A 72,089-nucleotide genomic window follows, 5' to 3' on the forward strand; every position below is an offset into this window, starting at 1 on the left:
GCATATACATATGTACATATTGTTATTGTTAGGATAGTTAGTTAGGTGGACTTGGAGTAAGAAACACATCTTCCTGAGTTCAAATCTGGTTCCTTATTATTTGTGTGACCCTCTTAATAGGATCATTTTAGCCTATTTGCCTCAGTTTCCTCATCTGTAAAATGGATTGGAGAGATAGATGCTCAACATTTCCAGTATTTCTGTCAAGAAAACCCCATATAGAGTCACAGAATTGAACACGACCAAAATGAATATGTTCACATATATGTAAATATCTAATACATATTGCATATCAACACAATCCACCTATGCAGTATATTTATGTGTATATATATATTTATGTATACATATAAACATACATACATATATGTGTATATGTAAGAAATTTTACCCAAAGGACTTATAAATTAACTCACTACTCTTCTTCCATTGGAGATAATAAGTGTTGTTTCTCTCAGGAAGCTTGGTAGCAAGCAGGTTAATAAAACCATTTTGCTATTTGTTAACTATGCTTTGTTGGCTATCACCTCAATGTCATAGATCCATAGCTGGAAAAGACTTAAGGTTACTTATTTCATATCCATCATTTTACATTGAGGAAACTGAGGTTCATTAAAGTTAAGTGACTTGCTCATACCAGTATTTGAACTCAAATCCCACAGAGACCATTAAGTTCAACCCTCTAAGTTCAATGCTTGTTGGGCTGTACCATGCCATCTCCCTTTGCACATATCAATTTACAAAGTCTTCTAACACTTTTATTTAGGAAGTCTGCAGCCTTGGATTGCGTTTTATCGATTCTTGCTTCTAGCAGAAACCTCCTATGGCTTTAAGGATCAACCCTTAAGCAGATGCCACTGCTCATACATGTTTTCCCCTACTCTCAGAATGATTATTTGGCATTAGGTGTTGTCTGTACGGATCTGAGCCAAAGGGTTTCCTTGGATTTTCATGGACATTTGCCAAAATAGAAAAAATGTTTCTTCCCCTTGGAATGCTCCTGGGCTGCAGGTAGAGCATGTTATAGCTTGTGTGAAAACTAATGAGAGCCCATTAAGACCTGTGGTCCAGGGCATTACCTGGTGAAACATGTAAGGCTCAGTCCTTGTAAAATGGAAATTTTGCTCCTTGGCCCACACTATCCATAGGAAGGCCACTATGTTATGGATTTGAAGAGGTTGGTGTATACGCTATTCTTGTCATGACCCAGCCTAAATAAGGTTTTATACCAACATTCTATCATGATATTATCCCCATTTGACAGATGAGAAAGGTTCATTTAAAGTGAAAGGAAGGGACTTCACCTAAAACAAAGTAAGTTAAGAGAAAAAAGAAATAGATAGAATTTTTGGGAATGTATCCTCAGGCTATGGTACTAACTTTTAGGTAACATGTTTCCTTCCAGTGAAAAATGTAGCATAATAATATATAGGTCAAGCTGACATAATGCTTCTCTGTTTCTGTTTCTCTTTTTCCTTCCTTCTCTCTTTCCCTTCTTCCCTTCTTCCTTTTCTTCCTTTTCCTCCCTCTCTCTTTCCCCTTTTCCTTCCTTCTTTCATTCCTTCCTTTCTTTGTTCCTTCTTTCCTTCCTGCCTTCCTTCCTTCTTTTCTTTTTCAAACCAGTTTTCTTTGGTGAATATGCTATTTTGGAATACTTTTTTTTTTTTAAAGCAATAAAGTTATTAATAGATTGAACTCACTAAATCCCTTTTAATTCAAAGAAAGTCTCTGGTACCACACCATGGGATCTATAATCAAGAATACCACCAAGAGAGATCTAGATAAAGTTAGTGAAAAACTTTTAAACTGCAGGGTAATTGGAATGTCTCTTTTTACTTTTTTTTTTTTTTTTTTGGCTGACAAATGACTACCTTGAGATGAATGTTTAAACTCCTGAGCCTGTGAAATTTGTTAGTGAGCACCTAAGAGTTTTCAACTCTGTTCTCAGTCAACAGAATGAACATCTGGACATTTCTTTGTTTGGAAAGACATGTCCTTTCATGTAATGGAATGTCAAATCAACAGCTCCATTGTCATAGTGGGGGAAATCTTGTGGTTCTTAATTTTTAAAAAGTGTTTGCACATAGATGAAGCCACCATCATGAACACATTGATGGACATGGGACTCAAGAAATCAAAGTTGAATTTTTACTTCTCTGTACCTGTTTCACTAATCTCTTTTGGGAAACATACTACCTAACTGTTTCAGTTCTTCCACCTAAAATTAGGATTAATAAAGTTCCTTATCCCAGGGCAGGGGTGGGGGAAGATATTATGAAGATTAATGAGCTCATACCTGCAAATTATATTGACCTTACTTGGAAAAGTCTTTGGTAGATCCAAATTCAGTACCTAATAATCCAGTTTAGGCATTTCTGTAGGTAATGAACTAATTTCCATTATGGGGTTTTATAGATTCCCTAAATGATCAAGAATTCAATCCTTAACATTTATCACAGTCATTCTTAAATTTTTTGAATGTTTACAATTTATCATTTTTTTGGTTGATTTTACCCGCTTATGGTATATTTATTTTAAAAATTGGTATGTTTATATTTATTTGAATATTATATAGGTATATTTATATATTTTATATGCTAAACTAGTATATTTATTTTTAAATCAACATGAAATAAAATTAACTTAGTCAATTAAAAATACTTATAATATTCTGGAAAAATGAATTTAGAATTTGAAGTCACAACTTTATCTTATTTCTCACACTATTCTTGATTTTTTTGATAATAGTATTAAAAAGGGTAGATATACAAGGGGAAACTAACCACTTTCTGAGAATCCTGGAACATCTTGCCAATTAATGAGTGTTATGGCATATTTTCTTTGATTTTTGATCTTTGAAAGGCTATATAACTTCCATGCAGAAGAAAGGACTATACACCTCATCTTTATTAAGCATAAATCCATTCATGTTCTTCCTCTGCTCAAAACTCTCCCAGGATTCCCTGTTGTGTTCCAAGGAAAGTTCTGAATCCTTTGGAATGAAAGTGTTCCCCAGTCCGGCATCTGCTCACCATTCTCATTTTATCTCATGTCTGTTCTCTTTTCTCTCCATATTTTCACTTGATAATCTAAACAGATTTCATGGGTTCAATGATTATCTTCATGTATATCACTCCTAGATCTATTCCTCTAGTCTGAGTTGCTCTCCTAAATACAGTCCCAAATCACCAAGTACCTTTTGGACATCTTGCACTGGATGTTCCACAGCTATCTTAACCCCCAACATGTCTAAAACAGAATTCATTATCTTTTCCCCAAAATCTTCATTTCTTCCAACACACACACACACACACACACAAAAGTGAGACAGTCCCTGCCTTCATTGAACTTACATTCTTCTTGGAAGGGATACAACATGTCCAAAGATAAATAAACACAAGATATATGAAAATACATTTAAAAGTGGATAATTTGTTTACAATGAAAATTCATAATTTCAATACAAACCTTCTAAAATTCTTTGCATATAGAATTGCTTATGTTAATTGGTATTTGTCATATATATAGACATTTGTCATATATAAAATTATAAAACATAAGAATTATTTTTAAATATATACAAAGTAATTTGGGAGAGGAGAAATAGTTGGGGGAATCAGGAAACATTCTCTTGAAGGAAGAAGCATTTGAAATGAGACTCAAAAAGAATTAAAGTTTAGCTCCCTCAAAAGTAGTTAGTTATGCCTCTAAGAGGAAAATTGAGGAAGGATGGCATTCCTGAGATGGGGGACTACCCATACAAAGGCATGGAGCAAACAAATTGAATGGTGTTTGAGAACAGTAAAGCACTCCAGCTAGATCATAGAATGTGTAATGCAGAATAAAACATGTAATTAGTTAAGAAAGGTAAACTAAGCTAGATCATGAAGTGTTTTGAATGTCCAACAGAGAAGTATGTATTTTATCTCAGAGGCAATAAAGAATTGCCTTATTGGAATATAATATAGGAATAACAGGGAAGTGACACAGTTAAGGCAGTGGTAAGGTCAGAGCTGTGCTTTAGAAACATCAATTTGGGAGCTGTGTGGATGACAGATTAGATGTGGAGAGTGGATGTTGGGACATTTTTAAAGGTTATTCTCCAAATTAATTCTGTTCTGCCAAATTGTCCCTCCCTTAAAATACCACTAGCAGCGTTAACAATGACAGACCCCAAATAACTTGCCTTTATGTTTTTTTTTCCTCTCTTTTTAATAATATTTTATTTTTTCCCAATTACATGACAAGAACATTTTTAGCACTCATTTTAATGTGACAGTTTTCATATTAAATATACACCAAAGGGAGGGAATCTTAACATGTGCCCCACATTGATTTATGATACTTTATATGATTTATGATGTGACATGAGAAACATCATAGCATTGATTGATTCAACAAGTGATTTTCTTTTTGGAATTTTTATAACTCATGACCAGACCATTCAACTACTTATTTAGAAAGTTTTGAATAGTTTGTTATTCAGTTATATCTGATTCTTTGTGACCCTAAAGGATCATTGCATGCCAGCAGACCCTTCTGTCCTCCAAAGTTTGTTAAAGCTCATGTTTGTTGGTTCCTTGACACTCATCAGTAGATATTGATCTGGACTTCCACTTAGGAGAGAATTGGTTTGAATCCTGATCCTGATAGTTAATCTGAGTCATTTTTTCCCCTACAAATTAAGGATAATAATACTTGTGAGTACCCACCTCACAGGGTTGGTAAGAATACAGTGCTTTATAAATATTAAAGAATTATAGAAATACGAACTATTGCAATATTTTTGTGAACTAGAGTCTAGAGTTCCATAGTATGTAGTGAAATAAGTCCTTTATGCTTAAATTTCTGTTTTCTACTCTCCAATTAAAATGCTATTTCTTGGATAAACATACATTATCAGACCAAGCCACTCCCATGTTTTCCTTTAAATCCTAGGTTGTAGGTTGTAGCCAGGTCAGGGAAAGTGAGGGACAAAGCATGACTTAAAGAGTAAACTTTTATTTTATATTTTCTAAGCGTGTGGTCTAGATTACCCTTGCCCAGAGCATTCTTTAGGGGCAGCAGTATATATTTCTGAGGTGGCTAAGATTTCTTAAGCACTTTAGTGGATATGACAGCTAAACACTTTTCTGGGGGCAAATCTTTTTTGCATTTTTTTCCTTCTTTTTCCTTTCCATCATCTTTTGGTCCAGCAACTGAGTACTCAACATGGAAAAGAATAAAAAAAAAATAGATCGGCCTCCATCAATTGGCCTGTTCAGTAAAGAAGGAATAGATTTTGCTCTAATCTGTACCATTAGCATAACAAGAGAAAAGCTGGAGCAGTTGTTAATAACAGCAAAGAGGTTGTTTAAGTCAAGCATGTGTTTCAGCTCCACGGGCTGATTAATCTTGTCACCAATTTTTTTTTTTTTTTTTGTTCAGAAAACTTTTCACTGGAGGCAGAGGGGAAGAGAGAGAGTTAAAAAAAAAAAAAAAGGCAGAATAGCCATGCCCCCGCCTTGAAACCTGTCTCTGTGTCTATCCTTACTTCTGCCTGGATTAGTAGACATAAAGCTGTTTTCTGCAGCCGAAGCCCTCAATGGCAAGTTAAATTTAGACAGATTGTGAGGAGTGGAGAACATGGGCCTGAGAAAAGGGAGCTGGCTCCAGCCCTGACCCACTCTTTGTTCTCACATAGTGGTCACCTGCCATAGAGCACAATGCCTGGGCCCCACCCCCTCCTTTCCTGCTTCAACCTGACCTTTGGGGACCTCTCTGATTGGCTGAGGCCGCCCGTTGGAGTCGTTGCCGGGGTAGCTCTGGGAAAAACAACAATCTAGAGAGACCTCCCTCTCCCTTCCCCATCATCCCACCCTCCCTCCTTTATTCCCCTCCCCACCCCACAGAGAAGAAGGGATGGGGAGGGAACAGAAAATCAGTGCAATTAAAAATGCAAAGGAATGACAAAGGGGAAAGGAGGTGGTGGTGGTGGTGGTGGTGGTGGTGGTGATGGGGATGTTGGGGGGTGGGTCCCAGTAATGGGAAGGACCTGAGGCCAGGTTTGATGAGGAGCACATGCGGCTTCCTAAGGAGGAAACAGAAGAAGGGAGGAGGCGGGGAGGGGTTGGGGGGGGGGGGTGAAGTTCCCCGGGAGTTAAGAAAGCTGCCAAAGAATAGAAACAACAACAAGTAAAAACCCCTAATATGCCCCGGAAAGCCTGGGTCTATCCAATGTGCCAATCCCAGATAGCTAACAATACTTGACACCCGGAGTTGCTTGGTTAAAAAAATCCTTGTTTGAGAAGCCAGTCGTGGCAAACGATCCCCTTAAAGTAGGTTCACAGAGAAGAAAGGGAATGTGAGGGAGAGGAAGAGAGTGTGGAAAAGAGAGAGGAGCCAGCTCTCTCTCCTCAATGGTCACATTTCTCCCCGATAAGAGAAAAACCAATCTGCTTAATTCGGCTGGTTTAGTCTTGTAGTATATATTTCTACTCCCCTCCCCCTTTGCTAATTGTTTTCCAAATTGACGAGTAAGAATTTATTCTTTACAATCCATCGGAGTGCTTGAATGGCTCTTTGGGGAAAGGTAAAATCTTTGTTCCCCCTTAAAGATATTACCATTCTTGCTTCACATTTCATTTTAGTTTTGTTAGTCTAATTTTTAAAATGGTAAGTATGAGGACTTTTTTTTTCTTAAACAATTGATATATGTTTGATTTCTATCAAAATGTTGGATAATGTTTCGAAAGGAGAGTACCACCTTTGTTCCTATGGCTTTTGGAAGATGCTATGAAGGAAGTACAAAAAGCCTTGGGAGTTATTATTGGCATGAACATCACTGAAGGAAAGGTTAAGTCACACTATGGGCATCTTGTTTCAATATTTCTGCCAGATAAACTTAGGCATCTGAACTTAGTCATAAACAATATTTTCTTTTTCTCCCTTTCTTGGGGAAAGGGTTCAATCCTGCTATCATGTGATTGAGGATGGATTATCATAACTACCAAGACACATTTATTTTGAAGGGCCAATTTATCCATTGTATATTCCTTTATGGAGAAAGATTTAGATAGATAAGTTTTCTTCCCTCTAGGGGCTTCCTGTCAAAGGAGTGAATTAACATAGTCAACTCCTCCAGGACCTTAAGTTAACCCCCTCTGGGAAAACAAACAGGGAAGGCAATAATAAACATCAAAGAAATAAATAAACAGAAAAGAATATGTAAATAATAATTTGTGGAGCAGCAAGTAGAAGAGAGAAAATCACTAGAATGTAATATTTGGTGATTGATGCTTAATGATCATGCTGCTTGTTTTCCCTGGGGACTATTGGATAACAAGTTCTAAGTGTTGGCCTAAACATCAGAACTGAACTTAATAGTACATAGAAATGATGAGTAGTAGGATGAATTTTTGTTTTATTGACTAGGATTTATGTCAGTTTTGTTATGTGAATGGTACCCTAGGCAAATCATTAAATCTCTCTGGACCTATCTCCTTGACCAAGTCATGAGCAAAGTAATAAAAATGTGATCCATTATTAATATTCTTTTAGAATGAAATTGAAAAAAATCCATTTATAATTAGCTTTTTTCAAGCTTATTTGGATTCTGATAAGAATCCATCATTGTGTTGATTCATCTATTTTCTTTAAACATACTTAAGTTATAACCTACATAAAAATGTCCTAGGAAACAATTTGCAAGATTAGTATAACTTATACAGATTTTGACACGGCTATCCTATATAGAGAGGTACCCCAAATATCTATTCTTTACAACATTACTGTTCCTCTGTCCCTGCTCTTCTCTTCCTTGAAATGGGTTGCCAAATAAATGATTTCAGTCAATTAATCAATTATCAAGAAGTATGTATTGAGCACCTAGTATTTCATAGTGAAAAAAGATAATGAAATAGGAGTAAGATGATTTTTGTTCTAGTTCCAGCTCTGTTACCATCTGATCTAATCTTGCAGATTAATCAGCCTCTCTGATCTCAGTTCCTTCATCTGAAAAGTAGGAGACTTTGACTAGATGAGACTTAAGGTCCTACATATTCTACTATTGGCTATCACATGTATTTCATTTTGGATATTTCTTAGAACCATTGTTGAAATCACTGTTAACTGAGCTACTTACCAGAGCTAATTATAATGCATTTTTAATTTCATTCTATTAGAATATTAATAATAGATCACATTTTTATTATACTTTAAGGTTAACAAAGTATTTTGCTCATGACTTTGTCGACGAAGTAGATCCAGAGAGATTTAAAGATTTGCCTAGGGTTTCATACTAAAGTGTCAGAGGTAAGAGGTAAAATCTAGGTTTCTGGCTCAAAACTTAGCTTTCTATTAGATGAAACTCCAACATACTAGGTCATATCGTTTCATCTAAGGAAAATGCCTGTGTCTTCTTGCTTCAAGTGAAATCATATATCAGGTAAGCTCTTTAGAGGAAAGCTACAGTATATATTTAAGATTATCATCTTCCCCACTTTTGAACAGAAGCAATTTGACTATCTGATTTCTAAAGTATGATTGTTTATTGAGGAAAAAAAAAATGTGATATTTTCTATTCACAGGGTATCACTTAGGGTTAAGGGGGGGGACATAAACAATAGAAAGGGATAATGATGGTAATGGGAACCAGAAATAGAATCACTATAAGTTTAATTCTTATAGCACTGATGGTAGTGACAGTGAGGACTGTTAAAATACTGGAGAGCCTGAGACATCCCTTCTCCCCTTAGAAAGAGAACTAATTGTTCTTCTGTAGTTTTAAGACCATACCCTCAAACTCCCTTCTCTCATATTCTTTTCTGAATAGAATGCCCTGGACTTCAGAGGTTTGTTCTATCCCTGAATTATAGTTTAGAGTATCTGTCTTGTGCTTCCTTCTTCGTGGTAACTTGCACTAAATTGTCTTGCCTTGTTTGATCTGTCTTTATATTTTCCCTAACTGAACACATTGCCTAGCCCAGTACATGGCAGGAACCTAATGAATGGTCTTTGAATTGAATTGAATTGTTAAATTTGGTTTCATCTGCTTAAGTTTAGGTCAGAAGGTGACTACTACTCTGGCCCCACAGAGGGTCAGAGATCTCTGAAGAGATGGCAGAAATTGAAAATGAAAAGACAGTATATAATCTCTTCTTCCCAAGGATCAAAAAAAATTGGAAGCAGCAATAGTTATAGTCACAACATAAGGCACTGATCTTGCATTTTATGTGGCAATGAAATTCTAATTGTGATTACACATGTCATAATTAATAACATGATAATGGATGAGCACATAAACTAGTTTGTGAGACAAGCAACACAACTTATAAAATTTGTTTTCCCACGGCTTTCACCTGGGTAAAGAAAATAAATAATAACCCAACTAGAGAGATACTTTCAAAAGATGTTTAAATAATAAGAAACTATCATTCCTATAATTCCTTAAGGCTTTAAAAGTGCTTTACAAATATTAACTCTTTTCATACTCAGAGAAACCTTGGAAAATAGGTGTTTTTAGTATACACATTTTATGAATGAAGAAATGAAGGTGGCAAATTTGCTCAGGATCATACAGATAGTAAGTGGCAAATTTGAATTCAGATTTTCCAAATTCTAGATCCAATTCTCTATCCACTGCATGTCCTAATTGGATGGTCACAGGAAGTACTTAATAGTGCCCCGATGGCTGTTATTAGAACAAAAGTTATATGCCAGGCACATCTTTTAGATATGTTAGGAAGATACTGTATATAGTTACAAATCTATAGAGAATGCATCCTGGAAATTGTGGGACTAGTGTACTCTTTTTTTTTAAACTTTTTTTTTTTAAACCTCTATCTCACACTGGTCAATTCCTTTTTTTTTTTTTTTTTTTTTTTAATTTAAGGGTACTGTTTTTAGTGTATGGTGCTATCATTTCCATGGGTAGCAAGGACAGGCATAAAGCAACCTGGGAAAATTCCTTAGCTCATTAAGAAGCATTTCCAGGGTTTGCTTGCCACTTGTTCTCTACTCAACTTCACTCTGAAAATATAATTTTAGAGAGTAAATAACAAATTGCCCTGTGGCTGGATGTTACCCAGGCTGACTTCTCCTCTCCCCTCATTTTGTGAACTTGTTTCCTACTCATAACAATAATGAGGTAGCTATAGATGGCTCAATGGATAGAGTACTGGATCTGGAGTCCAGAAGACCTGAGTTCAAGTTTTACTTCAGATACTTCTGTTTGTCTTAATCCACTGGAGAAAGAAATGGCAAACCATTCTAGTGTTTTTGATAGGGAAACCCCATGGATAGTATTGGTGTGATATGGTCCACTGGGGTCATAAAAAGTCTGACATGACAATGCACAAACAACAATACCAACAACAAAGGAACTACTTAATTAATGAACTGGTAATCACTTATTTTAAGTATTGTGATTTATTGAACTCCTTATTAATAAAATATTCTTGAAAATTGAAAATTCTTGAAAAATTTAAGAATGAACTAAGCATCATTTCCCCCTCCTACAGTATGTTTATACTTCAAGATATAATACTCATTTATTATTGTTAGTAAAATGGCCTGTTCCCTGATGTCTTGTACAAAGTGATTGAACTGCTGCAAAAACTGTCTTGTAACCCCTGTGTAGTTTAAAAATAAAGCACCCACACAGACACAGGGTCTGAGGATAACATCTGGGATCGTGACATGCATCTGATTTTGCACAGTCTCCTGTAGAGAGAATAGATTTCAGAGTTTAGATGGAATTGTGCCCATCAACAAGCAATTGAAAGTGAGGGAAGGAAAAATAAGAGTAAAATATTAAAGATGCAGGGACTTTTTTTTTTTAACAGATTAATTCTTTGTGTGTAGGTCTATGTGCATGATATTTTTTTCTATATAATATTCCTGAGATCTCAGCAGGATAGTTACTATTATGTAAGATTGGATCAGGAGGTGTTTGGGGGTTGTGACTTTATAGATCTGTAAACATGATTTCAATATTAACATCTGCTAAGTTGTTTCCCTGGTCCTTTTCCCTCCCACCTGTCCTATGGAGGACTATTCTATGCTGATAGTAGGGTTATTATCACGAGTTAAAAGTAGCTCTCTAGAGACCAGGCCTTTTCTGAGCTTACAGACTCTTACTCTAAAAGTTCCCAGGAGAAGCTCTTGACACACTCACTGCTTGACAGAAGGACAAGGAGGGATGACAGCTTGGGACGCCTATGTCCATCAGAAGCCCAGTCTGTATCCCACTAGCAGAGGGTATTTAGAGATCAGACACATAAATAATAGCATTCACACACATTTTGTTACAATGCTTAATAGCCGTATCAAGAATCAGGAGAAAAAACAATGCATCCTTTATAGCATTTAAATAAAAAAAGAGGAAGAATGAAAATTGCCCCTATTGAAACATTTATACTTCTTTCAAAGTTTGCATTATTAATGACAAGTGATTGCTTTTATTATTATTCTTTAAAAAAAAAAATCTCACTGCCTTCTCATCAACTGCCTGACCCTCCTTACAAGCCAGACTTCCCTTCTCAATTCGTCCATCCTGTTGCGTTTAATTGAATGTCCTGATGCATAGGGAAAGGGTTAATGGCATAACTCAATCACACAATATCTTAGATTACAGACAGCCAGTAAGCAAAGGTTCTGCAGCATGGTAACAACTACTACAGCACCGTGGGAACAGGCTGGGGGAGACAATGATGGAATTGACAATGCTGCATGTAAAGGCCACCTTTGGGAGAAATCGTATCTCACAGCATGCTGGGAAAAGTGAGAAATAGTAGCAGATGCTGTCAGGACTATAAGCAACAGATGCCTCCTGGCTAGTGTTCAGTCAGTCCAACCAGATCACACCATTCATAAGTAGGGAACATTTCCCCCCCAACCCCCACCCTTTGTTGGAGGGAGGTAGCAAATACAAATATTGCAGAGGAATTAAAAACAGCAGATGGTGGCAGCAGGATTTGATGAGATCAGGGTCAGGTATAGGCATACATTTGGTAGTAGCATTAATCATCCTTCCCTTTGGGGAACTGAAAGTTCAGGCCTCTAACACAGCATTAAACCGACCACCTCCCGGTTATGTTTTACTTACTTAGTCACCCTTCTCCCCCACCCCCCACAACTCCCACCCCTTCACAAGTCCTGTCACCCCTGCCTGCCCCTCTATTTCAGCAGCCTGACCCCGTAGATCAGCTTTTAGATGTCCCATCAGATTTAGCAGAGTTTAAGGAGAACATATGTTGAATATTTTGTTAATTCAATTTGTGTTTAAATAATTGGAGTTGGCGGATTCCAAATGTGAAAATTTTAAAAGCCTCATATGTTTGGTTTGTTACATTATCTATCACCCTATTGTGCCAAGTTGGTTGTTTTCACTTACTAGACAAATGCTCATTCTTTTTTATTATTATGGACTCAAGAAAGGATTTTGTCACCTTTCATCTTCCAGTTACTGCCAAGGATATTTAGCTCATCTTTCCATATTTATAGCATCATCACTGACCAGGAAGGAAATACTCATAAATGATAAGGCTTCCTTACAGAAAGGTCAATAGATGAAGAATGGGAGCAAAATTCTGCATGACCTTGGGGAAATTTCATTTTTTTTAAATGAATTTCTTTCTTTTTTGGAGGACAAAGAAGAAGAAAAAGACAAGATGGAAGAGAAACAGCAGCAGATTGGATTTATATTTTTCTCTCTGTAGGCAGTGGACTAAAAATAACCAATTAGCAAAAAGATATCCATTTTTGACGAATATATACTTGAGTATATGTACCTGCATGTCTTAGGGCATGTGTTCATTTGAATATGTTTTAGTTTACATGTGTGGACTTGAAAATGATATATGTGTATGTGTGTTGACAATAAATGTCTCTTAGTCAATACCCTAACATGAAAAATGAGTCATGGTGGTTGCAAACACTTAAACACTATATAAATGTGAGCTACTTCCTCAAATGTTTTCTGAATTGGGATTAAAGTCATTATCCCTAATGGTTATGACATCACTATGGCCAATTAAAAATAATAGCATTTCTTATTAATTTTTATTCTTCAATTTTCATAACATTTTGTCAGAGTGCAAAAAAAGAACAGAGATAGTTTTAGTTAACCATATAAGCAAAATGGAGAAAACTCTAGAGGTCTGTGATTGGAGTTCTGATGAGCCTCAGGGATTCTTGGTGCTTAGATCCATTAGTTCGGATATGGCAAGACAGTTTCTTCCTCTGGCTGACATACTATAAAAAATAATGCTATTTGGAGTCTATACTAGTAACCCTTTAATTAAAAAATCCATTTTAAAAAAGTGTGAAATGAAGATTAGAAGGTTAAAAAAAAGTCTACTTCTTTGAGAAAGAAGGAAATTTGTGAGAACTTGGGGCCCTTTGAACTTTATTTAGAGAACAGATTTTGTCTATGCAGCTACTCTTTCCCTTTTCACTCTCTTATTACTCATTGCCACTTCCCCATCCTAAAGACTTAAATATCTTTCATTAACCTGTTATATTAGCTCTTTCTGTAACACTGATGGTTTTCCTATCATTGCTGAATTGCAGTGTTCTGGTTTGTCCTTTATTTTTAAGAGACACATACACTTGGACAAATAATGTTCTAGGAATTCATATGACAACTGGAACCTCTTCTTAACTTGAAGGTAAATTGAAGGTTTCATTCTTTTTTGCAGTGAGAGGTTGGCCAATCTTCTGAGAACAGCTTTGGGAAGATCTAAAATTCTTCATCATGGAGTAAAGCATCAAAAGTAATATAATAGCTAATTCTCCATGAAAATTTAAACCACTTTAGAACAACAATATGAACTTGGAGAGACTTTAAGAGACAGTAGAGGATAGAAAGATCTGCTGTGGTATGGTCCATGAGGTATGAAGAGTTAGATATGACCAGACAATTGAACGGTAACAATAAAAACACCATGTTATACACTGGCACTCTATCTGATTCTGGGACATTTCTAGAGTAAATGATTGTGTTTTGGGGGTTGTTACAAATAGCCTGTATACAAAGATTACTTTTCCATTCTTTCTATATAGTATGACCCCTACTTTTCTCCTTTTTATTTTTTCATTTCTTTCTTTTCCCCCTTCTCTCTGTCTAAATTTCATTAATTTTTCCTTCTCTTGTTCATTCTTACCATTTGTATGAAGTGACAATGCTATTTTTGAAAATTTGGAAATATTAGTTTGTAAATGACCACACCCAAATGTTCAGTTTATTACCCAAAGTAAATACCCTGTATTTATTTGTGAGACTGCTGTAGCTCTTAATCATCATAACCTAAAAACAACAATAATAAATAATAATAGCTTATGTTTACAAAGGACTTTATAGTTACAAAAAACAGTTAAACATTACCTCATCTGATCCTTACTCAACTGTGTGAGATAAGTAGTGAAAATTATCATCTCCATCCTTCAGATGAGGTGATAAAAGTTCAGAGAAATAAAATGACTTGCCTATTTTTACATGGCTAGCAAGTGGAAAAGCTAAAACTTGAAACAGGTCTTCTTTTTTAAAGGTAAAAATACTGTGCTTTGATATACATTCAGTCTTTATAGTTCTCTCTGGATGTGGATGGCTCTTTCCAGCATGGAATTGCCTTGAATCTCCTTATTGTTGAAAAGAGCCAAGTCCATCAGAGTCAATCTTGTTGTTATTATGTACAATGTTCTCTTGGTTCTACAACTTCACTTAGCATCAGTTCATGTAAGTCTTTTCAGGTTTTTCTGAAATCAATCTGCTCATCATTTCTTATAGAAAAATAATATTCCATTACATTCACATGCAGTGATTTATTTAGCTATATCCCAATTGAAGAGGATCCACTCAGTTTCCAGTTCCTTGCCACTACAAAAAGAGCTTCCCTCTTTTTATGATCTTTTTGGAATAGGGGCCCAGTAGAGACACTGCTGGACCAAAGGGTATTCAGTTTGATAGCCTTTGGTCATGATTCCAAATTGCTCTTCAGAATGGTTGGATGAAGCAAGTCTTTTTAAGCTGAGGGTTTATTCTACTATGTTGGACTCCTCAATAAATGAGCTAGGATGTGTTTTAGAATAATTTACTGAATTGGTGATTGCATAGTTCTTAAGCATTTGTTATGACTCTATTATCAACTTATACAATTTGTAACTCTCTGTCATATCTTTATAATCTCTAATCTTGTGTGATTCTTGTTTATATTTTCCCATAAATTCTCCCTGGAGGAGCTATGTAATGGAGGTCTTTCTCTTATTCCTTCTTACAATCTTGGTGGTAACAATGTACCATGATGATTATTCATTTATTTTTCATTCTTGCTATAAAAGAGTTCATCTCCTTTTTCAGTCAGATAAATAGTAATGTATGCTTTCAGGTTTTATTTATAACTAGCCTGCTAGTTTAGATTTAGTTCTTTCTGGAATGTATTAGGAGTACAGAAAAAAGACTCAAGATAAATGTTTATAAAAATGTAAAATTTTATAATTTTTAGTACCTCTGTCCCCCTTTTTTGTCATTCTGCTTTCATGGTCAAAAAATATTCATCATTTGGTGACCAATGTTTTGATCGGGAAACTCTCTATAGTTAGGTAGGACTGTCTTGGGAAAATAGACATGTAATCTGTCTCCAAACTAATACTTAAAGATTTTATAGCTTGAAAGAAATTATAAGACTGTGTTTTCTTTTGGCATAGTCTTCAAAGGGCCATGATCACCTCTATCATTCAATGAGATATTGGAGACTAATTTCTAACAAATCTCCACGGTGAATTATAAATTCATTTCTCCCAAACAACCTGCTTTCAGGGGATTCTACTATGTTTTCAATTGAATTTCTCCTTCATACTCCAACCTACTAGGTATTCTAAGAGATATTAAGTTAGCAACTTTCCAATAAATTCATGGTTGAGTATACATGAGTAAAAAGACTAGGGTAATGTTAGCTAATAGGTTGACTAGATTGTAGTTCTTTAGGACTGTTAGGCTGATGTTTTATCACAGAATTTGACAAGTTGAGGAGGTGAGGAGGAAATTTTACATATTACATAGCATTTCACAATAAGGGCATTGGCTTTGTTTGAAATAGGACATTAAAATGGAAGGACCATTAGTTGACTACACCATTGGGATTATTCTTCCTATGATTTTTTTCCCCCTGCTAGTCTGACTATGTAAATGATTACTATTTCTCCCATAGATGATTAGGTTGAAACATTATTTATGAGTTACTTCTGTCAGGTCCCATTACTTCTGTTAGGTTTCTAAATGTTCATTTGTTATCCAAAATGGACAATCATTTATCCCATTAATTCTACTTACCAAATGATTGAAGGTTAAGATGCCTGAGAAAAATTCACTTCAGTTTAGGTATCATTCTTCTTTTTTATGGAATGAGATGTTATAGCTTAAATTAAGATTCCCAAATGTGTATTTCATTTGGATTTAATGGAATAGATGTTATATATATATTAAGCAAATATTTACTGTTTGGAAGATAGAAGGAGATTTCTTGAGGTACGATTTTTAGAAATTATTGGCTTAGTTGATAATGATAAATATGTTTTTAATTATCAATTGATATTTGAGAGATTATGCTATGACCTATTTTACACCTCATTCTTTGATTTGTTAAAATATTAATTACATACAGTATTAAGTAAAAGGAAGTTGATTATATATATATATGTTTCATGGAGATTAATAACTTTGAAACACATAGCCACACATTACTTTAGGCTTTTTCTTGAAGCTCTGAAGCATGTGGGATGATCACTGGCTCCAATGTGACTTAGAAATTTGGCAGAATATGTCCTTCAGTCTTTTATTATTGGTCTGGATTCTCTGTTATCTTTAGGGAAATCTGATTCAATATTTTGAAGATTGTGGATAGAATGCTAGACTTGCTGACTGTGCCTATATAGTGAAAACTGAATTTGGGTAGAGCTAAGAGGAGAAACTAGTACTATGTAAATTGGTCTCCTGGTTCTGCTTTTCATTAATTCATATCTTCATAAATTTCTCTACATTTTAATATTTGTCATTTCTTCTGATAGAATAAAATTCTATTTCATTTGTATCACAGTTTATTTAGCAATTTTGTAATCAATGGCCACTTAATTTCTTATTAGTTCTTTGCTACCTCAAAAATGCTGCTGTAAAGATGGCATTCCTTCCCCCCCACTCTGCCTTTTTTTTTTTTTTTTTTTTTTTGGTATTGGACTTATTCTTCTATCTTTGACCTCCTTGAGGTAAATGTCTAGTAGTGGATTCAGTAAACTCTTCATTCGTCCCCTTCCTTGCTTTTCTCTTTTCCACATGCTTTTATTTTCTCCATTTAAACACCAGATTGGATAGAATCAAAATCTAGCTTCTCTTCCTAGCCCTACTATTGCCCACCTTAGCATGTGACCTGGCAAAGATAAGCTTTCTCCCTTATTTTTTTATCCATATAATAAGGGATACAATATTTTTAAATAACCTGTTCCTTAGGGTCATTATGAGACTGAATATACTTATGAATTATTTTGAGATGTTTTGATAAAAGGTATTTTATAAAACTTAATTTAGCTTTGATTCTCGATTATTATCATGGTGATTTGGGAAATTAAATATTTTTTAAAGTTTATGAATAAGATAGAAAGTGCTCATACTTTTGGTATTTAAATAAATCTTCTGGTTTACTTTCTTGTTAGAGTTTAGCTAAATCTTTGCATCCAATAGGAAGTTCCTTTGTCTTAACTTTCTGTGTCAAGGAGCCAATTAATTCAAACTTCCCCTGTGCACACAGGTCCAGTTGTCATTTGTCCTTTCTCTGAAAAGACTCGTTTCCATCAATCCATGTCATCCATGAATGGGAAATTAATCAGCACCATTAGAGAGAAAACTCCCACTTGAACTGCAGGGTCCTTTTTTTCCTATCCTCTGATTGTGATTTCATACCTTTTATGTAAAGCAGACTTCAGAGTCTTTACCTATTTAAGGAATTTTTCAATTAACATTTCTTTTCCTCAAGGGTGACCAGGGCTTTTTGGTTTTACTACAAAAGATTGGCTTTACTTTCCATATAACAAATGTGCTCAGTTCAGTTCCTTCACCCTGAAGGTCTATTATTTGGCATTGATGATTTAGTTTAACACCCCCCCCCCCTTTCCCTAATCAATAGCTGATCAATGCACAGCAGGGGAGAATTTCTGTTTAAAAACCTCTCTTCTCTTCAAATTGCTAAAATAGTCTTGTTTGAAACAAAAATACCCAGGTTGAATTTAAAATCCATTTAATTGGTAGTTTTTTTAGGAAAAAAAAAAGAAACAAACAAAAAATCCAAATGGGTCCCAAGACTTCTACTTTCAACTGTATCCTGTGTTAGTTTTCAAGTGTATTGTTTTACCCATCAAATTTTCTTAGGTTCTTTTGTTGCTTTATTAAAAAAAAAAACACTTAAAACTTAGCTATTGTGTATTCTTAGTTAATAATTCATATCAGCTCTGTTGTTTTAGATAATATTCATGATCATCACTCAAATTCTCATTCCTGAGTGAAAGATAATGATAATGTCATTTAGCTTGGACAATTAAAATTTTTATCATTCAAGGGAGAAGATAGAAAACTTTACTGAGTGGGCTTAAAGGGAAACTTCAAAGAATTGTATCAGAGGCTAATTATTTGTGGTAAACCATTTTCATATTTGAGATTCGTGGTTTACAGCTCTAGAGAAAAATAAGAAAAAAAGGCATTTAAGAAAAATTCAGATGCAAATGAACTCAGAATGACTATTATAGGAGAAATAATTCCTGTTAAAACATAGGATGAAATATAATTTGTTATATGGGATGGGTCTCTGGGAGGGAGAGGGATAACTGGAAAAAATTTTTGATAGTGTAAAAAACAGAGGATTTAATAAAAACTTATTTAAAAAAATGTAAAACAACTTCTTTTTCAGTCTCAGAATTGGTTATTTATATTTTCTCAATTATCTCCAACATATTATGAATATAGTTCTTTTGAGCTTTGAAACAGGAGGGATAGAATCAAAGAACTTAGATGTTGTGGAGAAAGAAAAACATAACAGATAAGGAAAAGCTATTTCTTTGAGTTTATTTTTTTGTCTAGGTTCTCTCCCCTCTCTTTCAACAACATCCTCCTTTACTCTTCCCCACCCCCAACACACACACACACACACACACACACACACACACACACACACTTCTGAACAACTCATGAACCAAAAAAAAAAAAAAAAAAAAAGATTTTTGAGAAAATCCAATGTGAGAGTCCTAAATGATGGGTGAACATCACAACAAACATATTGCACTAAAGGGGTTCTAAGATATGTACTTAACATAGTAATAAGCCCAGTAGACACTGGAATAACAATAATAACTAATCTTTTAGATGCCAAACTAGATTATTTTGATCCTTGCCCTGTAGATGGGATTATTTGTTATTTTCCACCTAAAGTGCACAACTTACAGTTTTGTTTTTTTGTTTTTACAGTGAGAACAATGCTATTTTTGTTAGTAACTGTAGCAGCCAGATTTATATACAGGATAATTCTTTAGAAATTCTTCCATATCTACCTCTCTGTTTTCTAAAGTATATATCACTACAGTATTTAGGTGTTTTGACAAGACTGTTATTTTATCATGAAACAATACAAATGAGGAAAAAGGATATCCTCCTTTGCCCCAAGAAAATTCACAGAATAAACTGCTAGATGAAATAAAGGGCTCTGTTCTCCTGGCAAGCCATGGAAGGGACTGCTTATAAAGTCTCCTGTATTCTCTAGTGGGAACAGTCAGATGCTCACTCTCATGAGGGAGTGCTGCTCATACTTCCCTCCTCCTTGTATTCTCAGGATTTGTCCATTTCCCTTCTTACAGAAAGGAAAGCCCCACAGTCTCTGGATCCCCCAGACATATGGACCCTCCTTCTGTGTGTTGGCCTTTTGATGTTTCCCATATTTGTCTGAAAAGACTGTATTCTCCATGAGAAAAATAAGCCTTAAATAGGGAGACAGGGAATATTTTTGATGTATCCAAAGGAATTAAATGTTTATTTTTATATTTTATGTGGTTTTAGATGCTGGCATTCATTTATGGACATAAAATAGGGGTTCTTAACCCCATGGGATGTACGGAAACATCTTTGAGAAGGAAAGACAAACAACGAATGAATGAATTTCTATAAACTTGGATGAGAAAAAAATTAAATCTTTAGTTTACTATAATTTATTTTATTTGCATTCCTGTGTATTTTATTTTATGCATTTTAAAATACTATTCTGAGAAGAGGTCCACAGGCTTCACCAGACTTCCCAATGGACCCTGTGACTAAAAAAAGATTAAGGGACCTTGAAATAAGAACTATTTCCTAGGTCCCTTCAACAACTATTCATTCATTTAACAAATGTCTATTGAACACTAGCTACATGTAAGACATTTTACTAGACATTTAGTGAGAGAAGGATATTGTACAAAAATGTACAAATCATGATCTTGGCCCTCAAAGATGTTACAATGTATCATGGAAAATAATTAAATATTTCAATGGATCTATGATCTTATTCATGGGGAAAAGGGAATTCTCTTCAACAAAGCAAACTGCAACCCATCAACTTTTTTATTTCTGTAAGATTCTTATCCATATCCATGCCTTTCCATGTTCACGTCCCATAGGGTTGGGGAAAGGATCTATCCAATCTGCTGAGGGCTTTTCTTTTGAGATTGAATCTATACTAATGGAACATGCTGGATGTTCATTGCTTAATCCTTACTTTTGCTACATTACATTTTTTCTAGTTATGTCTTTCTTATTTTATCTCTTACGTAGCTATTCATGTGAAACTTTTGATTGTAGTTTCCCCAATATACTCATACATACCATGTACCTCTTAATTTTCCTTTAGAGCCTAGCTTTTTAACCATGGGTTGTGACCTTTTATGGGTTTCTGTAACTGAATGTAAAAGTTGCAAAATTATGATTTATTATCAGTAAATGTTTGATTTGTATACCTATTTTATATCCCTATATGCTTGACATCATGCAAACATTTCTTAGATGAAAAGGGGTCATGAGTGGAAAAAGTTTAAGAAGCCCTGCTTTAGGTGCTCTGAAACTAAAAATTTTTAGTAACTAGTAGTCAATGATTTATAGGAATATATTATTATCAGAAGAATATTGATATTAGGAACATGGAATTTCATTTCAGGGAGAAGTTTAGATTGTTAAAAATCACTATTTAGATATACAAATACAAATTGTCCCCTGATTTTTATTATTTTATTATTTAGTTCTGGGTCTAGTTGATTATACACACTCTAACTGCTGACTTTTCTGAATAATAGGCATCTTTTTTTGGTTAGATCAAACTTTCAAGTGATTTTATAGTTTCTGCAGTGTTCTGAGTATGCAGCAGTGTAATATAATCATATGAGTCCATAGTTATTGATTTTTTTCTCTAAATTTTTCTTGGTAATAATAAAGTTCATGATTTTTCAAAATATTTGTTATTCTTTTTCAGATATTTTGAAAATCTATCCCTTGAGGCCTTTAAATTCATCTCCCCTCTACTATGGACTACCTTTGTATGTACTTGGTCTGTTTGCAACTGTTATTCCCTAGTTTTATTTTTCATTCTGTTTTTCAGTCTTTTTCAATTATACCTAACTCTTTGTGATCCTACGTAGGATTTTCTTAGCAAAAATATTAGCATGATTTGTTGTTTCCTTCTCCTGCTCATTTTACAGATGAATTGAGGAAAAGAAGGTTAAGTGACTTGCTCAGTGTGATCTAGCTAATAAATATTTGAGGCCATATTTGGACTTGGGAAGTACCTGATTCCAGGCTCAGTGTTCTATTCACTGTGCCATTTAGCTGTCCCTTATTTCCCTTAGTGCTGCTTATAATTCCTTATGCATCACACTGAGAGTGTGATGTTAGAATCTGAATGTGGTAATTTCACTGTCACTGATTGAGAAAATAATTTCTTTTAGAAACCTTGACATTTCTTTTTCTTTCTTTCTTTTTTTGTTTGTGAGATTCCAGTTTTGTTCTTGTAATGAGCTGGCTAATTTCTGATTTTTCTGAAAATGTTTTTCTCTGTACTGATTTTTTCCCATTTTGCGAAGTAATACTATTCATAATGTTCCACAATATTTACAAATGAGTTTATGTTTCAAACTGTTTTGATGCTTCGATGTTATATTTCTCCTCTTGGCAAGAAGACAAAATAATTGCTATTTAAAGCCATTTCTAAGTTCTTTTAATCTCCCTCTTGCAGCAATTAATTTCTATCTTAAAATTCTTTGGGAAATCATAATAGTCTGTATCAATATAAATTCTTTTATCCATTTCTATTTTTTGGTATCATCAATTTATTTGAACAGATCAGCTTGAAGTTGCTTCAATGGCATGTCATATCTTCTCATTTTTATGCTTTGTTCTCATGTGGTACTGATTTTGAACTTTGCCATAACAAATCAATGGCCTAACAATGTACAAAAAAGAATTATTCCCTCAATGGAAATCAGTCATTTCCTGTCTGTTAAAATAGAATCAGTTTCACTTTTTGTTGTGTTATTTTAGTGCCTACCATTATTAACACCTCTCTTCTTGAGCTTTAATTTTTTTTTTTGCTTATCAAATTTATTTTCCAATATAGTTTTCCTTGTCTTATACTGTGTTATTCCTTGTTATGAAATCAGTAGGTATTCAAGTACATGTTGGATAAATTTGCAGGGTCTTACTGAATTCTTTGAAGTATTTTAAAATATATGTTCTTCTTTTGTAACAAAAACCAGCATATAAACTACAGTTATCTTATTGGTGGTCTTCTGAAAAATGTTTTTCATGAACACTGCAATAGGGAAGAAGAAATGTTTCATAAAATAATTTCTCTGGTTTCTTTTGAATGTAAGGTATAGATGGGCTCAAATAATGACTTTAGTTCTACCAACACTTAATAGAGATGTATTATTCATATAATATTGTCCTGATAGAGATTATAAAATTTATAAAATAAACTCTGCTATCAAGAAACTTATGGTCTATTAGGAAGACATACACATAAATGAATTATACAGGCAGATTATTATAAGTGCCTGAGAGGTATAAGCAATTAATTATGGGGAGAAAACTTTTTTCTTTCAAAGACAAGCTAATTAGGAAGGGGGAGCAACTAAGTGGTTCAGTGGATACAGTGCTAGGTCAAGAGTAAGGAAGACCTGATTTGAAATTTGGCTTCAGCCACTTACTATATGACCTTGGACATTTAATAATTCTGTTTAATTTAATCCACTGGAGAAGGAAATGACAAACCATTTCAATATCTTTGCCAAGAAAACTCCATGGACAGTAGGGTCCATGACATCATGAAGAATCAGGTACAACTGAACTACTGAACGACAATAAAATTAGGAAGAATAAATGGTTTGTGGGGAAGATAATGAGTTTGATTAGAGGTGGCCTAATTTTGTTTGTAAACAGAGAGCAAGGAATTGTTTTGGAGGGAGACACTGAAGATGTGAGAAAAAAAGGAGTAATTGATGGAACAAAGTCTCAGGGAAGATGAGGGGGCATGGTATTTAGATGATGGAAAAGAATTTGATCTTGGCAAAAAGGGAGAAGCACTTTCTCTTTAGGGATGGAATGGAAGGAAAGAGAAAGTGAGTGAGAAAGTAAAGAGAAATTTTAAGATGAGAAGAAGGAAAGTTAAGAGAGACAGCACATGTAAGGGTCATAATTCAGAAGAATGGGGTTTAACTACTGGTATTTATATGAGAAGTTTAAAGATCTTGAGAAAAATTAGGAACACTTATAGGGAATTTGTTAGGCATCTGAGATGAATAAAAGGATTTCTGAGCAGGTATGTAAATTGAACACAAAATAGCATGAATTTGTGATGGACTAATTAACACGTTTTGGTGACTTTCTTTAGCAACTTTAGTCATTTAGGGAAACCATTTAATTTCCTATAGTGACTGTAAAATACTTTGTGTATTGATGGAGACAACCTAAAGAAGGGAAAGCATGATAGTAAAGGGCTTTGTTATGGATCATGTTGGAATTAGTTGAAAGAACTGGTGATATTTTAAGAAGAACTGGGAAGATGTTGGTTGTCTTCTAGAATCAGAAGGGATATAGTATGGTCGAGGAATTAGACTTATTCTGTGTGGTCCTAGAGTGTAAAAGTTACAAAGGAGAAAATTCACATTCACTATAAGGAGAAACTTCTTAATGATAAGAACTATCCAAAAGTGGAATAAGCTTTGGTGGATTTTCTCTTTTGAATCTGACTTCTTTTCAGTCAGGGGCTGTATAACCTCTTATCAGATATAGTGTAGTAAAGTTCTTTTTTTTTATTTTTAGTATAGGCTAATTTAGATGGCCACAAAAATCCTTTTCAACTGGAAAATTCTATAAATTTGTGACCTTCATTAAGATAGTTAGCTGAGGGGAAGTGTGAGGACCAAGTTAGCACCGTGGATACTCTAGAATCAGCCAGAGTCAGGATAAGCAAAAGTCCTTGATCTTTATTCTTGGTTGAAGTGAGAGGAATGGACACAGGAATCTCCACACCTCTCCTCTTTGTCTCCTGGCTAGAAGTCACTCTGGCTTGTCTTGCTCCATCCTCTAATCCCTCCTCCAATTCTCTGTATACACCAAGAGATTGAGCAAGCACAGAATAATGGGGCGGGCCATTTTCCAAGCATATGCTAATAGAGTACTGTCTAATCAGTAGTTAGCCTTAAGTGCTCTGTTGTCCAACCTCAGTGCATGAACTCAAGAGTTTCAGCCCTTTACATCTTCTGCTTTTCTTTTGTTTTAGAACATAGGTGGTCATGCCATCCCTGACTTCTCAGGGAAGTGCGAGCCCTCAAAAGGAGGTGATCATGCCCCCCCTGACAACTCAGTAAGGGAGATGAAAAGCACCAAAGGGAAATGGGGATTGCTAGTGGGTTTCTGGGCTGAAGGTCTTATTAGAAACAGGTCTGCATAAACTCATCAGTGGGAGGTATCACACAAGCACATAGCAATAATGCACAGGCTATTAGGACTCTCTCCACAGCCCGTGCAGGCTCAATGTGGTGTAACAAACATGAATTGTACATGCAAGTAGTGATATAACAAACAATATGAATCAACATGGTGTTGTAAAAGATTTCCAGAAGTCCTAGAAGGAGGGTATATAAACAACAGTCACACATATGCCTTTTTCAGCAGCCAACTGATAGTCCAAAACCAATCTATTGTCCATTGCTTCACGTGTCAGGGAATCCAATGATCCCCCCAAGTTTTTGAAGTCCGGCTACAGTCTTTTTATGTGTTAGGGAATCCAATGATTCCTGCAGATTTTGAAGTCCTGCAACAGTCTTATCATGTCTCAGAGAATCCAATGATTCCTGAGGGTTTTGAAGTCCAACAATTTTTGATGTCCATGAGTCAAATGCCATAACTACCATGCTCTTTCAGTAGTGGGCGCAGTCAGCAACGGAACCACCCGATATTTCGTAGGTCTTCTCCTTTATTTCAAGGGTCTGCTCCATCTCTCTCTGATGGACAAGGTAAATATGGCTCAACCATCTGATTCCTTCTCCATCTGTAGAGATTCAAGCAAACCCTCTTCCCCAAGTAGTTAACCTATCTGTTCCCTTCCATTCACCACTTTCTGGGTCTCTCCACATCACCTAGTGATTATCTAAAGATAGTGGAGCTGCTCTCACTGAACATTGCCCATCCGGTTGGTTATAAAACCTGTCTGCTGGAGCCAGTGAATCTTTGTTAAAAATCAAGAAGTTAATAGTATAAAGAGGTAGATTTAGAAGTTCTTTAGGATTGCCTGTGGCTCCCCCTCTCTTTTGTTTTTGGAGGAGTGTCTTAATGTCCCTTTTTCTCCTCTCTATTATTGCCTGTCCTTGAGGATTAAAAGGTATGCCAGTGGTGTGTAAAATCTTATACTGTGCACAAAAGTGTGCAAAATGTTTAGAAGTATATGCAACTCCATAATCTGTTTTTATTGCTTGTGGCACACCCATAATTGCAAATGTTTGGATAAGGAATTCAGGGACCACTTGGGCTGTCTCTTTTGCTGCTGGTATTGCAAAAGTGAATCCTGAAAAGGTGTCTACCACAACATGGATAAAAGACAGGCAACCAAAAGATTGATAATGGGTCACATCCGTTTGCCAAATTTTGTTGGGTCTCAAATCACAAGGGTTCTTCCCTGGAGGCAGTGTAGGAGTGTGGAAAGAAAGGCAAGCTGTACAGGCTTTTACTGTGCTCTTAGCTTCCTGTCTTGTTATTCCAAACTGTAAACATAAAGCTCTAGCAGCCTGATGATATTTAAAATGAGATTCATGGGCTTCTTGAAATAAAAGCGTATTGGCCAACATAGTTAGAAGGCTATCGGCCTTTGAATTACCATCAAAAATAGGACCTGGAAGTCCACTATGAGAGTGGACATGCAAGATATAAATCTTACCTGGATGCTTTCTCACTTGCTTTTGAAGTTCCTTAAAGAGCTGATATGTATTAGAGATTACAAATTTTATTTGTGCTGTGGCTATTCTTTGTACTACACTTACCAAATAGGCCAAATCAGATATTATATTTATATCTCCTGGATAATAAGTAAGAGCTAGAATGACTGCATACAATTCATTCTGCTGAGTGGATGAAAAAGAGTTTGGACTACTCTCTTTATAGTTAAGTCAGGAAAGTATACAGCGCAAATATTATGTTTGGATGCATCTGTAAAGATAGTTGGTCCTTTAAGAGGAACTTTAGAAATCTTTTCTTCAAGAATCCATTGCCAATTATGGAATAGTCTGGCTATCTTTAATGGAGACCCGTGTGTAAAATTTGGAGCCATGGCTAATAAAATTTGCCACTCTGGGATGGTTTCACAGCACACATTAATTTGTGCATTAGTATAAAAGGTATATACCTTGTCAGGTCTTATCCCAGATAATTGTACTGCTCGCTTAATGGCCTTCAATAAAGTTCTAGCCATAAGCACTGGATAAGGAGTAAGGCTTTGTTCTGGTTGTGCCGGGAGATTCACCCACTCTATCACACTGTCTCCTTGATGAAGGACTGCTGTAGGTGCCTCTTGTGTGGCAAAAACTGATATTTCCAAGGGTTTTTGAGTGACTCTTTCAACCACATTGGATATAGCCAGTTCAACTTCTCTCAAAGCTTCTTGAGCTTCTTTTGTAAGCTGACGTGGTAAGTTTAAAGCACTGTCTCCCTTTAAAATGTCATATAATGGTTGCAATTGATAGGTAGTCAAGCCTAACACTGGATGCATACATTGGATATCTCCTATCAATTTCTGAAAGTCATTGTTCAGCTTCTCTGTTCTTAAGGAAAGTTTTTGTACTATAAGTACCTTAGGGTCTACTTCATATCCTAAATATTAAAAAGGAGCATGTCTTTGAATTTTTTCTGGTGCTATGTGCAATTTGTAGTTCCTTAGTGTTTCTATGGTCTTTTGTAGACATGCTTCTAACATTTGTTCCTTAGGTGCACATCCCAATATATCAGCCAAGTAATATAATAACATTACTTTTGGAAATGCTTTTCTTACTTGAGTAAGAGCAACAGCAACATACATTCGACACATAGTAGGGCTATTTTTCATTCCCTGTGGCAAAACTCTCCATTCATATCTTTTATAAGACTTTTATAAGTTAATGCTGGGCACTGAAAAGGCAAATCTTTTCATATCCTCCTTATCTAGAGGGATAGAATAGAAACAATCCTTAATGTCTATAACCCAAAGAGGCCATTCTCTAGGCAATTGAGTAGGAGAAGGAAGTCCAGGCTAAAGAATTCCCATCATCTGTTCATTTACCTTTCTTAAATCAGTCAGCATCCTCCATTTTCCAGATTTCTTTTTTTTTTACAACAAAATACTGGGGAATTCCAAGGACTTAGAGAAGGTTGTAAATGTCCTCAAGTTGCTCCTGTACTATATCTAATAAGGCCTGAATTTTATCGCTACCTAAGGGCCACTGTTCTATCCACACTGGTGTATCAGTTTTCCATTGGATAGGAACAGGTAAAAGTGTTGGCAGGCCTTCAACAGCAGCCCTGCCTAAAAAACCAAAGTACTCATTTGTAATCCTAATTGTTGTAAAATGTCTCTTCCCCACAGATTGATGGGGATTTTTTCAACTATAAAAGGAGTAAAAACTCCTATTTTGTCTTCAAAAATCCATCTCAAAGGGGTAGCACTAACTTTAGCTGCTATTGATCCCCCTACGCCAGACATGTAGGTGTCTACCTTAATCTTTGGCCAGTTGGCACCTCTAATGACTGTACGATCTGCACCAGTGTCTACCAATCCTTCTAATGGTATGCCATTTATATAGATAATGAGCATAGGTGGGTCAGCTGTCACAGCTTCTGTCCAGTTTATTCCTGGATTTTATTGCTTGGAGTCAGAATCTGGGTGACTATCATCAGATTGCTTATTAGGAGTCTGTATCAGTAAACTTGATGCTACTACTTCTCCTAGGTGATGTCATACATTGTCTACTTGTATTAGTGACTGGGATATTATCTACACATTCCCCAGTTTCCCACATCAGTGTATGGATGGACACTGTTTTGCAAGTACTCTTAGGAGATGAAATGGTCAAGCCTACTGTGCCTGGAAGCAAGGGATCCATGGGCTGGAGAGGAACAGATTTCACTTCTCTAGGGGACATCTCAGTTGTCCCAGCTGCATACAACTCTATTCTCACCATTAGTAATCCCTTTCTCCCATCAGATGGCTTCATGGCTGATTGGTCATGTCTGGGTACTGGACTTCTAGGCACTCTCTGGGTGTAGCATTAGCTGCCCCAAGTGTTTTTTGCCTGGGGCCCTGGGGCTAGGTCCCTCATCCCATTTCCCTGAATCAGTCTACATTCTGAGGCCCAATGGAAGCCTCTGTTGCATTTTGGACATGGGTATTGGGTCTTGTTCTCCTACCCTGTTTTCTCATTCTCTATGACAGAATTGAGCTTTCAGATGCCTTACTTTACCACAATGAAAGCATTGACGAGTCTCTCTGGAGTCCTTTGCCAAAAAGGACCCTGTCTTTCCATGTTGGGAGCTTGGAAAGTCAGCATCATAGCCTGGCTATAAAAGGCATTTGTGCCCACTGTGGCATAGCATCTTATGATCTCCTCAAAAGAAGTATCCTTGCGTAGTCCTAGTATAATTCATCTACAAATCTTATTAGCATTTTCTTTAGCAAGTTGCCTTATCAAAATGTCTGCTACTGCATTTTCACCATTAGTTCATATGACAGCTGTCTGCAAACGTCCCACAAAATCAGCAAAGAGTTCATTTGGTCCTTGTGCAATTTTTGTGAAGGCCTCACACTTGTTGTTTTTATTGGGGAGAAAAGCCCATGCTTTGATAGCAGCAGCATCAGCAGCAATTTACTCATATGCTGCTATGGAGTAATTAATCTGTACTGAAATTTCTGCATAAGAATCTACACCTGTTAGTTGGTCACAGGTAATTGGAGTATTAACTCCATTTTGACTGTTTTGTTGGGCTTATATCCTACAGAGCTCCCTATATTCAGAAAGCCACAATAAGTTTTGTCCAGGTTCTAAGCATGTTCTTGCTATAGATTTCCAGTCCCTAGGGGTTAAGACTTCATAAACCAAATTCTGTAATAACATCTTACCATAAGCTGATGTAGTCCCATAAAGAGTGCAAGCGGTTTTCAGGTCTTTGAGGATTTCTATATCAAAAGGAGTGTATCTTCTCCTTTCTTGACCTGAAGAGTTAAACTGTTGAATCACAGGATATATTTGTGGTTTCAACTCAACTATATCCTTCCTTTCCTCTGTGGCTTTAAGTACTGTCTTTTGCAATCTACTCATAGGAGAAGGTGATTGCTGGGGGGGGGGGGAAGTGCTGGTGGTGTCACTGCCCCTCCCATTACTCCTCTTCCTTCCATCCCAGAAGGGGGTATGCCAATTATCTACTCCATAGGCAGGGTTGAAGCTGCCTTGTGAGAGGGAAAATCACATACCCTTGAACCTTATTTAAGTCCCCATGCCCTCTGGTTATATGGTCATTAATCTGTCCTTTGTCTTCCTCTTTTTCCTCACACTTCCTCATTTGCCTGTTCTAAAAACTCTTCTTTTTTCTATAACTTGCAGGATTCTTTAAGGCCAATTGTATTATGTTGTAAATATAGAATGTTTCTTTGGAAATTGAATCAGAACCATTATCATTATAATATTCACATAGTTGATCTCTTACTAGTTTCCAATTATCTACCCTTATATCTTCTTCATTAAAAAACCAAGGGAACATATGTTCTAATGTATCCAGGCATCCATCAATCTGCTCCCAAAGTCATAATTAAACCCTTTATCAGTCTGAGTATGCTTCCTGTAGATCTCCTTTGGGGTGGGGTGGGGGTGGGGGAGAATCCTTTCCTAATATCTGCCCTATTTCAGCTAGAAAAGGTTACTAGTTTAGCCCTTAACAAAGTAAGTTCCCTGTTTGTCTGTTAAAATACTGACCCAATTTCCTAGTCACCAGGGACTTCAGTGAAAGTAGGGTCCTTGGTCCACACATTGGGCGCCAATTGTGAGAACCGAATTAGCACCCTGGATACTTCAGAATCAGCCAGAGTCAGGATAAGCAAAAGTTCTTGGTCTTTATTCTTGGTTAAAGTGAGAGGAATGGACAAAGGAATCTCCATACCTCTTCTCTTCGTCTCCTGGTCAGAAGTCACTCTGGCTTGTCTTGCTCCACCCTCTAATCCCTCCTCCAATTCTCTGTATACACCAAGAGATCGAGCAAGCACAGAATAGTGGAGCAGGACATTTTCCAAACTTTTGCTAATGGAGTACTGTCCAATCAGTAGTTAGCCTTAAGTGCTCTGTTGTCCGACTTCAGTGCATGAACTCAAGAGTTTCAGATCTTTACAGGGAAGGAAGCAATATAGAAGCACTTGGAAACCTTGGTTGAGCTAGAAAGAGAACTTTTCATTAATATTGAGTAGACAATGAGCAAATGATAATAGATGGTTGAATTAAAAAAGTGTTTGAGATCAACAGAACTGTTTGATACATGAAGTCAGATGAATGCTCTTTGGTTCAAGATTGCTTTCCTCCACTGAGTGAATTAATTTTACTAACTGTATTATTATTATTATGTCTATTAGCAATATAACAGACCTTATTCAAATGGATCCATGATTTCCTTGGTGTGGGAGAGTCCCCCCATAAAGTAGATTATATCAAAGACCATCAAATACTCATCCTGTGTGACTCTTGTCCATAATTTCTCATTATGTCCATTTCAGGTGGTCTGCTCAGTGTGGGAGGGGATTTCCTTAATTTCTTTTACATTATAAAGGTACTAGTAGATCACATAAATCAATTATTCTTCATTCTCAACATATAACCACCTAATTCTTTTTCCTTCATGCATTTCTTCAATGAAATACTTTAGTCTCATTTGATTTCTTCATTTCCTGTTTGTGATGTGCTGTAGCTTTGTCATAATCCACTGTCCTCTAGGAGACATTGGTTTTTTTAACTTAATGGAGAAGAAAGTGGTTTATGTTTCATAGTTATTCAATTGAGATATTATTAAAAAGTTGGGCTGTGTTTTCAGGGAGAAGCTTTGGGTTCTTAAAAGAATCTGATAATTTCCTAAAAACAACCTAATCTGATCCTTTCTTCCTTTTTTATTTGAAATCCAATTTAAACATCCCAATGACAAATACTTCAGTATCTCAAGGATCTCGGATTTTTATTGATGGAGTTATTTATTTAACCATTGGCTTTTCTTTTCTTTTTTTGTGATTTGAGGTAAATAGATGGTCATTGAGGCTCATTCCCTAGCCAAACTTTTGATAAGTTCTTCTAAACTTATTGAGGCTGTTCCTCAACTGAGAGACAGGAAATCAGACATCTGGGCCTACACCAAGAGTTCTTTCAGTACAGAGGTATCAAATATTTTACTAATGCATTGAGAGGAGACTGAAACATTAAAATTGAATTGGAAATATTTAACAAAATAAAAATAAAATAAGACACTGATAATATTAATATATTATGTTTTATATAATAATATACTATATTATATATCTATATAATATAAAAACATATATAATATGTTTTTCCAAGTCATATGTGGCCTATAAATATTCTTGTGTAGTGGCCTTTGTTTCTATTTGTGTTTGACACCTCTAGAATCCAGAGCATTGGGAAGATCTGCCAAAACTTATAGTCTATTGATAGAGCCTTCAGGGACACCAGATCACCTTCATCTCATGGCAAAGTATAAGAATGAGACTTTTTAGTTCACTATGATATATAAAAAGTAAAAAGTCTAACTTTTGTAGGGGAGTAAACTTAAGTTTAGTTTAGTTTCCCTTTAAGGATTCACTTTCCTGAGAAAGGGAAAACAGGGGTTGGTGTCCTGAGGTGAACTTTTCACTTGTTAAGTATATGAAGTTCTATGAGACATCAGTGGGAGCTGTTATTCTGACTCTGGGGCCCCTGGGTAATTCCCTGGACTCAGAAAGCACCCAGTTAGACAAAGGTTTCATGCATCTCCCTCTTCTTCTCGCTCTCCCTTTCCCTCCCTCCTATTCTCTCTCTCTCTCTCTCTCTCTCTCTCTCTCTGTCTTTCTCTCTCTGTCATTTCAGTGAATTAATGATACCCTTTCTTGCTCCTTTCACACAAGGATCTAAAGAACTTCACATACATCAATCAATTAATTAATTAGCCCATATTAATTACTCCTGCTGGGTTGGAGACCTGCAGCGACTAATTAACTTGTCCAAATTCAGGACAGTAAGTTTTAGTTCTGGCTCTCACAATTTGATTGGATCAGACTGGGTGAGGCCTTTTATTATATAGATGATTCTTTTTCTAGGGAGTAATACCTATTACCTGCTCATGTCATGGAAACACTGATGAAATTGTCATGGAATAGAAAAATTGGAAGTGACCTCAAGGTACTTAATAGGGCAGTACCAGAGAAGAGAAGACTCAGAGAAGGCATGATTACTGATGGAAAGTATTTAATGGACCATCGTGTAGAAGAGGGATTGGATTTGGTTTGCTTGTCCTCTGAGTAATGAGGTGGAGATTGCAGAAAAGTAGATTTTTGACTCCATATAAAGAATAACTTGCTAACACAGCCATCCCAGTTTCTTTCTTTCTTTCTTTCTTTCTTTTTCTTTCTTTCTTTCTTTCTTTCTTTCTTTCTTTCTTTCTTTCTTTCTTTCTTTCTTTCTTTCTTTCTTTCTTTCCTTCTTTCTTCCTCCTTTCCTCCCTCCCTCTTTCCCTCCCTCCCTCCCTCTCTTTCCCTCCTTCCCTCCCTTCCTCTTCTTCTTGTTCTTGTTCTTGTTCTTGTTCTTCTTGTTCTTGTTCTTGTTCTTGTTCTTGTTCTTGTTCTTGTTCTTGTTCTTGTTCTTGTTCCTGTTCTTGTTCTTGTTCTTCTTGTTCTTCTTGTTCTTGTTCTTCTTGTTCTTCTTGTTCTTGTTCTTCTTCTTCTTCTTCTTCTTCTTCTTCTTCTTCTTCTTCTTCTTCTTCTCCCCTTCCTCCTCCTCCTCCTTCTCTTCTTCCTCTTCCTCCTCCTCCTTTCCTTTATCAGAGATCAAAATCTTCCAAAAATAATAATCTGTGCTAATGAGACAAAAGGAGGACATAATCCATAAATAATCTTTTAGCCAACAATTTGTATTTCCCTCCTTTACCATCTCTATTACCCACAGAATTCCAGAAAATAGGCTAAAATCTTAATGGTGTTTTAATTCACTTTCTTTTTCTTTTTAAAGAATTTTTCTTTCTAGAATAGATACTGGCCAAAATTTTAGAGGAAAAGAAACAAAGAACTTAGGCCACAAGCTGGGCAATTGGTTCCTGAAATAATTGTTGCTATCTGCTTCATTTTTTGTTGTTGAATATCATCTTCTTCTGGATACTCTCTTCTCTCTGTGTTTCTCTGCCACTATTGTCCTGAACCTTACCTTTTACCTCTCTGACAGCTTCTTCTCTGTCCCCTTTGATGGTTCATCATCTATATCATATCTCATAACTATGTTTCTCAAGTTTGCTAGTTTCTCTTTCTCCACACTCTCTGTAATTTTATCAGCTCTAATGAATTTAACACTCATCTCTGTGCAGATCTATATATCCAGCCCAGTTTCTTTCTTGCATTTTAGTCTTATATTACTTAATTACCAGGAAAACATACCAAAATGAATGTTCTGGAGACATCTCAAACTCAATATGACCCTAATTGAAATAATCTTCCTTCCTAATCTCTTCTTTCTTCCAAATCTCCATACTTCTGTTCAAGGCCCTGTCATCTTTTTGGATTTCTAGGTTTGTAACCATGGAATTATTTTTGACTTCTCATTCTTCCTAATTCCACATATTCAACCAGTTAACCAGTCTTTCTCTATAACATCTCTCCTCATCTCTTTCTCCATTCTTGCTGCAATTTATCTTAGTTCAGGTCATTGTTCTCTTTCATCTAGATTTTTGTAAACAGCTTCCTAATTGGGCTACCTGTCTTAAGTTCACCACTTCAGTCCATCCTGCACTCTGTAGTCAAAGTTATTTTCTTTAAAGTATAGATCTGTCCATGCTATTTCTCTGCTCAGTTAATCCCAATGGTTTTCTACTATTTTTAGGACAAAATAAAAATCTACCTTTAAAATCCTTCATACCCCATGCTCAATCTCTCTTTCCAGTCTTATTAAATATAACTACTCTTCCTTACATTCTACAGTCCAGTCCATTTGACTTTCTCTTTCTCTCTTACAAATGACCTTCCACCTTTTATCACATACTTTTGCATTGCTTAGAACACATTCCCTCCTCACAGAGACTTCTTTCCTCTTTTAAGATATAGCTCAAGCATCATCCTTTTTATGAAGTCTTTTCTGAGTCCCCAACTTCTGTGCCATTCTTTTGAAAATATCTTTTATTTTATTACTTTGAATTTATTTGTATTTATCAAATTCTATTCATGATCTCTTTATTTATATATTCATTTCACAGGATTATGAAATCTTAAGCTTTTGAATCCAAATCTTGCCTAGCATTATACATATAATAAGTGTCTGAGGTATTCAAATTCAGATCTTCCTAACTCCAAGTCTGGTACTCCATTCATCATGCCTTCTAGCTACCTTCTAAATGTTGTCTTCCCCATTAGAATATAAACTCCTAGGAAGCATAGTTATTTGATTCTTTGTATTAGTGTCCCCAGTATCTTAGTGCCAGCCACACAGTAGGTGCTTAATAAATGCTAGTTGATTGTCTGCCTTCCATTCCTGACAACAGGGAGATGAGCCTATAATGAGGGCTTTAACTGATTTTTTAATCTTTTCCCAATTTTTTGCCTTGTGGCACAGCTAAACTGCCTACATGACCATAGGAAGCAGCTCTTGAGGCCTTTAGTGTGTGAATTCTAGTTCTGAAGCAAGTTTTGCTTTCAGATTGGGAAGTATCTCACAGAAAAGCCAGATAATAGTGAGTTCAACTCTTGTTTCATTAACTTCATTCTTAAGGCCATTCTTCTCATCCAATTTTTTGATTTTCATTAATCTTGGTTCCATTCAGGGCTGTCAGAGGGTAGTTGTTGCTATTGATGCGCTTTTGGAAAGGATGGTGTTGGCAAATACAGAGTGAAGAAGTTTGAGTTCCATGCTCAAAAAGTTGTCAAACTGTGTATACCCTTTGATCCAGCAGTGTTTCTACTGGGCTTATATCCCAAAGAGATCTTAAAGGAGGGAAGGGACCCCATGTACAAAAATGTTTGTGGCAGTCTTCTTTGTAGTGGCAAAAAAACTGGAAACTGAGTGGATGCCCATCAGTTGAGGAATGGCTGAATAAATTGTGGTATATGAATGTTATGGAATATTATTGTTCTGTAAGAGATGATCAGCAGGATGATTTCAAAGAGGCCTGGAGAGACTTGCATGAATTGATGCTGAGGGAAATGAGCAGAACCAGGAGATCATTATACACGGCAACAACAAGACTATACAATGATCAATTCTGATGGACATGGCTCTCTTCAACAATGAGAAGAACCAAATCAGTTCCAATTGTTCAATGATGAAGAGAGCCATCTACACCCAGACAGAGGCCTGTGGGAACTGAGTGTGGACCATAACATAGCATTCTCACTCTTTCTGTTATTGTTTACTTGCATTTTTGTTTTCCTTCTCAAGTTGTTTTTTTCTTTCTAGATCTGATTTTTCTTGTGCAGCAAGGTAACTGTATAAATATGTATATATATATTGGATTTAACATATATTTTAACATATTTAACATGTATTCGACTACCTGCCATCTGGGGGGAGATGAGGGGAAGGAGGGGAAAATTTGGAACAGAAGATTTTGCACAGGTCAATGTTGGAAAATTACCCATTTTGTTGAAAATTACCCAATTTGTTGAAAAATTACCCATACATATGTTTTGTAAATAGAAGCTATAATAATAATAATAAAAGAAGTTTGAACTCAGAGGAGGTAAGGTCTTTTGCCTTTTTTTTTTCTTTGTATTCCCAATACTTAGTGTCTGGCACCGAGTTAGGGATTAATAAATGTTTATTGATGACTAGCTAATTTTTCTCATCCATTAGGTGAAGTGAGTTATACTACATCAAGGTCTAATCTCCTATGAACCCATCTTTTTTTTGTCTTTGACTTTAAGGAGGTCAACAGTGATTAAACCCCAGAATCCTGGAATCTCAGAGTTCTAGATAGGCCACCTAGTCCAACTTGTTCCTGAAGAAGGCCTTCCTTTGTAACATTCACAACAAAACTCACTGACACTTCTCTTGACAATCTTCAATAACTGGCTATTCATTTCCTAAAGAAGTCTATTCTATTTGTGGGCAGTTTTATTTTTTAGGAAATGATTTTTGTTTTCAACATTGACCTGAAATCTGCCTCTCTGTAACTTTTTAGTTTTAGTCTTTCCCTCTGAGGACAAAGAAAACAAATCTAAGCTTTTTTTTTTTTTTTTAAACAAGACAAATGCCTAAAATAATTTTTTTCTTCTTTCTCTTCTTCTTTCCTTTTCTCCTTCCCACCCTCCCTCTCTCTCTTCATCCTTTCCTTCTTTCTTTTCTTCTTTCCTTCCTTCCTTCCTTCCTTTCTTTCTTCCTTCCTTCCTTCCTTCCTTCCTTCCTTCCTTCCTTCCTTCCATTTGAATGTAAGCTTTTTGAGGACAAAGGATGGTTCCTTTTTGTATTTGTATTTCCAGTGTTTTGCATTGTACCTGGCCAATTATGGGTTTCTAAAAGATTCTTGTTTATTGATTGATTATTATCACTATTATGATTGTAATGAAATCACATTTGTTAAATCCTTGCTGAAATTTTGATGACACTAATACTTTTGATTTTAACAGTAAGAAATAAATGTTCTGGGATTCTCCTCAGGGTTTTGATAGAATACATTTCAATTTAGTAATGATCAATATAGTAAGAATTTAATTATTAGGGAGTTGATTTGGCACTTAATACGTTGTATACAAGTACACATTTTAAAAGATATATTAATCTGAGATCATTAATGTTCAGCTTTTCCAGGGGCAGACTTTTCTTTTTATAAAAAACCCAAATATTTTGCTGAATATCATTTGTGAACTTACATTTTTGCAGTGATGACAAAGTAGCTAGAGTGCTGGAACCGAAGTCAGAAGACATGAATTTATATCCAGCCTTAATTACTAATTTTGTGGCTCTAGGCAAGTCACTTAGTTTTTTTCTCAATTTAAACATCTGAAAAATGAGAATAATAATAGCATTTTTTGTAGGATTTATCTTGTAGTTATGAGGATCAAATGTGATAATATTTGTAAAAAGTGCATAGCATAGTAATTGGCACATAGTAGGCACATTAAATAAATGCTTGTTCCTTTTTCTTTTCATATAAAGTATACATTTTTTCAAGTAAAATTTCACTTTGGGGTTATTAAGTATCTATTTTTATACACATTTGCTGAAATTATTTTGAATGGATTCATGTCTTTATTTTGTAATTTATATTAGGTTTCCCAAAAAACAGCTTAAAATGGTACATGCTGAATATGCTAATTTAAATATGTATGTTTTTGTAATAGCAATCTTTCACATTTGTGAAGTAAATTAAAAGTTGCAAACCACTTTTCTCAAACTTATGAGGTAGGCCATACAAGTATTTACTATCATCAGATTTTTGCAGATGGTGAAACTAAGGCACAGAGTCATGAAATCATTTGCAGGTTTCATAGCCAGTGAGCATCAGATACAGGATCCATTGATGACTTTCACTTATATAACACTTTCAGATTTACAATATTCCTTTGGTAAAGTAGCTTTGGGAGGTAGATTGTACACATTTTATTTTCCCTGTTTTGCAGATGAGGAAACTAAGGCTCTGAGAGGTTATTATCCCCCTTAGTTGATAAGTTTTTGAGGTATTTAACCAAAGGTATTTTCATGTGAAGTCCCCCTTTATTCCACTGCACTGTCTGAGGTACCTCTCCTACCAAATTTAGCATCCTCTAATTCTGGAGTTGCTGAATAATCACTGAATTAGAATATTAGGAAGGACCTTCAAAGATCATTTCTAATCTACTCCCTTGCCTTCAAGGCATATCCACATTTAAATCATTGTAAGAATTTGCCTTTAAAAAAAGAAAAAAAAAAAAAAAACCCAGCTCCCGAGTTTTCACAACTTCCTGTACCAGCACAGGGTCTGCCCCGCATTATCAGGAAGGGAATTTGGGCTTTATATCTGTTTCTAGTACAGACTTGCTTTGTCACCTTGAGCAAGCCTATTTACCTTCTTTGAATTTTGATTCTTTCCACTTGTCTGAGAGATAAAAAAATAATAATTGTTCTCCCTTACAGGTATATTTTGCTAGAATTAATGAGGGAATGCTTACAAGATACCATTATCCCCAGGTAAATAAAATAACATAGAAGTGAGGGGAGGGTTATGGGGAATTATGATCCGAGTAGAGAGTCTTCTTACAGATGGTCTCTGAATATCAAAGTAAGCTTTACTCTGAGAAAGGGCCCACGGGGCAAATGTTGAACCATTTTTTTGGTTCTTTGAACCAAACTTTGAAAAACTAATTCAGAGTATTCCATTAGTAGAACTGCATTTCTGCCATGAGGATGTTATTCTGTTGTCCTAATATCACATTTACTCTCATTTTGTTTCTGTTCACACAATATGATAAATATCCCAAAGTGGCAATTCTATAACTCCAAACTTATCAGATGTAGCATAAAATCATTTGTGTTCCCCATAGTGACCTGGGTTGAGATGATTACTTCAGGAATATGCATCTGGTGTTCTTCTTAGCCTACTTTGATATTGAAACTTGCATTTTGTTAACAATTGTTTGTACAGAACTAAAAGGCCTGTAGTTGTAGATCCATGCTCTCAACCCATTTTATCATCATTAGTAAAGATGCTTTTCTCAAAACCATTTAGGGCAGAAAAATCTACTGGTCATGGGATTCCCTCTTGGGGCAGTAGCATGTGAGGAACCGAGATCTGTAAATAACTCGGAAGAAACCTGGGTTGAATTTAATAAGCTGAATTGTCACATGTGTTTGATCTGCATGTAAAGCCACCATCCTGAACCCCTGTGGCAGAGCCTTCTGTCTCCCCACACGGCACAGCACAGCAGGTGCAAGAGACTGGTGTGGATGTAGATATGAATCTCGGCACCAGGAGTGCCTTGCTTTCCAGGATCAAGTGAAGGCACATGTACACAGGCTCACATGCTGACTAGCACAAAGACTGGGGGTCCCAGTACACTCCCAGAGTCATTGTTATTTCTGCCACTGGGGAGCACCAGCTGCAGAGCTCAAGTTACTGCCTCCAGCAGCCCCAGCTGATGGTGGCTTTCCATCAGATGTCATCTCTTTCCAGGATATCATGTGACTCATACCACTGGTTTTTTCCCCACTCCTCTTAATCACCCCCACCCCAATACTGATAATTTTTGTTCCTTGTTGCTCTTGGTGGGGAGAAATCCTATCAGGGTTCGTTAGACCACTGTAATTACTATGGCTGACCAGTGAGACCCCTCTTATGGGAGGATCAAGGCTCCTAAATCTTTCCTCTTTTTGTCATATATTCTTCCCTATCTTGTACCCTGTACCTGCTGAATATGGTTCAACATTTTTCCCTTCCTGATCTACTCTCTAAATTTTTTCTGGGTCTGGATGTACTCTGTTGCTACAATAGATGCCACTGGGAAAATCTTTGTATATTTTTGTAACTATATTGTATATATTATATATTTGTATACAACACTGTATACAGTAACAGTAATATTATTTTAAGAATGATTGAGCAATTGTTATTTTTGATTATTATAAATTCCCCAAATTAACCATAACTATAAACTATGAAGATGCTATCTGCATCCAGAGAAAGAACTAATAAATAGAAGTATGTATAGAATAATTGTGCATGTATATATATATTCTAAATATATACTTATTATGTAAATATAAATTTTATTAAATATTAAATGTAAATATATACTTATTATAAATGCACACTGAATGGTAGTCATCTATAAGATTGAGAGTGGGGAGGGGAAAATTTACATTATAATTTTGTTGTATGTTTGAAGGAAATAGCGAGTTGTACATGGAGGATTTATAGTTATAAGGGCAATCATCTTTTTTATTGTGTTATGTTGTGGAAATGCTTGCTTTATTCCATGAATTAAAAACAAAATAAATTTTAAAAAAGCAGTTTGGGACAATGGAAAGATTTCTGTTTCCAGAGTCAGGGTACCTTAGTTCAGTCTCATCTTGGATGCTCACAGCCTAAATAATTTTGGTGTGATTACTTCCTCATATGTAAAATGATAACATTGGACTAGATGGCTTTTGAAGTTTCTTTTAGTCTGATCTGTGGGCTGTCTTGCTATACCTCTTCTAAAGAAGGTTTCTGCTATACCTCTTCTAAAGAGGGAAGGTTTCATATTTCTGAAATTGGTGGATGGCTACTTAATTCCTAAATTAAATCCATTAGAAAATGAGCAAGATGACCCAGAACCCCTCTCATTTCTTAATTTTAGACTCCTTTTTACTTCTTCAAGCATCTTCATTTCTTGAGAATAGAAATTTAATTTCTTACCATTTCAGAAGTGAGAGTACAAGAAAGCCTAAGCAGATGACTATAGGGCTGTCTGTTTGTGGTCTTGCAAGGGCTGAATAAATTAATGAAGCTAAAAAGGAAAACAAGTCCTGATGCAAGACCCAATCTTCAACTGACAGACTGATGAAGTTTAATAAACAGACTGAAAATAGAATTGCTTCTTTTCTCTGTTTTTTTTTCTGGTCCCCGCTGTGGAAGGAAGGGGAAGTCGCAAAAAGGCAGCAAGAGCCCATTCTTGTGAAATTTCCAACCTCCTTCCACACTCCTGGAAATTGGCCAGAATTGAACTGGCCACTGAGAGAGGTGAGAACAATGGACAGACTCAGGAGGATGGGGAGGAACTTTTAACAGGAAGGTCTGGCCCATGATCATTATGGGCTGTTCTGTCATTTGGCATGTTTGTTGAAGAGGTTTTCTGGTTAAACAAACAGTCTGGTTAATAAGAGTTACTATATACACTGACCATAAATTTTTAAAGAAGTAAAATCCCCCCCAAATATTTAATACTAAAAGTCTAATGAAGTTAATTTTATTTTTTTGAGAAGATAGCTCCAAATTATTTTGGAGTTGTCATTTTGAACATCAAACAACAATGTACTACATTTATATAGAAATGGAAGATTAAAGATAGAAATCAAGGTAAAATATTCAACACAGCAGACAATTTACAATATCAAAGTGCTTCATTAGAATTTCTCTAGCCTTTTTATTCAGTTATCATAAAAACTTCACATCATGAATGAGATAAGGTGTATCATGGTATAGTCAGCATGAGAAAGATATGGGTTTAAATCCTGTCCCTGACATATGTGTGATACCAGGCAAGTTCCTTAACTTTTTCAGTGACCCAGTGACTCTCTGACTATAAATTGCAGAATTGTTGTTAACCTGCATTAGAAAAAGGAATTTTTTTCACTGGGAATTCCAGTAAATCACTGCTTTGTCACAACTACTCCCTTCCCCCCCCCCCAAAAAAAAAAAAAGGAGAGGAAAGAGAGAGAAAAAACTGAATGAAACACATATTAGTTCACTGATAAAGTAATTGTAGAACAGCAAAGTAATGTGACTTTCACTTCTAGGAAATTCCACAATATTCAAAATGCATTTTCTCCATTCTAGTTTTCTTTGATTGGACGTTTTCTTTGATCTTTGGTTTTTCTTTAGAGAAAAAAAAAAGTTGTTATGATTATGCATCCCAAATGTGTATTTGTAAGGTATACTTGCAGAGAGTGTTGAAATCTTAACACTACATCTGATTTTTTTTGGAGCGTTGGTGTCTGGACTCATGATTTCATCAGGATAAGGAGCTCAAAGAATGGGGACTGTCTTTACTAAGGAACACTAGTAACTTAGTTGTAACGTAGATAAAGAGAATTAGCTCACTAGAGGCAGGGAAAAAGGTAAGTGATTGCCCATGGCCACACACCAAGTCCCTGTCTGGAGTCAAAGCTTTCTACCCATATTGAGTCAATCTTTCTACCCACACTCATTGCCTTTCACAAGTGACATAAAGTAAAAGTCTGAATCCTGATTCTGCTACATCCTGGTGGTATGATCTTTGATGAAATAACTGAACCTTTCTTAGTATTAGTTTGATCACTCATTTTTGGAGATAACAATAGTGGTACTATATTGCTCTCATGAAGTGCTTTGTGAACTTTTGGGCAAGCAATAAATGTGAAATCCTATTACAAACAATGAGAAAAGGGGAGGAGGAGATGAGAAAGTATGCTTCACCTCATAGGCTTTTTGCCCTGGGAGGTATAAAAGAAGACCCCATCTAACTCAGACTTCTAAATGTCACTACTTAAGGGTCCATAAGTTTTTTGGGCATAGAGCTCCCAGATTTAATCAGCTGGTTTCTTTATATTTAATATAAAGTAAGAGCACTTATTTCCTCTCCTTGCAGCTGAGTATGAGCCTAGATAGAAGAAGAAATGGAAAGAGAGTGGAGGGGAATAAAATGGAATATGAAGTTTGTATCTTCTTTAATTAGAAGGGGAGAACCAAAAGCATAATCCTCTTGACTTCCACTCATCACCAAATTTCATATGTGGTAAAAATTGTCCAAATGGAGAGGATTTGCTCTTTTGAATTTTGCTAAATAAACCAGGGATTTCTAGCTAACTTAGTTTTTAATAACACACCATTAAAATACTTATTATATGTGCATCCATAGAAAGATGAAAACAAAATACAATTTGACTCTTAGTCTTCTATAGTCCTTTATTTTGCTTCATCCTCATTTGGAAGATAGTTATTAATCTTATTAGAGGCATTGAGTTCAGTTCTATGGTTAGGTAACCTTTTCAAGTTATATTCAGCTTTATAATTCTATGATAGTTTCAATGGATACGTTTTTGCTGGTTTGTATTTTGAAACGGGAGGTAAGTTAGTAGAGTGGTAGTCCTTTGGGGGGGTTATTTTTTTTTTTACCCTTCATTGACATCCATAAGACTGCATCTATTCTAGACATATTGGCTTAGCAGGCAACTCTGCCTGCTTCTTATCTTGATCATTCCATGGCTGAAAACTTTCATGTTTTATGGCACAGATCAGTTCCTCACTGAGTAATCCGTCCTTGGTGTTTCTATGGTTTGACATCAGAAATGGGAAATCAATTAGATGTGCTTAAATTATACTCCATCTCTTCCTTTAAAACTTCTGGATCACATTTGCATTGATGGACTGACCAGTTTGTGTGAAAGCTAAAATGTGGTTCTTTCCATACCAAATTAAGATGGGCAATGAGAAGTTGTTATAATTTGGGTATGCCAGGTGCAGAAGGGAGTCTCTTGCAGGGTTCCTTTCTTCCTCTACTTATGGTGCTAAGATCAGTACTGCAAAGCCCTAATACATAGTGCCATTGAAGATGGCCAGACTCTATCAAAAGATGCAATTGTATCCTTGTTTTCTCTGATGAATGAGATCTGGCTGTATTTTCCCCTGTGGCAATTGTGATCTGGTTATATCTATTTCATGATGATTGATTCTGAGTGTGTTCTTTATCCCAAACTCCTTTTCTCTCCCACATTCTTCATTTCCCTGTGTATCTCAAGTTAGAATTTATGTATTTCTTTATGTGAATTTAAAAACACCTGTAATAAAGATGTATTAATTGCTCTATTACAGAATATAGCCACTGCCCAAAGTAGCAGTAACAGAATGAGATATAATAAAAATAAAAGCTTAAAACCTCTTCTCATCATGATCTGTCTCCATTTGCTTTCTCTCTGTATTATTACCCCAGATCCCTTTCTCCCATTTCCATCAATGAAAGGAGCTAAAGGATAATTAGAAAATAAATGTGAGGTTCTATGGGGCCCTGTGATCAGTTAGAATCCATAGTTAAGAGATTATGATGTGAATTTTTCTGAAAAATTAAAAATTTATGTGTGTTTAATTCCATTTTAAATATAAAAATATTTTTAAAAATTCATGTTATCTCTGGAGCTTCAAACCAGTATTCATAAATGTTCAAAAGTCAATGAAATTGACATGACAAACAAAAGCTCCTAAAGCTGACCTTCCTAACATAGGATTCAGTTTATTTTGTCCATTATTCTCCCAAATTTCATTTCTATAAACTCTTCTGAATTGTTCCTTTTGTGTCCCTCTTCTTTCTTCTTTTTTTCTTTTCTTCCTAAATATTTTTCCAAATACTTTTGAGTTCTTTGTAGTTCATTCTGCTTTTCTTCTTGATTCTTCATATTAGTTTCTAGCTAACAATTGATTGTTGCTAATCATTTCTTCTCAGCTTTTAATCCCAGGTCAAAAATTATTCAGTCTTTTGGCACGTGTGTGTGTACTAGTTCATGCCTGTATGTACTTGTGAGACTTCTCTCTTCTCAGTCCTTAGTCCCATTCTATCCAGATCAGAAGAGATGTAGGAATGATCTTTAGCCAGAATCTCCCTGGGGGTCACTGTCCCAGGCTCCAGAGCTCCTGAAATGAGATGGAAAGGGAGAGACACCCTGGCAGCAGCTTGCCCCTAATGACCAGATGGCCAGCACTCCCAATTAATACAGCATCAGGCATTGCGGTAGTTCTGCCTTGGAAACTGCTTGCCTGTGCTGGCATCTTCTCACACTTGTTTGACAGCCTTGCCAATCTAGGCATCCTCTGGGAAAAAAAATAAAAATGGAAATCACTATCTAAAACCTTGGAATTCCAAGCACAGTCACCAATGGTTTTAAATTTTATATGCTTAGTTCTTAGCTATTTTGTTACTACACTCAAAAGGGTCAGATCCCAGTGATGGGGGTCATTTATTCCTCTGCATCTTGATAGATATTTAATTCAGTTCCAGCTCATGCTGAGAAAGTGGGGCAGATGTTTTTATCTTCAGCTTTGCTGAGCTGTGCCCATGGTAGGGAGTGGGCCAAAAACCACTGCAACCCTAGTAGTGGAAGGAGAATAGCAGGGGGAGGTAACAAAGAGACAATTAGTGTATAATGTTTATGTATGAGTGGGGATATCGGCGAGCGAGTTTGTGATCCCATACCATTTCATTTTTGTATAATGTATTTCAAAAGATTATTTCCCTGATGATCATATCATAGGAATTAGAGACTTGTTGGAGCATCTCACTTCTTTCCCAGATAATGTAGAATGATACTATATGCAAATGAAAAGATAATATTTCCTGCTTAGGAGTAGCTTAGGCTGCAATAGTAAAACATCAAGTGCTGGATTCTTCAAATTCTGCCAATTCCCTTATCCCCAACACACTCACCATGATGATGCAATGACATATTTCCCAGTTTCTTCTCTTTAGTCTTTTTATAACTTAACAAATGAATCTTGGAATGGAGAAAAAAAAGTAATGAGACATGAGACCAACTTAAGTCAAGTAAAGGAAAATACAGTTTGGAAAAGAGAAATAGAAGCATCATTTTATCACAAGAGGTTTCTGTAAAAGCCAGGAACTGACCTGGCAACTCTAATGATGATGTAGCATTTCAGTTTGTTAAGTACTTCTATGCTCTCTAACAAAGCTAGGCAGCTAAGAGTTCCTAATTTCATAATTGACCAAACAAAGTATAATTAGAAGTGTAAATATCTATATATTGCATATTACAAAAATAAGAATAAATCACTTTTTGACATATTTTCAGTGTGGGGTTATTTATAACATTGCTTCCTTCTACTAACTGATGGAAAGCTGAGTGTATATGCAATTAAATTTAAATTATAGATGATCAATTTTCTTTTTTTTTTTATTTAGAGGGAAAATTAGATAGCATCTTGTCCAATCCTTTCATTTTATGGTTGAGGAAGCTGAAGCCCAAAGAGATAAAGTGATTTGTGTATTATTTCTAACAACTCCAAAAATACAAATTACACCAACTCAAGCCAAGGACACAATTGATATTTTGCTTCTGACAATGGTACCAGTGGATGTTTTATGCAAAAGCATGTCTGCCCTCCATTATATTGATACTGAAAAAACACTCCCCTATAAGTAGGGGAGGATATTAGGACTATATCTCTAATTTTTCTAAAATCTCTTAAAATATCTAATTTCTGTTGTTTAGTAGTATTCCATACTTCATGGCCACATTTAGGGTCTTCTTTGCAAAGATGCAAAGAAAACTGAGGCAAATAATGCTAAGTGACTTTCTCAAATCATACAACTAGTAAATGTCTAAGGCTGGATCTGAACTCATGAAGGTGACTCTTCCTGATTTTAAGTGAAGCGCTCTGTATACTATGGCATCCCCTACTTGTCTCACCCTCATTAACAGTTCATTTTAAATATATTCTGGAACAGACAAATGGTGAAACAGATAGAATACCAGGCTAGCAGTCAAGAAGACTTGAATTCAAACCCAGCTTCAGATACTTACTATCTATGTGATCTTAAGCAAGACACAGCATTTGTTTGTCTCAATTTTTTCATTGGCAAAAAGGGGATAATGAAAGTAACTAAATCCCGGGATTGTTCTGAATATCAAAGGAGTTAATAATTCTAAGCTGCTTAACATAAGTCTGACATATAATAAACACCAGACCATGTTAACTATCATAATAATTATTATTTAATCCAATCAATTAACTACCATATATTAACTACCTAATGTATCTCAGGGAGCATGATAAATGCTACAGATATAAAAGACAAGGATGAAATAATCCCTGTTGTCAAAGAGATTATGTTCCATTAGAGGAGTCAACATGTATACATATACATAATGACAAGGTAATTTCAGTGGGCATGGGTAGATCCTAGCAGCTTTTCTTGAACTATGTATATTTATTCTTCTCTACTGAAAATTACTAAATACTTATGGCATAAATGATTGCAATGAAAAAAATTTCTCTCTTGGGGAAAGTGTTATAGAATTATACTTTGTAAATATTAAACTGAGATTTTAGCAAATTATGAAAATATTATAAATGTACATTTGAAAAGTGCCAGATTTTTTCATAGCAAAATTTCATAATATGAAAAATAATTCACTAGAGTTTTTGGTTAGATAGACCCACAATTTCATCAGCAAAGGTGCAGCAGCAGCAACAGTAGGAGAAAAAGAAGAAGAAGAAAAAGAAAGAAGAAGAAGAAGAAGAAGAAGAAGAAGAAGAAGAAGAAGAAGAAGAAGAAGAAGGAGGAGGAGGAGGAGGAGGAGGAGGAGGAGGAGGAGGAGGAGGAGGAGGAGGAGGAGGAGGAGGAGGAGGAGGAGGAGGAAGAGAAGAAAGAGGAGAGAGAGAGAAAAGACAGAGACAGACACAGGGGTGGGGGGAGGAAATCACAAGAAATGAATTCTAGATGTCTTCACCATAAACTTTCAGTATAACCATGAGCATAATGTACTTAGGTCTCTTTTTTCTCATTTGTAGAGTGGGGGAATTGATCTGAGTTGATATCTCCGGTGTCTTCCATTTCTAAAAAGTATTTGATTTCTGTAATGACTTTTGATTATGTCCTACAACAACAAAAAAAGAGATGATAAATCATGCTGTAGTCTTTTATAGGCTGTGTTACACAATAAAAGGCTTCTGGCTGTAGATGACCCATAGTTGGCTCCAAGAGATTTATCTGATATTGCAGTAAGAAGAGAACAAAAAGACTGAAAACATGTTTTTAAAGGATGTTTCTATATCCCTTTATCCTAGAGCTCCAAAATGCGCAGACATGCATTATCTATTTCATTTTAACAACATCCCTTTGTTAAGGTGGGAGAAAGACAGGTGTGATCTTCATTCTACAAATGGAGGCAGAGCCAATGAAGTTGTGTGGCCAACTTCTCACAGTGAATCTCCTGGTACAGAGCAGGGTGTGAGTCCTAGTAGAGAATATTTCCAGTAGACAACACAATACTCTCTATATAACTTATCCAGACTTAGTGAAATTCAACAGCAGAAGTACTTTCCTAAAGCAGGGATTTTACCAAGGAACGTGAGTAAATTATTGCATATTTTAAACAAAGTAAACATATAAGCATAAGGGAGGAGAAGGGACTTAAGTTTTAAGGAACTGTCCATGGCAATTCCTTTTTGATTTTTTTTTTTTTTTAAAAGAAGCCAGCTCCTTCTCAACATGTTGATTTTGGAGGTTTTATTTTTTCACGGCTAGATTGCTTCATACAGTCTTTCAGCCCTTCCCAGCAGATAACATTCCTATGAAATGACAGCATTCCTAAGTCCAGGTTGGTAGTTGTGGAGTCACAGCTTGGATACCACACCTGGAGATGAAGAACGTTTCCAGGCACAAAAAGAAAAAAAAAAAGGTCCACAATGTGATCCATATTATTTCTGTATCCCCCATGGATGGAATGATCACTCTTGATTGACCTAATATACAAGACTTATTTTTTTTTTTTTTTGTATTTTATTTGTAGTAATGAGTATCAACCTAACCTCCATCACTTAAAAATTAATGGACTTATAATTCATGAGTCACTTTCTGCTGTGCTTGTAACATTTATACACACACACACACACACACACACACACACACACAAACTTGAATGAGCAGACAGGACTTGTCCTAAGCCCTGCAGGCCAGTAAACTCAGGCTGTGACAGGCTAGGTGAGAAAGTGAATTCCTGAGATATGTAGCCTTCACAGAGAATATCCTGCCTTAAGCTGCAAGGAAATTCAAAGCTGGAGGCAATGGGCAAAAGTTCATGACAGAAGAGAGGAAAGGAGAATTAGTTTTTAAGGTGAACAGGACCTTCAACATAAAGGAATTTCTGGATTCAAATTAACATTTTGAATTGGACCCAGAATGAACAGGTAGTGAGCACAGAAGGCAAAGCAGAGGTATAACTGATTTCTTTTATTTAGTTAGTTTGAGCAGAAAAGTTGATGTGTTCCATGCTCAATGAAGAGCCCAGGTTAGGGTTAACCCCAGTTGAGAAAGCAAGGTGGCAGAACAAATTGAAAACCGCAGATTTGTGGGTTTTGATAGCAAGGTTAGACAAGAAATGAGAGATACTTGTCTGTTAGATCAATAGCAGATTGTCTTTTCAGATAACTTAAGAATTCATGGACAATTTTGAATCAAGGAAGAGGTTCATGTATTTGATAAAGAATAAGCAAATTCCCTCCAATGGAAAAAATTCCAGGTGCTTCCTATATAAATCCCAGTGGAAAGGTTTAGTAATAGTAATGACATTGGTAGTGGTTGACTCTAAGAATTATGTAGAATATGTTAGCACAGCTGAACAAAGGAAATGCGAGGTCTAAATTCAGTCATATTGTGTGAGCTGAGAAGGTTGTTAGTTCTCATTGTGTCTAAGTTTTCTTCTCTCTGAAGTGGAGGTGATTATATTGTGTTACCTCATGGGGTTGTTCTCATATGATTGACTTGTAGAATAACTAGTATTAATGGCAGTAAAACTTTATGCAAATGTGGAAGTGCTTAATGTGTGTTAATAGCAATATGATCTCACTGGACATTGAAGAACAGTAAAAAGTCTACTGTTTCACCACTTGAAAGATTTTCTCTGGTGTGGGAACAACTCACAATGGATTGTGTACATATATAGTGATTCACTCCAACACTGAATTTCCCAAGAACTAAGTTCATTTGTCAGTAACAAAGGATACATACTGTTCTGCACAACTTCTTGAATACTTAGCAAATAAATTTTGATTAAGGCTTTGGAAGAAAGAAATTAGCTAGATGAGTAAACGATAAACTTCACAATGAAGCAATACATGTAAATCCATGGATCTATATATCTCTAACCCATCTCTCTATATTCAAGTTTCTTTGTCAAATGTAAGCACAACTATTATAATAATCATTATAGCTAGCAGGTGAGTTTAAAACTCCAAATTTCTATTCTTTGTTTAATTCTTCACTTCCTTTTCCTTACATTCTTTTCCATTTCTCTTTCTTGTTTCTCCCTTTCATTATATTTTGTTTTTTTTTTCCCTCTTTCCTCTAGTTCTTCATTCATTTTTCTTCCCTTTTTTATGTCAATTGGTTTTCTGTCTAGGCTTTTCTGAAACCCAAATTGAAGGGAAACTTGGAGCAAGTATGATGAAGAGGCTTTCATTACTATTTCTGTGTGTGTGTGTGTGTGTGTGTGTGTGTGTGTGTTGTGTGTGCGCGCGTGTGTAAGGATACAGCTGGATTTAGAAACTATTGGTCTCTGACTGAGAAATCCCACTCTCAAGTGTCTAGCTACTTAAACCTGGAGACAAGAAGATGCTGCAGCTAAATAAGGACCACTAAGGAGGGGCACATATCAGGACCTTGCTGTTGAACAGCTGTCTGGACTGAAGTCAAAGATGCCAGTCAAAGAAAGCAAAGGTGAATTGGCTTTTCTTGGCATCCCAATTGAATGTAGGGATGAGTTCTGATCAGGGTGTTTCAGGTATGAGAGATCTAACTTGGCATTGCCTACCTTTGGGGAAAGAGAGGGCTTTCATAGAAGAGGAGAGGGAACAGGTGGCCAAGCTGTTTCCGCATGAAGGGTTGGTAAATATTTGTAGGCAAACAGCCCTGGCACCAGTGTGCAAGCCCAAGCAAGGGCTTCATTAAACACAGTTTCTGCTTCAAATCATTAATTTGTTTTAATTAGATGTCCATCAGTCCGAGTGGATGGCAAAAGAGGCTCTAAGATGAATGGAATGTGGGGTCTTGGCTCAGATGACTAGATTGGCTTAGGAGGTAGGAGGTGCAGAGAGAAAGAGAGAAGTTCTTAAAGAATATTTTAAATAGCCCAAATGAAATGTCAGTCAGTGTCTTCCCAGGTACTCATCAAGATATGTTTTTGTTCATCCAGTTATAATAGCATTAAAGGTCTTGCAGTGGGATGCTTGCCAGAGATTAATGGCCAACTGGAGTTAATAGCCTTCAGCTGTGTGCTTTGGACCACCAGGTCCTCTCAGCCTGTCTTTAATCTCTAGGAAATACTCATCACAATCATTATTGCTTAATGAGACTGTGTCTATTGTATGTTTCATCAATACCAATTTCCCTAACCGAATTAAAAAAAAAAGACACTCCAATACATAGGTGGGGACTAATACAGTAGGACTAACCCTCTTCTCTCCTACCATTTTGTGTGATGGTACCAAAGAAAACACATCCATTCCTATGGGAGAATTACAAGGGTATTGATTGCTAGAGGAGTCATAATGGTATACTAGAAAGAATGCTGGATTTGGGGTCAGGGAATGTTTTGATTTGAATGCCACATGAAATAAGATCCTAGCAGATCTTAGGGACAGGTCTTGTTTGGTGATTGTGGAAATCTTGAACAAATAATAGAAAGAATGCAGGAAAAGTTAAAGGATCATACATTTGGAGCTGGAAGAAACTCCAGAAGTCAACTTGTCCAACTTCCTCATTGTTCAGCTAAAGTCAATAGCTCAAGGTCTCACAGATAATACATTTCAGACACAGTATTTGCACCTGCTAGGGACTCTGAATCCAAAGCCAATAATAATTCCACACTATCAGGATGCTACAGGAGCTTCAGATGATTACATTGAAAGCCACTAAGAGCTTTAAAGACACTGGCTTATGAAACCACAGCTTTTTACCATCCTCAGCATTTATTACATTAAATGATCCCTTTTCTTCTAAAGAACATAGCACCCATACTTCTTCAAGTCTTTAAAGTGCTCTGATATTATTTTAGCTCACAATCACTTTTGCTAATTATGTTCCCCTCCCAAAGGAAGTGATATGCTGAACAATAATTCAGTTACTTACATTTTCTCAGGTACAGATAATGTAAGAGATTATATTTCTGTAGCAATTTAGAGTTTACAAATCATTTCACATACATTATCTCATTTGTCTCTTAACATTGACTCTGTAGTAATTTTTGCAGATATACTTTTGCAGATAAGGAAACTGATAGTAAAAGAGGTTATCAGTGAGAGGTCATCAGCTCAAAGTTACACAACTAATATGTATTTGAGTCAGATATGAACTCAAGGCTTCCTTACTCTATGGTCCAGAATTCCTCCATGATTTCTTATTATTTCTCTACTATTTAACCACAATTTTATTCAGCCATTTTTTGCTACCCTTTTCAGTTTACAGACTAAGGGAAAACAAGCGTGTACAGGTAGCTGAATTCTTTTACAGAGACAAATATCTTTTAAAACCTGAAAGAAGGTTTTGTGGTTATTAATTTCCACAGTTGCTTTATATAACCCAATTTTAGAAATGATCTTCTTTCTAGGTGAGACCAAGAATTTGTGCTTGGGATTCTTTTTTTACAACCTGAGGGATTTGTTTTCTCTCTCTAACAATTTCAACTTTTCTCTTCTTTTCTCTAATCATATGTAAATCTCTCTTCTTTTCAAAAAAACTTAAAAAACCTCCAAATTTTACTTGATTCTGCTAGCCCTTTTCAGTGACCACATTAATTTTCTTCTTTTCACAGCCCAAATCCTTAAACAAATGGCCTATATTTGGTGTCTTCATTTCTTAGCCATCTACTACTTAATACCACAATGTTCAATTTCAACTCTGTTAATTCTGCTGAGATTCTATTCTTTAAAGTCATGAATGCCCTCATTTTAGCTAAATCCAAAGGTCTTTTCTGAGTCTCAGTACTCCTAGATGTCTTGACTATATATATGATAGTACTGATCACTTCTTTCTTTAAAGTCTATACTCTCTCCCAATGTGTGAAAATATTTGTAACAGCCCTTTTTGTAATGGCAAGGAATTGGAAATTGAATGGATACTCCTCAGTTGAGGAATGACTGAATAAATTATGCTATATGAATGTAGTGGAGTATTATTGTTCCTTAAGAAATGATGAGTAGGCTGGTTTCAGTGAAGAATTAGTGAAAGTCAAAACCTTTGCAAATGCAAATTGTTATTATCTCAGCAAAAGCCAGAGGGGTGATGAATCTTACAAGCATTACCCAGAAAGAATAGAAAACATTGGAGCATGATATTGTGGGACAGCCACAAATTTGCAACAGCCAAATCAGAAATGATGCTGAGTGAAGTGACCAGAACCAAGAGAACATTGTACACAGTAACAAGAAGATTGTGGGATGAACAATTGTAATGGACTTGGCTCTTCTCAACAATGTGGTGATTCAAGGGAATTCCAATAGACTTGTGAAAGAAAATGCTAACCACATCCAGAGAAAAAGGACTATAGAGACTGAATGTGGATCAAAGCATAGTATTTTCATTTTTTGTTTGCTTGTTTGTTTTTTCCCTTTTGATCTGGTTTATTTATTCATTTATTTTTGTACAGCATGACTAATGTGTAAATACATTTAAGAGAATTGCACATGTTTGACCTATATTGGATTGTTTACTGTCTTGGGGAAGGAGGAGAGGGAAAGAAATCTGGAGCACAAGGTTTTACAAAAGTGAGTGTTCAAAAACTCTTTTTGCATGTATTTGAAAAATTAAAATACTATTAAAATAAAGTCTATCCTTTCATAATTTTCTTTATTCTGTGTTTGACTTCTTTAATCATTTCTTCTCTATTTCTTGCTTTCTGGCTTCTAGCTTTCATCTTCTATGGGTACACTCTAAAGTTCCACCTCTATTTCTATTCTTCCATTGTCAAAACGTCTTGAAAAAATCTAATCACTTGAAGTCTCAATTGTCATCTTTATATCAATGACTACTAAGTTTTTTGTCTTCAGCAATAACTTTTCATCCAATTTCAGTGATTACTTTTGTTCAGATATCATTTCTAGTCATTTGAGATGTATTAAAGATCTTTTGTGTCTAAAATCAAACTCATCATTTTTCTCTTCAGAGTAGTTTGGTGTTGTTGAGTCTTTTCAATTATGTCCAACTCTCGGTGACTCCGTTTCAAGTTTTCTTGGCAAAGATACTGGACTGGTTTGCCATTTCCTTCTCCAGCTCATTTTACAGATAAGTAAACTGAGCAAACAGATGAAGTGACTTGCCCAGGGTCACACAGCTCATCTAAGTGCCTCTCAGTGTAGTTTCTTTTCCCAAATTTTTCATGTCTGTCAAAGTTATCATCACTTCACCTTTCTCAAAGGCTGAAAATGTTGGAGTCATCTTTGACTTGCTCTTTTCATTTTTTCCTCCACATGTAATAAGTCATATCATCATAGCTTTAGAGCTAGAAGAAGCCTTAAAATCATCTAATACAACATTCTCATTTTGTAAATTGAGAAAACAGCCCCAGGATGGTTTAATGAATGGCTTGTTCTGGGTCAAAGATGCATTAAGTTATAGAGTCAGGGTGTGAACCTTGGTCCTCTAATTACAAAATCAGTGGCTGTTCCACAATATCATGCTCCAGTGTTTTTTTATTCTTTCTGGGTAATGCTTGTAAGTTTCATCACTTCTCATTTTTGTTGAGATAATAACAATTTGCATATGTGAGGGTTTTGACTTTTAAGAGGATTTTTATGTCTATAATCTTCTTTCCTCCTCTATAAGATACTCATAGTTGAAAGGGCAGAGGAATTCCTTAATCTGAGGACGATTTCATGCTTTTGGGGGTATTCCTTACAGTTATTATTACATTGTTAGGCAGGCAATAGACACTTAATAAATACACATTATTTAATGAATGTATATTGACTCAATCCACAGTTGACTTGTGAGGAAAAAAAGCAGGACAAAGATATTAGACTATCTAAGCTCATATACAAATTAGTAATAGATTCAGAATATAAATCTATTGATTTCTAGGTTAGAGCCCTTTCAACCCTAGATCCTCATCACCTCACGCCTGAGTTAATTCATTTATTCAATAAACAATTGTTTAACAATTCCTACTTCCATGAAAGGGAAATTGAAATGACTTGTCCAATGTCACACATAGTGGTTGAAGCATAATTAGGTGAAACATGTCCCCATTATGGAGCTTTGAACATAATTTCATCATAATAATGCTGACAGCTAGCATTTATATAGTACCTTAAAATTTGCAAAGTATTTTATATATATTATCTTATTTGATTCTCAAAAGGAACTGTAATGGAGGTATTATCCTCATTTTACAGATGAAGAAACTGAGGCTGAGAGGAGTTAACTGACTTGCTCAGAGTCATGTAGCCAGGAAAGGATTTATACTCATGATTTTCTGATTCCAAGTCCAGCACTCTAACCACCATATGAAAAGTGATAATATCTTTAGTCTTGCCAATCACTACACTTTCAGAAATCATCTTCTAATCCCATAACTGGCAGACAGATATATGGATAAAACATGCCATTCCAAAAGGGAAGTGAGCTGTGCAGGTTACCACAACTGCCCCCCATTGACCTGAACCCTTCCTCCTGCTTGGGCAGGGATGGAGTGAGAATGGACTTTGTAATAAATAAATGTGACAGTCTGCCTTACATTTTTTAACTCAGACACCTCTATGAAATGAACAGGGATCTACACATGATGAGTCTGCTATCCCATTACAAAGCTCTTGAGCTATACATTTCTGAGCTGGAATGATATCCTCTGGGATCCCAGTATTCTACATCCCGCCAGACGGCACTCCAAAGAGCTGTGTAAGCCCAGGAGATTTTTTTTTCAGGACATTGAAAGCTACCAGTTTTAGCCACGTGCTCTGCCAGGACCCTGCTTAGGGAGCCAAAGGAATCTATAATAAGGTGTTACCCACCATCAATCTACTGAAATCCCATCCCTCCTCGGAACCTTTCCCAGAGAGAAGTGTGGTGGGGATTTCCCAGCTAACCCAACCTTGTCTAGAACAAACTCCCCATGACTCATTCTTTATTCTCCAGGATGGGGGTGGGGAACAGGCAGAGAAAGCTTCCACCATTGTTAGTATACATAATATAAACATGTTATTGAAAATTTGCACTTGCTTGATCTATGTGTTTTTGCCTGTATGTCCATGAATATGTCTGTTCCTACCTTTAATTGTAAAAGATAGAATCAGAATTTAGGGAAGAGAAGGTAAGCAGCTATTTAGGAAACAAAACAGAAAAGTGGGGGAGACCCACAATGTGGAATACCTTTTCATGTAACTTTTCATAATTTTGCTTATTTTTAATACTTGAAAATTACATTCTCCATCTATACAGACATTTATTTGTGGATGAGTTAAATTTCAGGACAATGTTGAAAATTCAGAGATTTCGGCGGTCACTAATGGATAGAGAGAACAATTTTTAGATTTTATCTATGTCACAAATATACCTAATCCTGGCTCTGATAGGAGGGTAAAATCCATTTCAGTTTATTTGCTTTCTTTAAATATAATTTCTTCTGGGCAAAATTAAGATCCTATAGGACAAAATATAAACTGAGGGATTCCCTATCCTCCCTTCACTCACTCCCTCTTTCTGATGCTGCCATCAGAGTTATAACAGAGGAAGAAATTTATGTCATATAGGTCAAAGATGGCACATTGCCAGTTTTCATTGGCATCTATAGGATGATAGCTGTTGACTTCATTCCCCCTGCCCCCTTTGGAGACCCAGTGTCGGCCTCCTACTATAAGAGTGGGCTGTCTGTGAACTCTTTCAACTATTTCCCCCATACCCTATGAGATGCCAGAAGGAAAGGGGTCAGAATCTTGGCACCTCACTATGGAAAGGTTGCCAATCCCTGGTGACAGCTTTCTTAGGGAAGCTGTTGGACAAGTGATGTTCCTTGGAATTTATAGAGCATAAATTCATTTAGGCTGTCCAGAAAAATGAGTAAAAATATTGGTTGGGTAGACCATCAGTTCCTGAGATGGTTTCTATGGGAAAAAATTTAAAGATCTAAAATAGATGATTATTATCTCAAAATTTCAATAGTCAGAAAATGAAAAAAAGACTAAAATTAGAAGTTTATCCTCCTCCTCCTCCTACAACACACACACACACACACACACACACACATACACACACACACACAGGTATACTTTTAGATAGCTGAAAGTCTTGTAATTTCAGAGTCACAAATCAAATTTGTGCTTACTACATAATTATTGAACAGAAGTTAAGTGTTGAACTGTCTTAATAAAAATCAAATTTTTGCAAGTTGTAAGATGGTGATAAATCTATATTGTACAGAATAGGAGAGGAAGCAGCAGGAGCTTGAAGACCTGATCTCATTTTCTGGCATCATAAAAGCAGTCACAAATATATCTAATCCTGGTTCTGATAGGAAGTCAAAATCCATTTCAGTTTATTTGCTTTTTTTAAATATCATTTCTTCTCTAATGGTATAGCTTTGGCTAGCAAATAGGGAGAATTACAAATTTACAAATTCAATACAAATAGGGAGAATTACAAATTGAGTATCTGAGCTGGTCACGTTCCTGGAGCTGTCTTCATTCACAATCTCAATCTTTCCTAAAGTTAAAAAAAAAAAAAAAAAAGCAAACCTGAACTTCTAGGGCAGAATTTTCTTGTTCCCACATTTGTATCACAATCAAAAAGTCAAGAGAAAGCTGAATAGAGTGGAAAGTTGTGGGATGATATGACAAATGGGGGAAGGGTGTTGTTGGATTGTGGAGATTTTTTTTTTGTTGTTGTTGTTTTTAAAGTGACCCAGGATTCTTTTGGAAAGAGTGATCCTTTTGATTATGGTGGCTGTAACAACCGAGCTCTAGTTACACCACTGGTAAACCAAATCGCTCACTGGGGACTCGAGTGCGGATTAGACATCCACTTGGAAATGATATACACTACCGAAAGCTGAACCTGATCTCTACTTCTGTCTGTAATGCCTCTCCATGAAAACAGGAAAGAACAGGAGAGGGGTGAAACTGGAGAATGAGATGGTCTGCAAGGGGACCCATTGAACTACCTGTTGGGATTCTGAAACCTTTGGTGCTACCTGGAAGTATGTAGGTCAGGAATGCAGGAGAGGTATGCAAGACTGATGACCCCTGAAAGAAGGAACTCAAAGAGGGATCCATTAGTGGACTCCGTTTTGGGCTCTTTTCCTTCAGTTCTTTCATCCTCTCCAAATAAATATTCTTCCCAACAAGTAGAATTTCTCCCTTTTGCTCTGTTTTCATAACAGTATCAAGAAAATAGAAGAGGCTTAATAAATAATCGTTGCTTTGACTTACAGTGGAGAAGCCCATCAAACCCCAAAAGAACATTATTCAGAGGCAAGAGCCACTAGCCGATGTATGAATTGCCTAATCCAAGTGCTTCACGCAGAACAGACACCCATTGAGTATTTGTCAATTTGCCATTCAGATTTTTTTGGATTGGTAGAGTGCAACAGTTTGCCCTCTAACTACAGGAGGGTTTTAATTGGTGATTGATTGACAATGAAAATTAGGTGCTTTTTTTTTTTTTTTTCAACCTGTTCAGGCCAGGTAGCTCAGAGAGTTCTGAAGTGCTTATAATGACACCATCACTTTGAAGTTTCACTTCTGTTCATAGATTTAGAGGTCTCTCATCTTACAGATGTGGAAAAAGGTCCACATAGACGAAGAAACTTGTCTCAGGTCATCCATGTTTTTAAATGGAAGAGATAAGTACTGAAATCCAGCTCTTTTCACTTCAAATTCAACTTGTTTTCTAATAAACCAGAGTTCCCCTTCATTTGGTAGTGTTTCTTTGTCTCCACCCCAGTTCCTTCAGTCTACTTATAGGTTTTGCCAGGGTCAGGGATTTCCCTTCTATCCTTTATATTGTCATGACATTTCATTCATTCCTTCAGGGATAGATTGATTACAGGGATAGATTGATAGATAGAAAGATACCTTTATTAAGTACCTGGCTTACATATTCCCAAGATAAAATGCTTACCTTCCCTGGAGATCTCTACCCTGAGGAAGTTAACAGTTTATTAGGATGATAAGACACAATGATAACTGTAATACACAATAGCATATACCAAGTGCATTAGAGATGTAAGGTCTGAGATGGTCTGGTATGTACCTGGCAAGCAAAATAAGTAAAAATAGAGTTTTTCATTGCTTGTGAAAACCTGTTTATTGGTTTAATAGCTACCTATCCCTGGAGCTTCAGATTGCTAAATGAGCACAAACATTTATAAGGTGCGTGGAAGCCTACAGAGACAAATTCTTGGTCTATAGAAAGGGTGATTTTCATTACCTGCTAGCTGCTGGAAAAGTAGAGTTGGAAGAACTATATTGATGCTGGCTTCAATTTGTCCAGCTTATCGCCAGAGGTTAGGAAAAATAAAAGTCATTTGCCACTTCATGAAGGCTGAGTTCTCAGTGGTATCAATGCAGGCCCTTCATTTTCCTCCTGGCTCTGGCCCCCAATCTGCATGGCCGTTAGCAGAGACAATGCCAGAGGAGCAGATGCAGCTCTACAGATCACTGAAGGATGAAAGGCAACGAAGAAAAGTCTGTTTATTGCAGCCAGCTCAAAGAGGGAGGAAGAAGGATCCAAATTTCGTACAATTATATTCCCCAATTAAACAGAGAACACACATACCAACTCCCTATATCAAGCACATAAGTTCTGGATTTTAGTTCTTCCTCATTGTTGGTTTATGACTTATGGGGTAGAGGAACTTTGGGTAAATTCCAAAAGTTAGGGTTTTATGGGTCATGGGATACAACTTTAGTGCCAAGTACAAATATTAACAAATAAAAGTGTAAAATAAAAATAAAAATACTTCTGAGTAGAAAATCACTGCCTTAAAAATCACTGATGGAGTTTTTGCAATTTAAGATGTTGCTTAATGGGAATACACTATTATTGTGTATATTTCAGGCATATTAATTGATCTAGAGCAGGGGTAGGGAGCATCTAGCTCTTGGGCCATATAAGGCCTGGAAATCATTACCTAAGGCAAATGCAGGCAATGATGAGCTGAAAGTTAGGTATCAATCTCCCACTGCTTGAGTTTTGTAAGTTGATGGCTTTGTATAGCCCAAAAATGATCTGATGAATTTCCAAATGGCCCTTAACAGAAAAAAAAAAAAAAAAAAAAAAAAGTTTCCCACCCTTGGTTTAGAGAGATTAGCAAGCATTGTGGATTTTAATGAACATTACATCCAAAAGAACAATCCAAATCTAAACTACAGAATTTTTCAGAGAATGTGCCAATTTGCATTGGTAGAGAGTGTTTCCTCACCTGGGAATTCCCTATCCAAATAATGAACAGGTTCAGTCCTTAACTTTCTTTTGTGATACAAGTAACATTCCTTTAGCCCTATTTCCACTTCCTTGGGTGGCACATTTGTGGATGTTAGAGTCCAAACAACCTCTATTGTATCTGATAGTGAAAAAAAAAGGTTGTTATACAAATCTTTACATATCTTTTCCATTTTTTGTCTGTTTATTTTTCTTCCTGTCTCATTCTTACATGCCCTTAATTTGACTTTGCTTTGTTGAATCTCTTAAGAGTTCTTTAAACGTTTTTTTCCCCTTCAATTGATCTAAGTTGGTTAAAGATTTTTAGGAAGTGGTTCATCACATGCTATATGTTTTTTTCTCATTTTTATTCTTTAATTCTGGCTTAGTATTAATATTCAAGATTTCACTAACAAATCAGGAATCTGAGTACACATGAACAGCTGATCCAGATATGATTCTACATAAATTTCCCATCTGTTAAAATATAATTTTTTTTTGTTGATATATTTTGGTGCTCACCAAGTTATGGGGGATAAGTGCCAGACTTGGTGACTAGAAAATATAGGTTTAAATACCATCTCAGGTGCTCCCTAACTGTAGACCTTAGATTGAACCAATCTCAGTCTTTCCTCCACAGCAAAAGAGGGATAATAATTCTATCTATCTCACAGGGCTGTTATGAATATCAAGTGAGATAATATTGCAAAGTGCTTTATATATCTTAAAGCACTATATAAATACTAGCTCTTATTAATTGTTCTTTTTTTTGGTATAAATACTAATAATATATAGATATGAGGCTTCTGTATGATATCTGAGTTCTTGACTTTTCTTATTTTTCTTATGCCTGAACTATATTTTTCAGCATTCTTTTTTTGCCATCCTCCTCATGCACAACTCAAATGAAGAGTATCAAAAAAAAAAAATATATATATATATATATATATATAGAGGGGGATTTTACTGGGTGCTTCATAAAATGTCTCTACCTCTCCATCCTATGCAACCAACACTGACAGATAAACTGCAATAATTTTCATGATGGTGATTTTGCATGTCTCTCTATATGCAAATATATGCATATATTCACAAATTATAATAAGCTCTGCAATATGAGATGAGTGAGTATCCCATGATTGATAGGCAGTGGGGAACCACTGAATATTTTTGGGTGGAGGAGTGACATGAACAGATCTATTTATGAAAATTAGCCTAGAAGTGGTCTAAAGGATGAACTAGAAGTAAGCAGGAATGGAGATTTATTGCAGAGCCCAGTGCCAACATAGTCAGTCATTCTTTTCTACTCTCTCATTAATGCATTTACTTATTCAGTAGTCACTGAGAAATATTTACTGTAAGCAAGGCACTGTGCTAGTATCTAGGAGTACATTAATGAATGAGTACACTAATGAACATAAAGGGTCCCTATTGTTATGGAGTTTTTAGTCAGTCTAGAAATGACTTACAAATACTACTTAAATTCTGGGACACACTTCCTGTTACATTTTATCACTGCACCCTATCTTATTGACCATGCAGTGGTAGATTTAGAACTGGAAGAAACCCCAGATGAATAGCTTTGTTTATGTCAGTCATGGAGGAGAGTACTTAGGGAACCATTGAACAATATGCTCAGGTGTTGCTGGAAAACCTAAAATCTCATCTTGGTAGGAAGTGATTCAGATTTGGATGAATCAGTTATTCTCCGGCTAAAGCTGTGACCTTGGAGAACTTAAAGTAATTATTATATTTGAGGTGGTTTGCCCTTATAATGAGAATAATATAGGGAATTGGCTCTTTAAGGCTAAATCATCAAGAATCAATGGACATTAAGAAGAACTGGAATTCATAATTAAATGCCAGATAGATAATTTTGATTATATTAAGTTAAAAAGGTTTTGTACAAACAAAACATGCAGACAAGATCAGAAGGGAAGCAATAAAATGGGAAATCATTTTTACATTTAAGCATTCTGATAAAGTCCTCATTTCTAAAATATATAGAGAATTGACTCAAAATTTATAAGAATCCAAGCTATTCTCCAATTGATAAATGATCAAAGGATATGAACAGACAATTTTCAGATGAAGAAATTAAAACCATTTCTAATCATATGAGAAGGTGTTCTAAATCACTATTAATCAGAGAAATGCAAATTAAGACAACTCTGAGATATCACTACACACCTCTCAGATTGGCTAAGATGACAGGAAAAGATGATGATGCATATTGGAGGAGATGTGGGAAAACGGGGACATTGATACATTGTTGGTGGAATTGTGAATGGATCCAACTATTGTGGAGAACAATTTGGAACTATGCTCAAAAAGTTATCAAACTGTGCATACCCTTTGATCCAGCCAATGTCTCTACTGGGCTTATATCCCGAAGAGATTTTAAAGAAGGGAAAGAATGTTTGTGGCAGCCCTCTTTGTAGTGGCAAGAAACTGGAAAATGAATGGATGCCCATCAGTTGGAGAATGGCTGAATAAGTTATGGTATGTGAATGTAATGGAATATTATTTTCTATAAGAAACGACCAACAGGATGATTTCAGAGAGACTTGGAGAGACTTAAACGAACTGATGATAAATGAAATGAGCAGAACCAGGAGATCATTATACAGGACAACATCAGTATTATATGATGATGAATGTGACTCTTTCCAATAATGAGATGATGGAGGCCAGTTCCAATGATCTTGTGATGAAGAGAGCCATCAACACTTAGAGAGAGGATTGTAGGAACTGATTGTGGATCACAACATACATTCTCACTCTTTTTGTTGTTGTTAGCTTGCATTTTTGTTTTCTTACTCATTTGCTTTGTTTTTTTTTTTTTTTTTTTTTGATCTGATTTCTCTTGTGCAGTGTGAGAATTGATACAATACCTGAATGATTTTGTGAGGACAATAATAATCATGAAGTCCAGAACTACTGAGGTATTTAGATTTTCCTGACAATCTTGTCTATTTCAGAAGGTACATCTGTGAGAGGATTCCTAAAGGGACAGAATCTGGCAGAATAGCAACAAGGGAGTTTTAAATTCTGGGGATTGAGCATGAGTTTAGATCTGAGGGTTGAATCTGAGTTTAAAGGTAGTAGAAACCCTCAAACAATTGTTGGAGCAGTTCTTGCAATGGGCCTTTGCATAAAGCTCCAAAGAACTGTACTTTGCTAATGCTTTCCCATTTCTTGACATGGACACCTGTAGACTTCCTAGACACTACCTCAAACTCTTAGAATGAGAATTATGAGTCTTTTTTCTTCCTCTCTTATCTGGCAATGACTAATGTAGCCAGCTAGACTACTTTCTTGTGTTTCCTTAATTTCTCATGACTTAGCATTTAACTCCTCGTGACTCAAGACCACTGATTCAGATACATGTTGCTTTGAGTTATGTTAGAGCATAGGTCAATCTTTCTCTTTAAAATATTAGAAAAAAAGGACAAGACTTATAATAGAAGGATTTCCTACTCTCACACATGAACATATCACTCATTGCATGTTTTAAAGATAAGGTGGTACAACTATAAAGCACTATTGACAGTGAGTTAAGCCCTGGTCTGAAATTAAGGAATCAGGTGTCCTAATCCTGCTAAGTTTGGGGTAAATTGGGTGGTACAGTGGATAAAGCATGGGATTTGAGTCAGGAAGACCTGAGTTCAAATGTATCCTCTGACACTTGGCAACTGTGTGTCCTTGGGCAAATCACTTCACACTGTTTGCTTCAGTTCTTCCTTTCTAAAACAAAATGGAGAAGAAAATGGAAAGTAGCTCCAGTATCTTTGCCAAGAAAAGTCCAAATGGAGTCACAAAGAGTTGGACTCAACTAAAATGGACTGAAAAATTCTGATATGGGCAATGATGTACTGGGCAACAGCTTGTCGATTACTTATTCTAATTGTGTCAATTCCTGAGATTATAAAATATAAAAAATATAAAATAGGAAAAAGCCCCCTACCTACTTCCCAGGACTGTTGTGTGGTAGCATGAGATGATGTCTGTTCAGTGCTTTGAGCTCCTTGGAGATAGGTGCCACATAAACAGAAGAGGTTATTATCATAGCAATAAAACAGGCTGGAGGTTTCCTCATTGTTTGCAATGGGCGCCCAGAAATGACAGCCCCAAACATCAGGGTAAACCTCATCTCCTGTGAAAAATGCCCCCAGGAAAATCTTAAGGTCTTGAGCAAAAATTTCCCACACTTGACTGTTGTTGAACTGACCTACATTGGGCTGGTTACCTGGGCTGAGAGTTAACAAGGGAGTCAAGGAACATCAGTTAAAATGTTTTACACAAACCTTTCATGATAGAAAGCCATCATACTCTTTTGTAACCACAGAGCACCTGCTTAACCTCAGGTGGGACAGGATTTTCAATTCAGTTCAATTCAATTCAACAAATCAGATTCACTTTGTTGCATTTTCCAACTTTCATTCCTATCATATATCTCCTGTTCTTTCTCCCCCAGTCAGCTACTCTCCACAGCCTACTTTAGGCAAATAGGAGGCAGAATTGTGAAGAAGAAACATCAATTTAAGAGGGAGGATATTTGGGTTGTAGTCTTGCTCTGCTACCAACCAACTCTGAAAACCTTAGGCACATTCCTTTCTCTCTTGGACTTAGTTTCCTTATTTGCAAAATTAGAGGGCTGATGATCTCTAAACTGTCTTCCAGTTTTTAAATTTTTGTGTTATTGTCACATGATACATACATACACACACTCACACAATCATATATCTTCAATTTCCTACTGTAGAATATCTTGTCCCCAAACCAAAGAATGGATTTTCTTTATAATGAAAGCCCATAGAATATTGTACTAACTAGGATATTCTCTAGGTCAGGAGTCCCTAACAGTTCAATAATGATCTAGAAGAATGTCACAGTTTCTGGTTGATCTCCATAGTTTTTGCTACTTCCATGCCTTCTCCTTATTCCTATTAGAAATTTGCAATATCAGCACCCCTAAATGCTGCAATACATAAATCTGGGGGGGCAATCATACAACTTTGTGAAAGAAAAAGAGAGAGAGAGAGAGAAAGAGAGAGAGAGAGACAGAGAGAGAGAGAGAGAGAGAGAGAGAGAGAGAGAGAGAGAGAGAGAGAGAGAGAGAGAGAGAGAGAAGGAGAAGAAGAATAAAGGAAGAGGAGGAGGAGGAGAAATATTTTTGAATGTGGTTTAAATTTGAAAAAGAGTTTCTATCTACATTAAGATTTTAATTCCTTTTCCTCTGTCTTTGGAAATGAAAACTTTGTGCATGTATTTGAGAGTGTCTGATCTAAATTCAGTCCCTTTAAAGCTAAAGGTGCAATGGATATTGTGTCTTCTATCCTGTGATGAGAAAGTAGGACTAAGAAAGGAATGGGGGAGGGTTTCAGGTTTATCACCACCATGTTTTTCCAGAAACCTTTAGGCTCCAGGAAGTTTGGAGAACAAAGGTTATCCTCTGACTGTAAAGGGCATTTCCTTCCTACTTCTCAGTTGCTCCCTCTAGTTTGGCAGTGGTACTAGAAAATGAGAAGGTAGGTGAGAGATATATTTGACTACTTAGGAGTGATAGCAGATTGAGAGAGTAAAATAAAGGAAATGTAGAAGAGGACCTATGCCTTAGGAATAAAAATAGCTTATCATAGAACAGTTTAATGTTACTAAATAGTTGCAAGAGGCACCTTCTTATCATAAAGTAGCACCTTTTATAGGAGTAGAAAAGGCAAGAAATGTTTGTAATATTGTATCAGAGTCAGCACAGTAACAAACACATAAATTTATCCCCTAAACTAGAAGTTGACATGATCTCTGAACTGGGAGTGTTTGAATGGTAACTTAATTATCTTATCATGTATATCTTTATTGTCAATCTATTGACAAATGATTATTTAGTACATATTATATTTGTATAAAGCATATAGTTCCATGTTAAGTTAACACCGTGAGGGATTCAGACGTTTAAGACATTGTCTCTGCCCTCAAGAAACTGAAAATCCAGTTTGGGGAAGCAAAACAAACAGACATGAAACAACAATAAACAATAAAAATCAGTTTAAGATTAAGAGTTAGATAGTGTGCAGCAGACTTCATATGGGCCTTTTTGGATTGTTTTTGTGACCTGACCCTGTTTCTGGGTATGGCCAGGATGGGGACTTGGCCCACATTCTGCACATCTGAGTGTATTCTATGGAACAGGATGGAGTCTGCCTGGCCAGGAAGCAAAGAAAGACCGTGGGTAGGGAGCTGCCATGCATTTGTTTGATAAACTAGTTCCTAACAGAGATATAGGGTTTAAAGCTGAGGTAGTGAATGAATAAAAGCAGGGCCAAGATCAAGGACTAGACAGAGGCTCACAGGAGTGAATGAAAAGATGTGGTCTTGGATCAGGCTGAAATTTGACGATTTAGTTCCAAAAACATTTATTTAAAATATGCTATATGCAATGATCCAAGACAACTCTGAAGAACTTATGATGAAAAATGCTATCCATACCCAGAGAAAGTACTGATGATATCTGAATACAAATTGAAGCATACTTTTTAAAAAAATTTTATTGGGGGTGGGGTTTGGTCTATGTTTTCTTTAACAGTATAACTACTATGGAAATGTTTTGTACAACTACACATGTATAACCTGTATTGAAATGCTTGCTTTCTCAATGAAAGGGAATAAGGAGGGGAAAGGGAACTCAAAGTTCAAAAAATGAATGTTAAAAATTGTTTTTATATGTAACTGTGGAAAAATAAAATATTAAATAAATTTTAAAAATTAAAAAAGAAATATAGCATCATAAAAATAAAAAATATTGTATAAAAGAAAGGAAAGACATAGTGTGGTCTTTAGAAATTAAGGAATAATAGATGGAGTCTGTTGCTCTATTAGCATTCATATAATGTCAAGATCTTTAAAGATCTAAAAAAAAAATTTAAAGCTCTTCAGCATGTTGAGTGGACCTTCTGGGGGGAGAGGACATGGACAAAAATTTCAAAAGATTTGAAGGCATGGATAAGTTACAAAAAGCAGTAGTGGAATGAATACCCATATTAATGAGAGATCATTGAAGAATCTAGTATCTAGGACTCCCTGTGGCAACGACTTTCTCTAAATGGTACAGATGGAGAGGGCTGAAGGGAGTTCAGATGAATAGAGCCTTGGTGAAAGAAAATGGAGGCTATTCTTGTGCTTTTCTATAAGAATCTACCTTTTATGGAATGGAGCTCTAGATATAACACAATTTTATTCTTAGGACATTCCCCTTTTTTCTTAACCTTAGAATATTAATTCCAAGGATATAGACTTTGCTTAGCTGGTCCTGAAGGAAGATTGTTCTGTAAGGGAAACAAGCTCTGCAACAGAAACCAATCTTGAAGTCAAAAGTCTAAGACAGTCTAATGCTACGTTTGGTTCAGTTGGGATGGCAAAAGAAGCTATTTCTGCTTTAAGAAAAGTGAGATTGTTTAGTAAGCCAATTCTAGTCTTTTATTTATTTATAGGTAAATTATACACCATACTGTGAAAGATTATCTAAATTATTTTTTGCCTCTGGAATTGGTTATCAAAACTACTTCAAATAGATGGTTATTATTTGGTCCTGGAAAATTTTTTTATTAGGCACAATAGAAGAAATAGAATGGCATAGTAGAAAGAGTGCCTAGCACAAAGTAGGAGCTTAATTAAATGACATCATCTCTGTAAGGTGCTTTTTAAGCCTTAAAGGATTATATCAATGTTTGTGATTTTTAGAATTAATAACTGATTGTTGATTGATTTGAAATGACTGCCTTTTCCATTTTTGCTTCTAGATGTTTTTATTGTTGTTTCTGACCACTGCCTGGGTAGTGAGTGTGAAGACTTGCCTTGCCTGATGAGCCATGAGGAGCAATGAGAGAATGCAACTCTGAACGATCTGGGAGTAATTCTGAAATGCTGTCAACCTGCAGCCTGCTGTTCTCCAAGCATCCTTTATAAATATAAGTTGCCTGCCTATAATTGCCAACAAGTGGTGTGGCATGTTACCCTGCCCACTGTGGAGCATGTGGTATGTTCAGAGTTGGCCAGACTTCCAGTGAAATCTGTTTTTTGTTTTTCTTGAGAATTAACTCAAAAGAGATTTTCCAGCAGGCCAGGCAGCTTAACAGATAATGTCCTGGCCTTTCACATTCGTATGTATGGTTGGAGTTCAAGTTGAGGTCCCCAGTGAAAAGGTCTCCGTCTAGGCAAGCCCAACTCTTTTGCAGCCTTCACTCTATGTTGGCAAAATTTCCCTCTTCAACAAAGACTATCGCCATTTTCATTCTACTCAGAATCCCAGAATCTCAGACTTCAAAGGGACCCCAGAGACCATGTAGTTCAACCAATACCTGAACAAGAATCTCTTTCATAACATACCTAATCAATGATCACTTAGTCTTTACTTATATATCTCTAGTGTAGAAGACCCAAACAGTCCTCTGCTGGACATAGATCAATCTCATTGATGGAATCTACTGTTTAATGGCTAGTGTCATTTGGGTTTTCTCAGTTTCCTGTTGAAGTGGTGGATTCACAGAGGGCTCCTGAATGAAAGACAGTCCTTGATACTCAAGGTGCCTGATTCTTTTAACTGCAGAAGGAGGTTTGGGTATGTGTAAACACTTGCATATTTACATGGGCAGAGGCTGTTAAACAGGCAGTGTGCATGTGGTCAAACAGATATTCTAAGAGGTTTGCTGTACTGAAAGGGACAGTCCCTCTCGGGGGACAGAGCAGGAGTTCTCCCATTCAGCACTGACCACAGTCTCCTCAATGAAATAATGGCTAGAAGTGAAATGATGATTTTTAAGTAGGCAGAACAAAGCTCCTGGGCAAGTGATGTGAAGTGCCTATGTTGGCTGCTTTAAGACACAAACTCTTCTAATTAATTTTTTTATGGCAGTCACCTGATTAAAACATGGTGCCCACATCTCTTCTTTCCTCTTGGTTGAAAGAGTGACACATAGTGTATTTGTGTCATCTTCTGCAGTCAGTGAAAGGGGCTCTAGTGTGAGGCTTAATGTCCACTTTATACAATTCAAAGAGCATTTGTCTGCTTCTTAAACCCTTCCTTTGCATATAGGTGGTTCTCATCCAGGGCTAAGAGGATGGGAGACTAATGTTCTCTACCTTGACAAGACATTTATGTCATTGCTTGATCAAAATGAAAACAGAGAAGAGTGAATAGAAATGTGTCAGCAGAAAGGAAACTTTGATAGATGATTGAACCTTGTTCAGTGCAGTAGAGTATCAGTACAGTGGAAGGAACCTGGGAAGCAAAAGATGCAGATTCAAGTTCAAAATTTGCCACTTACTAGCTATTTATTTGTCTTTGGACAAATAACTTAAATTCTCTTAGGTTCAGTTTCCTTATCTGAAAAGTGGGGAGAAAACCTGTTTTGCATGCTTTGTACAATTATTGTAAAGATCAAATAAGAGAATAGCTGGCACTCTGTCAACAGTAAAAGGCTGTGTAAATATAAGATGTTACTAAAATACTTTTACTTGCCAGCTACCTAAACTCAAAGCAATTTATAGCAATTCACTCTGAATCTTTATATATCTCCAGGTGGGCATCAGAGACTATAAATATTCATCAAATAGATGTAACAAAAGTTCCTGAGAAGGGCTGGGAATAGTTTATAGTCTCTCTCAGGTTGAGCAAGTGGCAGAATTGGGAATAATATCCAACTCTTTTTCTTTTTGTTTCATATTCTGCCATAATTGGTAGTTAATAAATGTTGGTTAGCCAAATTACTGATTATAGATCCCAGATTCTTAAATTGTAGTTTACGACCCCATATGGAGTTTCATAACTGAATGTGGGAGTTGTGAAATTATGATTTATTATCAATAAATTTTTGATTTGTATACCTGTTTTACATACATATATACCAGGGGTTATGTAAAAATTTCTCCAGAGAAAAGGAGTCATAAATGGAAATAGTTTAAGAAATCCTGTTGTAGATAAAGGAAGAAAAAGCTCATCTGAGATCAGGAAAAATTCCCCTTGGATCAGGAAAGGTTGGGGGGGTGGGAGAAAGGGCAGGAGTGAGGAGGTGGGTAGGGGAGGAGAGGGGGAAGAGGGAGGCTACTTATCAGGTTGCTCTTGTCAGACTCTTGCCCATAGTTCCTGATAAATGGGTCTACCCCCCCATAAATATTGCATCTGGGCTGTTGCTGCAACCATGGCATTGCAGTGTGGTTATAAATATTCTCCTCTAATATACTGACTGCAGACAAAACTCTATTTCTATTTTCCTGTGAAAATAAAGCAGAGTGAAACAAGGTCAGACTTCTTTTTATCCACCAAGTTCAGTGAAGTTTGGAAAGTGGCTGGTGTGAGTATGACTTTTGTGGTTGCCACTGTGGTTTTTCCCTCTTGGATTTCTTTCACTAGTTTTTTCTATTATTGTGTGAAAAATGGAAAATATTCTAATGGCTGTTAAAATATATATGTTGCTCCTTTTTCTATTGGACAAAAATATCAGATGTTTTAAGGTTCGCAAAATACTTATATATGCTTTATTTAATTTTTTGTTCACAGTAATCCTGTTGAGGCAGGTTTTTATCCCTGTTTTACAGGTGAGGAAACTAAAGCTTCAGCAATGTTAAAAACCTTTGCTCATGTTTACAAAACAAATAAGGATAAAGGGCAGAATTTGAACCCAGGATTCTCCCAACTCTAGAACTAGACTCTTTTCATCCCACCATATTGCCTTGATTTGTCACAATATTGTTATAAATTGTACTTTCCCCTAGGTCAAAGTTTTTGTGTACTTGTGAATGAAAGGCTGAAAAAATGATACTGAAACTTGCTTTCCATCTTTTCTTGATCTAGTGTCCTATAAAGGATTCCTGGTTGATGATCTATGAATATTGTAGTTTTGAAGTAAAAATCATAGCTATCAAAAATTGCCTGGAAACGTGAACTAAATATCTCATGGAAACAATATTTTGGATTTGCCTATCTATTATCTCTCCATGTCCTAACACAACTGTATCTAGAGTGGGATGGTTAGAGCTTTGCACAGAGCATCAAATTTAAAGGGCATCAATAGCACTTGTATAGGTATAAAGAGTACATAATAAGCAACAATAATTAGTTAAAATATAAAGCTAACAGATGTAGAGCTGGAATGAGCTTTACTACTCTTTTGCTTTCATTGGAATCCCAGGTTTTCTTTCTGACCCTAATAGAGTTATCTTCTCTGCAATTGAGGGCCATGCTATGAGAGCCTTAGGCTTTCCCCAGGCAGGATGTAGAGCACTTGCTTGAGCTGAAAAATTCTACTTAGTGTTCTGCTTACAATATCATAAATAACTATTTATTAGATTCTTAGTTACATTGTATAATAAGCTGTCCTAGCAATTGTTCAAGGAGGATGTGATAGGTGCACTGTCCTCCAAAAGATTATCATCTTAGATAATAAGAAAATAATAATGATATTATTTGTA

Source organism: Sarcophilus harrisii, chromosome 4 (assembly GCF_902635505.1).
Source record: "Sarcophilus harrisii chromosome 4, mSarHar1.11, whole genome shotgun sequence".
NCBI lineage: Eukaryota > Metazoa > Chordata > Mammalia > Dasyuromorphia > Dasyuridae > Sarcophilus > Sarcophilus harrisii.